Source organism: Sturnus vulgaris, chromosome 10, assembly GCF_052056855.1.
Source record: "Sturnus vulgaris isolate bStuVul1 chromosome 10, bStuVul1.hap1, whole genome shotgun sequence".
NCBI lineage: Eukaryota > Metazoa > Chordata > Aves > Passeriformes > Sturnidae > Sturnus > Sturnus vulgaris.
The window spans coordinates 6,991,998-7,058,677 of record NC_142252.1 but is presented as its reverse complement, the minus strand read 5'-3'; the positions used below and the strand labels follow the sequence as shown (position 1 = coordinate 7,058,677).

Genomic DNA, 66,680 nt, shown 5'->3' with positions numbered 1-66,680 from the left:
TAAAGCGAAATATTTCAGTTCTGAACAAAGGAGGTGGGTAAACAACTGGCTTTGAGGACCAGAGGAAAGCACTGCTATTCTTTGCAATGAATGCCCTAAAGCATGAAAGCAGAACACACTCATTGTATCCATGATACTGCTGTCTCCCTAAGGCACAAAGGGATGGACACAGGGCTCATACAACTTTGACTGCAGCAAAGTAGCAGGGATCCCAGTGGAGTTCCCATGGAGCTTTCATCAGAAATGGAGATTCACAGTGTGTTTAATCTCATCCCCTAAAGACCTCGCTCTGTGTCAGACGGCAGCAGTGCATAAAGATTAGAACTGCAGTCTGGCAAACTGGGTCTAAAGTTGCACAGTTCAGTATAAATCAGCACACACACACATCCTACCCGCCCCCCCCCCCAAAAAAAAAATTTAAAAAACCCAACAGCAACAAGCCTACCCAAACTTAGGAGAAATTGAAGAAAGATCACACTTCAACCCACCAAATAGAGAGTCTGAATTATGATGCCTCTGCCTTTGCCCATCAAAACTTTGTTATTCCAGGACAAACTCCTGTTGGAGATGCAGCCTGTTTGTCACATGTGCAGTTCTTGCCCTCCATGTCAACAGAATGCAGGCACAAAGGCATTCATTAGTGAGCTCCCTGATAAAACACAGATGAAGATTCGCACAGGAGTGGTATATTGAAGAATTTCTTGCCTGGAGAGAAAGAGACATTCATTGTCTGAATGCTCTAAAAATCTGAACATGATCAGGTCAGACAGATCTGCCCACAAGGTTACTGTTTTATCTTATAAGATTCCAGGTAGTACCTCTGAAACAGCTGTTCTACAAATTTTCTCTTTAAAAAGGCAGTATAAAAAAAGACTTCCCTTACTATCTCTCCCTTACTGCCTCTAATGATTTCATTTTCTCTTTGTATATTTCACTCCTCTGATACAGGTTACAGCTGAGACATTGTTATATCTCAGAAATTATGTCCCTAGAATTTCACAGGGTCACCAAACTCCTCCTGTCGATGTCATCTTGCAGAATTTTACCTTCAGGAAATTTGTGAATAGATGCAGAACAGAAATATTACTTACATCAAGTATGGATTAGTTTGACTGCTTCCTGAAGTTGAAGAGTGTTGTAAGAAAAGAGCTTAATTCACCCTTTATTCCTGTACATTTTAAACATCTTTTAACACATTACCCAATCTGGTGTCATACACACTTTTAACTTGAAGTCTTTTCAAGTACAACTGATGGCAAACATGTTTCAGCTCTATCAGCTCTATAATTGCTTTCTTTTCTTTGTCAAAACCAGTGACAGAACACAACTCCCAGAGCCGATAATATTGATATTAAAATGTGCTGTAAAAAATTTTTTTTAGGCTAGTGATTCTTGTTACTCTGGCAAGGGATTATTTCAGTATCAGCCAGTTATTCTGGCTTTGAGAATAAATCTCAAGAGTTACCAAAGTGTCCACAGGGGACACAACATTGTCTGCTTTCAGTTTGCCTCTTATATTTTATCCTTTCATTTTTCTTTACAAGACAATGGTAAAGAGGATCACTTAGTACTGCCAATTACAAAAATATTTTGTTTTCAGCCCACTGGTGTGTTTTATTTTAATGGCCTTTTCAATGATTTCCAGCTGAATTGTGTGGAAATATTTTCAATTCTACATATTTTGCTTGAAAAAACCTCGTGTTAATGCATGGAATATGAGAAACCATTATTGGAAAGCCTTCTTCAGTCTAAAGACTTCAGTTTTAGACAATGTTTTCTATTCACAATATTAATTGCATAACCTAAATGATGTTCCCAGAACTTTGAACTCAAACTAATCTCCACTGAGAAACTGCTAGTAACCAGTACTTTCTGTGGGCTTTCTTTCCCTGGTGCTCTCATTACAAATGTGAATAAGACACACAAATCTCCCTGGATCTGCTGGTTTCTGGCATGTCAAGAGAGAAATCATCAATAGTAACTATTGATGCAAAGTCTGCCCAGCAGTCAGCCTCTACTGGTGTCCCTCAGGGATCAGTGCTGGGATCAGCACTAATGTCTTCATTAATGATTTGGATGATGAGACAGAGTGTGCTCTTGCCAGGTTTGCAGATAACACAGCGTTGGGAGGAGCTGTCAGCATGCTGGATGGCAGGGCAGTCCATCAGAAGGACCTGAACAGCCTGGGGAAATGGGTTAACAGGAACCTGGGGAGCTCAACAACAAAAGCAAATACAGATTCCTGCATCTGGGATGGAATGACCCCTCACAACCCAGACAGGCTGGAGCCAAAGCTCTGGGAAGCAGCTCTGCAGAAAGAAACTGAAGGTCCTGGTGGACAAGTTCACTTCAATCAGCAGCATGTCCTTGGATCACAGGAGCCTAGGAGGCTTTAGCCTGGGCTGTATTCTTGTGACCACCAGTTAAGAGAAGGGATCATTCCCTCTGTTTGGCACTTGTGAGACCTGTCTGGGATATAACATCCGGTATTGGTTTCTTCAGAACAGGACAGATATTCACATTCTGGAATGAGTTCAATGAGTGGCCCTGAACTAAGATGGTTTAGGGGGCTGAAGAACATGATGGAAGAGGAGAGGCAGGGAGAAATGGGCCTGTCAAGCCTGGAAGAGAAAACACTCACAGGATGTTCTTACTACAGTCTATGCCTCCCTGATCAGGGGGAACAGGGCAGATGGAGTCAGATTCTTCTTAGAAGTGCACAGCAGTAGGATAAAGGCAACAGGCACAAGAAGCAACATAGGGAAGCAATTAGACAGAAAGAAAATTTTCTTACCATGAAAGTACTCAAATGCCCAGGCAGCTGTGGAATGTGCCTCCCTCTTTGCAGGCTTAAGTTTAAGACTCACCTGGATACTGCCACCACAATCTGATTTCATTAGGCCTGCTGTTAGCAGGGAGTTGGCCTAGGTGACCTCTGGAGGTCACAATGAAACCCAAATTATTCTAAGACACTGTGATTTCTGGATACAGGAAGAAAACCTATAGGGAGCTGTTGACAGTTAACCTGCAAATGGCTGGTAAACAACAGCAAGATAAACAATCAACTAATCAACTATGAACCTGTTGGCCTATCTTTAAGAGGTTTTAAGATTTTAGGATACATTTTAAGGGTAAGAAATACTGAAGATGAAGTGATGAATGGACAACGAAATAATATCCTGTGTCAGACTACCAGCAGCACACCTTGAGATCATTCTAGTATTTTCTTTGATAAGAAATTCCAGGTAGTTTAGACTGCTGTGATTAAATAGCACTTTAGGTTTTTCAGGCTGAGGAAAGCATTTAGTGCAATAAGTATAAAGCAGCAAGGGATCTGATTAAACCAAGGAACTGATAAATCATACCAAAATGAGAAGGCTGAAAATTGGTTCATAGATGGTCTTTTCAAGGTCTGAAATTGGGAGTACATCTCTTTAATATTTAATTTTGCCATTATCATTAAAAAGATGCAGAAGGTGATATTTGTCAATGTCAAAGGTGAGATGTTATCAGCATCAGAGAAGACTGAAATATCCTACAGACTGAACTGAAAAATCTTTGGGATGACAGCATAGAAATTGGATGAGATGTAATTGCACAGCATGCAAAGCCATGTATTTAAGGAGTTGCAGCCAGCTGGAAATTACTAAGGAAAAGATGTGGATGTGCTGGCAAATCACTCACACCCTATCTGGTATACAACACAACAAAAGACTGCAATTTTTTACTGACTTTTTTGATGCTTCTAGATTTACTACCAGCGAGCAACCCTGAACATTGTACAGTTTTTCACAACCAGCTTTTAGTTTTTAGAAACCTTTGGGTTTTCCATACAAGCAAAAATCAAAAGAAAAGTATATGTGTGTGTGCACAGAGGAAGAGATGGAAAAAGAGGAGACAGGGGAAACACTGAAGGACAAATATAATTTTTAGAGTTGGGATTTTCTGTTTGAATAAACAATCACTAATTCCAGACACACATCCAAATACTGCTTATGAAAGCTTTTGGCAACACTTTGAGTTCCACTAAGGAAGGTACTACTCCAGTTAATGCTTTTGGAGGGACAGCAGGTGATGCCTTGCCAGCTTTTCTTTTGGCAGTGTCATTTCCATGCTAGACCTATCCCAAAGATTTTGCATGCTTGAAGTATTCAGAAAATGTTGTTGTTAAGCTGTGAAAGTCAGAAGTAACAATTTTCTTATATTGAATCATATTAGTAAGTTCTCTTTTTTTGCTCTGATAGTTTCTTATTTTATTATTATATACATTATTAACTATGCTAGCAGCAAGACATAACAAATGCAAAATACTTGTTCAGGAGCACTACTGTTTCCAGCAGGGAATAATTAAGAATGCATGTCAATAACATTTAGGATTCTAATGAATAAAAGATAACTCATGCAGGCAACTCAGAGACCTGAATAATTTTCTCCAAGAAGGTTAAAATGCATGATGAGTGCCTAATTCATAGGGAAGCATTTTGGGTCATATATTTCAATAGCAGACAGGATGAGATCAAGGTTCAGGTAATATACAGGTTTGAAATTTCATCTTTACTGCAGGAAGCCTTCAAAAGGATGTCAGAAATCTTCAGTGCAATTCACCTGAAAAGCAGAAAATACCTTGGAGAGATGGAATTTTAGACCTTCAGCACTTAGCAAAGAGAGTGTATATCAAAATCAGAAACTTTACCTCTCATTCTTGGGAGCAGTGACTGCATTTCCCAGCTGGATCTGAGCTGGTAAACAAGTGCTAAGCACAGCTGTGCTCCAATATCCATAAGAGCAGCAAATGAAAGCAGTAAAGAATGTGACCATCAAACTGGCTTTCTTTCAGACCCTCCACCATTCCTCTAATTCTCCTAATTGCCAGATGCAACTATTTAGTTTTACATCTCAAAACTACCTTGATTTTAATTTTTTTTTAGAAAAATAGCAAAGGACAAAATTTGTTTCTGTGGCTCAGTCCATTTAGACCATCTCGTTTGCTTTGAACTTTGCTGTCTATGGCAAGTGTAGGCTGTAGCTTTATTGGCTGAATCTTCTTGAATTCCACATCATGAAATTATAAGTGTGTTTAGAAGTGGCTCCTACCTCTTTAGTACTCTTAATTTCAACTATGCCTGCATTCTGCAGGCGTTTTGAGGGTAGGGGCAAGGTGGGGACTGTGGGGAGCAAAAGCAACAAAGAAAGCAAGTGCAAGGGCTGTGATTGTACAGAACACAGGCTTCAGACAACCAGGACTCACAAGACAAGCATTAGTACACAGATCCACTTACAGTGCTGCCTTTAAAACAGCAGACCTAAAAATTATCAGAAATTTCTAACACAAAAAGCACAAACAAGACTAGTTTGCTAGTTTGGAATTTTTAGATGCCTGCTTCTCAGTTGCTTTGATAAAATCAGACACTGAAGTGCAGTTGATGTCTTGGCATCACCTCTTTCCTTATGGAACTGAATGGTTTTCCCAAATTTTAAAAAATTTTCTTAAAACTTTAACCAAACCTAGAGAATATAATTGGTTTTGGATAGGTTACAACTTCCCTCCCTACCAAGCAAGCAGATAGCAGCCAGGATTCCAGGTGAGGCACTCTAAGGTTTCCAGACTGGCATCAGGACATGGGAGGACCCCAGGCATAGCCAGGCCTCTGCTGCAGGCTGTGTAAGGCACACAGAGGAAATCAGGGGCTTTGTGTGGCCCACTTTATCACCTGGGAAGAAAAAAAAGAATTTTTCTGCCACTTTTTGTCAATGTTGTTCAAAATGATTTTCATCTCATAAATGATTTTAATTTCACCTAGCAGCTCACTTTGCCTTTATCCATGCAGGGACAGCCACTAACTAGTTCTGCTCCTATTCCAAGCTGGAGTAAACTACAACAGAACAGGATTTTAGGCAGCTTTGCCTCTACCCCTGAGCTGTTGCCTAGACTACAATAGACAGAATGGGTTTGGCCAGGTTGGTTCCTATGATGGATGGGCACAATGAAATCTCTTCTGCCCCTCTGGGTGCTTCTTTCCCCAGCAGCACAGCTCCCTCCCTAAGAACAAGCCCTTTCCCTTAGCCCACTGCCATGTCATGTGTAAAGAGCTTGGCTTTCTTTTTTTCTTGGTTATCATCTCACCATCCCATTTCTTTCTCTTTCAATCCAGTTTCTTCTTCTTGTTATGAGGGAGACTAAATTTCTGTGTCCAATTTTACCATATTTTTCTAAAAGATGATGGAGCACTTCATCCATAGGCAGTGATGTGAATTTAAGTTGGTTCCAGGGTCCTCCAGATTTCTAGAGCTAGCTATGCATTTCTGAACTTTTCAAGCTCTCAAGGATTTAGAACAAAGCTTAGAAACATTATCAGAGCAAACCCTACATTTAAATGCCAGGGAGTGAGCCAAAATAGACCTACAAACATTAGTTCAAAACCCTCAACTGACGTGTTTGTTTAAAGGCAGTATTCAAGGTGCTGCTTGGCCACGGGAGATATAATTAAAATAGCGTTTCTGACAGGGAAAACAAAACCCTTCAAGTTGATCTCTTAGCCACACTCGCTAACTGCAATGATTTAGCCCAGGGAATATATGATGATACTTTTACATTAGAGCTTTTGAGGGTATTTTTTAAAGAGCAAGCATGTGGTGGAGGTATATCAGGCAATTTGACATTGTAATATTGTCTGATCTCCACCAACCAGATTCTGCAACCAACAGCAGGAAGCAGGGCATCAGCTGGCAGCTCTAAATTCATATTCCAAAGGCTGAGGTACATTTTACAAGCCATCTGTGGCCTGCTCTCGAAGGGACAGAAGGCACACAGGAGTGCTTTGAATTCTAATGAGTGTATTGGCTCGTCAGTCCCCTCTGCACTGGCAACCTGCTTCCTTTCACACTCAAAATTATTATACCTTGAAAATACAGCTAAGGATCTGTGCAAAGTCACCACCCTTCAGCCAAGGTGCAGTGCCTTCTGATATCCCAACCATATCCCTGCAACTCTTCTTTTTCCCCTCCTTCTCTGAGAAGACAGTTTCTTGCTTGGAATTAAGAATTTAATGAGGATTAAGAAAGAGCCTCTTTGCTAAATATAGAGTTAGAGGAGTGCCAGATAATATTTCTCTAGTTTCTGAGAAATGCTACACAGCACTTATCAGAGGCCAAGTAATAACTAACTTGATTTCTCCATCTTTTCACTGACCAATCTATGGACTCCTGTAAGATTTGTCAATCTGACCATTTCCTGGACATCTTTCAGAGGAAGTTGTTACTACTCCTCAAAAATATTCTACAAATCCCAAACAGGAAGAGAATGACAAGAAAGGAGCTTCACTACAAGCAAAATAATTACATTAGAATTACTGTGGTGCAACTAAAGACAGTATTTGGCCCTAAGTCTTTGGTTTCAGGCTGTAAGTCCAAATGTCTTTCTGCAAACAGCACTTACACGACTTTCCAGCAAATTAGGCAACATTCCAGGGGAATACTTGGGTTTACTGGAAATGATCTTTTAATTCTTTGTAAATGAAGGACTAAAAATTATAGTCAGGTCAAGAAGGTCTGGGGTGCACTTCAGAATGTAGATCAATAGCCAGAAAAATTCAAAATAGACTCCCAGCTAAGTGTCAGTGCAGATTTTCCTCATGAAATGAGTAAAGTGCTGCTCTATTGGCAACCTCATTATTCACTACTTAGTAGATGCAGTAATGACTTTAGGCAAATGTGAATATTGAACCTGAAAGGTCTCAGCACTATAAGCAGGAAACGAGCAGAAATGACAGTTGTGTTATGTCTTAGTCCTTCAGAGGGCCAACAGAGCAGAAAACAGGAACTCAGAATTTCAGCAAATTGTTCTTCGAGGCAGAACTGTTCTGAGAATAGAGGGGTGGAAAGTGAAGCAGAAAAAACCCTGTGAAGTACTTTCCTTGTTTACTGTGCCTTTCTTTCCTTAAGAGAGCAAGGGCCCTGTGAATGTGACACATTTCTAGTAATGTGCAGGGCTGGATGGGTCACACAGACTCCTACATCCCTGCTGCACCACTGGTGAGGAGAAACATGAACCATGGCTTCCTCCATAGGAATGGCAAGCTGAGCAAGGAAGGTCTGGGGAACACACATGGGAATTCTGTGTGAAACACACAGATCAGCCAGTGGCCTCTTTTGTTTAGCAGTTTGAATAGCTGCCTAGGCAGAGCTGGGTTATTCCAAGACACAGTGGTTCTGACAGGTCAGAGCAGGTTCAAAGCTTCCCTAAAGAACAGAACAGATTCTTTTGCTGGCCCAAAACCCCTCTGAGCAGCAAAGCCTCAGTGCTGTGATAAAGGTGGTTTGGGGTGGCAATGAGACAAGGCCAGTGGAACAGAAATGGTCAGTAGGGTTTAACAGGAAACAGAAAATGAAAAGGATTCATTTGGGACCTTGGGATAAGCTTGAGAACTGTGAACAGCAGAGTCAACTCATAAGTTTTCAGACAAGAGCTGTGTCATCAGCAAACTTTTTGGGGTTTGTAGAGGGCTTTAAATGACTTGAGATAGGTAATTGCTTCTCCTGGAGCTCCATCTCTTTGCTCCTTGACAGTTCTGTGAGGAACAGCTGCTCCTCTACCAGCAATGCCCTAAGAGGAGCTGGGGTTTGATCTATTAAGCTGAGAAAAATGTGGGATTAGGAGGAAAGTGTCTGTCCATTCCCCAAATTACCCTCTCCATCAGCTGGGGCAATGTCTGGATTGTGCTAACTCCAGTCTCCTTCAGCACAGGAGACAGCCTCCCATGACCCTACACTGCCAGCTTCAGTGCCACTGAACTGTTGAAGTGGTGACTCCATCTGACACCCTCTACCCAAAAGTGGAAGCCACTCTGCTGTGTCTCAACCAAGAGAAACATTTCTCTGGAAAATGAGAAAGTAACCATTTTTTAAGATGACATGAAAGAGGGAGCAGGGCTTCTGTGAGGAAATTGGCTCTAAAGGACAAATATAAAAATGTCCTATTGCACTGTGAATATGGATATAAGAGGGAAATGTATGGCCTTCCTTAATGAGACCAATTTGCTTAGATAGTAAGTCAGAAAAATAAGTGAGAACCAGAATTCTATCCATTTTCCTTACTGTTTATCCTCTCTTGAGGAAACACCTTTTCTTTTAGAGGCTGGCAAATCTTTGGACGACTATTGGAATTTGAAGTCATCACACCAGAAAAAGTTAAAAAAGCAATGTTTTTTGTGGCCCTCTTAATATGCTGTCATTTCATTGTAAAATAAATCTTATTCACCTAGCAACTCTGTTTTAACTTCAGTCTGTAAGCAAAGGTAAACATGAAGAAGCCCTTCTAGAACTAAATGATGCATGGAAAGGCTTAAAAAGACTATTATAAGCATATATTGAAAAGTCTACCAGTCAGTGTTTGTAAGAAGTTTTTTCAGCTTCTGACTGGTGAATTTTATTCACAGGAGTAAATATTCATCTTCAAAGACAGTAGGTTTTAAGCAGTATTTTAAATTGTTCTTGGTTATTTTGGTCTGTCTTGTTTGCTGGGTTTGTTTTTTATGTGATCAAGAGGATTCACAGTGCTTCCAAGATAACTAAAGTCTGTGAGTGAAAGTCAATTGCCAGCTTCAGAAAAAGGATGTAGAGGAAGTGAAATTTCTCTGATTTAAAACAAAGACGAATACCTTGGACATTCAACTTAGACCTCTGCCACAAATCTTCTTGCCAGATCAGAAAGACCTGAGGCAGGGAGTCCAAACACTTTAAAGAAATGTACTCTAATTGTCAATATGTTGAGATTTTCCTTACCACTGCAGTTTAACACACCCCCAGACTTGGAGGACAGTGACAATCTATAAGAGCAATCCTCAGGTAACACCTCCCTAGTCCACTGTGCCTGAGACAGGCTAAGATGTTACTGTGCCTATAGAAAAATACTGAATACTAAGGAATACATAAGCAAAACTTAACTGAACAATTCCTTTAATTCTCTGGTAAATCAAAACTGAATTTCTAGTTGTACAACCCAGCCTGCCCTGTTGTCTGAAGTTTCATGGGATTCTTTCATATGAATAGTTTATTTCCCTCCCATCATTCAGTGTGAATAAAATAAAGTTAGACATGTAACATTAACTGACAAGTGAGACAAAAATCTCAATGCCACAACCCCAGGCTTTTGTATTTCAAGCGCAGGGGAAAAAAGTGAATAATTAATTTCCATGGCATTAATATAGGCAGAAGGGCGTGTCACAATCACCAGCATTGGCTCCCAAAAGCAACATCCCTCTGCCAAACACTTACATATTCTCAAGCAAATCACAGGGAAAACTGAAGAAGCTGTAGGCCACTCTGAATTCTATGTGATTCTGCTTTGTTTGCAAGTGAAAACTCTTGTTGCACCATGTCACAGATCTGTCCTTCAAAACGTTAGATGAGGTTGTCATTTCACAACAGACTGAGGGAAGTCACTGTGGAAGAGTCTGTATTTTAATGGCATCTGATTTTCTATCATGAGGGCAATATGCTGCAGATCTTGGCCTTAGTTCAATTTAAAACTGGAAACACCCAAGCTATAGCTAATTTAGCTAAGGGGAAGCTAGAATAAACTGTACTTTTATTCTAAAAGTAGTTATTTGTATGATGTGTGAGGGGGAACCTTGCTGTTTGCTTCAACCATACTGGGCAGAGAGATTAAAAAAGAAAGAAAAACTCTTCCTAGGCCCCAGCTCCTCTGGGATTGCCTCTCCCTGCATGTAAATTTTAAATGCTTGTTGAAGGTCATGGCATGGAAAAACTGAATGGGACTGGTTTTGTGGCGTCCACAAAACCACACTGCACATCACCATTGCTTCATCTGGGTCATTTCCTTTGCACACCAGCTACTGTTCAGGTCTGTTAAAAAAAAAAAAAATCAAGCATCTCACTGCTTCAGTAGACCTCTGATCACTTATTTGCAACCATTTTCTGTGTCTTTCTTAAATACACAAGCGAAATGTGTCATCAGTAGGAACAGGGCAACCTTTTGTGTTTTAGGATAAGTGCAGAAACACTTGGCATTTTGTAGTTGGTGCCTGCTCCCTAAGGCTTGCCTGCCCTGCCTCCCTGTGGTTACTGCACATCACAGCGTGTCCTCACAGCCTAAGGGAATCACCTCCTGCAAGCATGGCCCCAGCAACTCACTCTTTGCACTTGTTCAAGCTGAAAATATTTTGGAATAAGCCAAAGGATGCTGTGGAGGCCAGGAGCGTCATCAGTGGCAAAAAAGCATTTCAGTAATGCTGAAGTTTCTCTAATGCCTCTGTGATTATGAAGAGATATTAAAAAATACCACATAAAGTAAGAAGCATTGTAGTGTAAATTAGCTGAATTCTGAGCTTGACTAACTGAATTAAATTTATTCTAAATTAACATATTAATGTTTCAGAGTGAGGCTTTTCCAAGGAAGCCTTATAAATCTTTTGGCTACAATTTGATTAAACTTCTCTTTTTCCAGCCTAAAGCCTTTTTTAACACTGGTATATTATGCATGTTTTCTTTCTCGGATAGGTTTAAGGGTGATTGTTATTAGCCTTTCCCTTTGATTTACAAAAAAAGAAGAAAAACAGATTACTGTGAATACTGAAGCACTTTGGAACAATTTTCATTATTATATATCAACATTCACAATTGATTGCATTAAAAAAATCAACTGTATTTAGAACATTTTCGAAATTCGTTATTTCTCCTGGCCCTTGAAACATAGCTCACAAATGTTGGTGATCTATGGAGCTGAATTTTCAGTGTTTAAATACCATGGATGGCTTTTAATATTTTTAACAAGTCTTGCAAGGGCTGAGCTCAGACTCACTTCTATGCACCACTAGAGGGCAAAACGTTCTCACAGAAATGTTTAAAAGAGAGGAAAAAAATACATTCAAGATGTTAATTTTGAAGTACACAAAGTGTCCTGAAAACAAGAGGATTACAAAAATACGAAAGAGAGATATTATAGTCCTCAAAACTTAGACAAAATAAATTGTATCTCTGGAAACCATGTGTCTCCTTTAGTCTGAGATCCTCTGTCTGCAAGTCAGTTATTCTAGAGTTATCAAACTAGAATAAAATTCTATAACAGCAAATAAATAAAAGTACCCTGTGGGATGCATGTCTGGCTCAACTACAGGAAAGTAGTTTTAGTACACTGTATTTCGTTTTTTGCTAATGAATTAGTGCTCAAAATATCAATAGGCCATTAATAAACAGAGCTTCAACACACAATTCCTATCTGTTAATGCAGAGTCTAAACCAGATCTGAGCAGATGTAGGGAGATTTTTTCCCCCATTATTAAGTATTTGCATAAGGGCTATGATAAATGAAGGAAGTGTTTTTCCTCCCTCCACATTCACATATGTACAGACCACGAATATTTGGATAACCTGACTTTGTCCTTTCTCTCAGCACCACAGTCTGAGAAGGGCTGTCCTCACTTACAGAGACCAATTGCCTCCACCACTGTTTGTATTAACATGTCACATTTTGGTAGCATCAAAAAGTGAAATGTGAATTCACCTTTATTTTCACCTCAAAGAGTTCTCCCCAGATGAGGATGAGCCAATAAATACTTATGGCTACAACAGAAGTAGTGACAAATCAGTGATAATTGGTAACTCAACACATAGCACCTGAAAATTTTTCCTCCAGTGCCACCTAAAAAAATTATGATGGTTTTAAGGGTTGAGTCCTCCTTGAATAGTTTTTTCATTTATTTTCTGTAACCAACATAAAAACAATACAGAAATTTTAGTCATTAGTCTGAATGTCCTTTCTTACACTTTTACTTTCTCTGTGTCCACACATGAAGTTCTACAGAGACTTTGGACATGCAAAAGCAAATCCAGAGCTGCCCATTAAGGGCAATCTTTCACTTTTCTCCATCCTAAGTACTGGGGGAAAAAAAGACAGAAGGAAAAATTCTAACATAAATAAATGTTTTGCATCTGAAAAAGCCATAGAAGAATCCTTCTCAGAGGAACGTGGCCTGGAACTGATGCAGATTCTCCCTCATGGCTTCACTGGGCAGTCAACTTGTGTAAAAGTGTGAGTTTGAATGATCAGTTGGAATGAAATTCTGGATGTAGCAGTACAGGGAGGAGGACTGGATTGAGATGAAGTCCCGTTTAATCTAACTTAGTAAAGTTTTCTATTTAAATCGGTTTCTGTAGTAATGACAAAGGAAAAATAAACTACATCTGATGTGTTTAAAAACAATATGTACGTATCTGATCATAAGACATATGTTAGTCCCACAAAAGGGTCAAAGACTTTTCAGAAATTGCAAAACAACAGACCCTTCATTGATAAGAAAAAATGGGATTTCCTTCTCTTTATAAAGCAGTGTTGCTAGAATAATTCCCCTACCAGAGCTTTTGTGAGTGGTATTCTGAGAAAACTGGTCTGAACTGGCTCCCAGTCGTTCACATGTCCTACTTTGAGCTTCTCTGGCCATAAGATTGAGTGCATCTTTTAATTAAACACTGGTTTTAATAATTCACTTGCAGATTTCTCAGGAACTGCTGGTACTAAGCTCCTTTCTACTGTATTACTCATACCTAGGTCAGAGAGATAATTGATGCCCAGCTCCATCGAGACAGGCTGTGCAAACAGGGATGACTTGCACTTTTAGTGGTCCAGTTCTTCATACCAGGTGTGCTGGATGCTGCTTCAACACCACACAACAGCCATGAACCTAGGTGTCCTCTTTTTGTGGGACACTTTCACCAAAATAAAAAATATTATCTTCCAGATACTTCATGAGCTGGACTGCCCTCCTGGGAAATAGTGCAATACAGAATGGATCTCACCATTGGCACTCATGAGGAATCAGTCACTCCAAGTACAGCTTCCTATATCTGAATCAGAGGAAATAAAGCTGTGTAAACATATGTTTTTCTAGGACTCTGATATCTGAGTGAATATAAAGAGAAAACATTTTGAAAAATATAACTTTGCTGCTGTAGAAATCCTTGCCTTACCTATATTTTAAGCATAGCATGCAGTTATGGTCTCTGCATCCCAAAGATACAAATTAATTAACAGAAAGTAAATATAAGGGAAACTGAACAGATAAGAAGGATGTGTGTCAATGTTTCCTAGGTGTGCGTAATTCCTAGAGCTACAGTGATCATGTACAGCTTTTACAACCAGTGCCACTGCCCTCTGTTCTTTAACATAGCAGGGAAGGTTGTTGGCTACCTTACTTGATAAAAGGAAAGTATTCCCACAGGCATAAGATTGACCTTAACTTTGCTAATTCCTTCCCTTTCTCTTTCTTATTTATGTAGTTTCCCCAGTATAGTGTATCTTCAAGGATGGTGCCTGACAGTCTGTGATTGGTTCAAACTGATGTGGCTGCTTCATGAAAATTAGATCTTACTAGCTTAAATCAATTTAAAAGAACGAGGGGTTCTAAGGGGGTAATAATATTGGAGTAAAGAGATTTTTTCCCTGAACCAACAATGTCCCTTTTATTTGTTTTCAAATAAATTACACTATTTAATATTAATTACTTTGATAGAGAAAGAACAGAAAAATACAACTGGTTGAGTTGAGAATCCCTCTCATGGAAGCCTTACTGAGTGCCACTGATTTGATTTTGAACAGCTTGCTCTCAATTTCTCTAGAACATGCGTTCTGCATGTTTATTTGAAGAAATCTGACTGCTTTTTAAAGCTGGGTATAGGAAATGATTCTCCCACAGAGAAGTGGATTCTGTGCAGATAAGTGAGATCCAGCTCCGAGGCTTTCTCAATGCCTTGTACCTGCAGCAACACCATTTTCTGTCTCTGTTCCTCACTGCACCCAAGTGTGTGGCTTTGCACAGAGCTGGCATGAACCCTTCCCTGATAAATGTTCTTCACAGAGAGGAATTGTTCTGCAAAATTTATAACCTTTCTTAAAGACACTTCCATTTTACTTTTAGGAAAAAAATTACAGGAAACTCTGAGAAGGTCTGATTACTTCTGAAAGTCACTTAACTGATTTTCTTGATTTAAAGGAGGTGGCTGCAGTAAATTAAAATATCTGTAAAGTTTTAGGGTCTGTATTAAGGAAGCAGGAAAACAAAATACTGGGAGTTGCCAGGTGAATCGTCCAGAGGCTCTGCAGCCAGGACTGAATTTATAAACACTAGAGGAAATTCTGCTGTCCCTTAGGCAACAGCTCAGCTGCAAGAAGTGAAGTATGAAACCTAATTATCCTGAGCTTGCAGGGCCCATGGCGTCAGTCATATATTGCCTTTTAGAACGTCCAACCCCCTAACTGGATTTATTTCCGTGACTCAGTTCTTAAGCCCCCCTTCAACAGTACCCAAATTAATGTGCAGAACTGTGAATTACAGGAATAGGCCAAATTCAGCACTGTGAACTCAGCATAGCTTCCAAAGTTAGTAGAGATGTGCAACAGCTGACAATGTGGCACACTTAGCATTCTCCATTAATTTATGTTATCAAACAGGTAAGACAGCCTCAGCACCTGGGAATGCTGGATACTTGCAATGGAAGTTAAGAAGGATCAGGTTTACACACACAACTTGTTTGCTTCAAAGCCCAAATCTTGGTAGTTATTTTCATTCATACCATTTATGCCACAGTTTTTATTCTGGGAGGAGACCTGCTGATCAGAGCAAGTGAAAAGAGAACATGTCCTCAAATATATTTTCTGATTTCTAGCAGAACAGAGGAGGAACCTAGAGTTTAAAAAAAAATCTCTTAAAAGTGTAACTGAAATAATAACATCTTCCCATACCTACATTCTATAAAGGGTTGCTTTCTTTCCCAATCTGCTGGCCAGGTAATGCCATCACAGCAGCACATTTTTGCATCCAAAGTACCTTTGTGATATAAATAAAGCCAAGTATCATTGAAAATAAATTAGACCAGAAAGCAGAACTGATTTTATCAAAGCAATTTCAGAGTGCCTTGGGGATCAGTGAAGTGTGGGTCTATTTTGGTAACACTGAGAACCAACTACACTATTACATTTCCTTGCTGTTGTGGTCAGCAAACAGCACGAGCAAATACACTGCCTGCACTCATCATCAGCACCAACCTGCTCCTTTCTGCAACTTCCCCACAGGACTGAAGGGGAAAAGCACAAACTGCTCATCTTTGAACAACCAAAATTATTCTCTTTCCTTTGCTCTTAACTCAGGCCAAGAACTGAGCAAGTTGGGCAGATCTCAGGCTAAGCCAAGGAAGTTTTTGAAAAGCAGTTGCATCTGTCTTAGTTCATGTATCTCTGATTAAGTTAAAATCCTGCAGTAATACCATCTTATAAATGCTGGTATTACTCTGATTGAAGGCAAACAAATCATGCAGTATTGCTTTCAGTTTTTAGACATGTGAAAGCTTGTGCTGCAAGGCATGTTTTGAGTCAGAAGTTGATCTCTTTTTTTCTTCCTGAAAGATAAGTTTCTCTCATTCCAGCCACTGCTAAATCTATTTGATATTTGGATTCTATGTGGCATCTGATTATTCTGGTATTAAATTTACATCAAGTCAAAATCTCCAGAAAAAGCATGGATAGCACATGAATGAAAGCTTTCTAAGCAGTCATTGTTTGATAAATGACATCTTTGATCAAGACTTCTTTATAACTCACACAACAGGGTTTATATAATTTGTAACTAATATTAGAAATTAACTGTGTGGTTATTAAAAAAAAAACTGTTTCCACCTTTACATAAAAAAATACTCAGACTAACAGAGGCTGTGTATTTTTTCCAATTTCTTGTAGAAATAGCTCTGTGAGTAATGCTTATGAATATACAAATTCCACTTCATATATGCTCTGCTATCAAAGCCCTGTGAAGTCAGCAGAAGCAAGCCTGTTGACTACAGAGGCTCCAGGTGGACTTCAGAGAGCAGTTTTGCAGCCCTTTCAAAGAGACTTTTTCTGAAGCAAAGATGGCATATAGATGAGACTACTGTTTTTACAGCATCTAAATGTGCATTATATCTCAAATGTCTTAAAATATGCTTTCAAATAACTCCAGCTTGTACACATATTTAGCCATTGGTAGAAACAAGCAACAACTTTGCAAAGGCCACACTTGCTAGACCCCCAAAATCAGATCTTCTTAGTAGTATCAATACTGTAATAGGAGTAATTTGATTTTTTTCTAATGCATGTTTAGTAGCCAGAAGATTCTGTTACAACGCTTTTGTAGCTATCTGTTCAATGTGTGCCTTACACAGCAATCTCAGGGGTCTTGGTGTTTCTGTTGTACTCACCCCAGGGCTGAGGAGCTTTGCCTTATAACATTTTGTGCTTTCACACAGCCTTCCCCAGCATTGCTGATAACAACACAACTGGCTGGTTTCATTAAAGGATTTTTAAAGAATTTATACAACACATAATTGCATTACAGTTTTTAGAAAGGCTGCAGTTTTCAGCTCTGCCCTGCTGGAAGGCACCATGAAACACTAATAAAGCACGTGCTTGTCTGCTTTTGGTCAAATACATCTTTGCTACAACAAATTAGTTTTAGGCCCTTTCTACCACAGGTTGGGCCTGCTTCCAGCTGAAGCAGGTTGATAAACAGCTCAAAGCTTGGCAGAGAGGAACTCAAAAGCAAGATGGAAAGCAAGTTAAACAGGTGAAGGGTGGGGAAAATACATTAGGATTTAATAAAATCAGCAAAAGAGACTATGCAGTATCTTTGTGCTGGTTGGCAGTTAAGAGTTCAGGATCAACTGCCAAATTCAATTCATCCTGCTGTAGATTCATTTGCTTTGATGAAAAGCTACAAGTAATTTGATAACTGCCTGAAAAACACTCTTTCCAGTACAAGTTCTGCTTTGCCTTATCCTGAGTTGTCAACACAACAATTCTCTTCAGAGAATTCAGAGCTAACTGCAGGTCAGACAGGGGCAGAACATAAAGGCCAAATCCAAATCCTTCTATATATAAAAAGGAGGAGAAGACTACGGTATGCTTTTAACATTTTTTCTAGCCTAAACTAGGACTTTTGAATTCCCATTTTGCAATATTTTGAAAAACTGACTTTTTCCCATAATCTCTATGTGTTTTTCCTAGATAAACTCTAAGATGTATCTCCTGTTGAGAAACATTTCCATCTAACTTCAGAGGGAAATACAAGCTTTACACAAACATGCAATCTAACTCCTAAGGGAACTCACCACACCACAGGGCAATCAAATCCAATCAATCTTAATCTTAACTTCATCTATATCAGACTGAGAACACTTTGTCCTTCACCTCTGTGATTTTTCCAGGCAGCCCATACAACCACTGTCTGCTCCTCTACTCACAGCAGTGATATTGTCAGCCAAGCTTTTCCCAGTGCACATGAAAGCAGTGAGCTTGTTTTGCACTGCTACCAAGGATCTTCCTCTCAAGGATATCAGCAGCTTTTAGTGTTAGCAAATCCTAAATTCAAATAACTGTCTCCATAGCATTACCGTTCTCCATAAATCTCTCTTTGATCTTGAAATCAAACAAGTAAACCAAAACACTGCCTCTAGCTACTCTTTGCATTGAAAAGCTCTCCATTGTCTCTGAGTTTTACTTGTTTTCAGGATTTTCAGCTAAAGAAAACACTTTGATATATAATCTCTCATATTAGTCATGGCTCCATAAAACAAGTTCTGTTTGTCTTAAAAGTTGGAAGTCCACTCACTTCTGCCCATGAAAAAATATTTTCTCTCTTAAAAAGCAAACAATGCAAAAGTAATTTACCAACAAGAAATAAAACTTCAATGAACGTGAAAATACTAGTAAAAAAAGCAGCATCTTGGGCTTTAAGCTGATTTCCTGACCATTTACTACTTGACATTTTTTCTCTTCCTATTTGAGTTACAGAGGTTTCAACCAGATCCTACCCAACTTTAGCCAAACTGGCCTCTTCATCGTTGCATGTTCTGGAAATCCTGTCACTTAGAAATTACTACAGTCTATAAAGTTTTGGGTTCTCAGCAGAAGAAGTACTAGTAGGGAAAACTGCCTTTTAGAGAAGTGCTGCAGCACAGATGGTAGTAACAAATGCACTGTGACTCAGGGCAAGGACTGTGTGTGGGTAGGAGAGGGAAAGCAGCAAGGGTAAGGGGGAAATCTGGAACAAATCAATGTTTTATCAATGTCCTGCTGAAAAACCCACCAAGTTTGGTACCTTCTCTCTCTGAATACACGGCTGAACTTTAAGTCCAGCAGAGCAGTGCAGTGACTGTTCTCATGGTGCTATTCACTTCCTGGAGGAAGGAGCTGACTGGTGAGTGTGAGGACAGTGTCCAAGCACTCACTTCCAGCCTAAATGCTCCCCATGCACAACAGCTGGTGAGCCACAGCATGGCCACAGTCAGCAGCCCAGTAGGAGAACAGAAAGATAGGGAGGGAAAAGGTATTAGCTCATCTGTCTTATCTTCTTGGAAGTGCAAGCTGGTTCTCTGTGTTTAATAGGTTTTAAATATTTCTTACGAAAGCAGAAACCTGCCCCTGAACCCAGGCCTTATTTGCTGATAACAAAAAGTTTTTCACGTTCTTCAGAGCACATCTCAACATAACTAATGGTACAGCACTAATTCTCCTCTCCCTTGGCATTCATACCCATCAGAGATCTACTGACAATGTATTTATACTCAGTACTGCGCTACAGCTTAGACAAACTCAGACTTAGCTCTTTAGAACTCCTTACTAACCTGTGAGAATTACAGTAAGAATATTTGCTTTTAAACTTAAATTTCAAAATATCAGACTAGCAGTTTTAATAATACGATTACATATTACTAAGTCTTTGTTCTGGTAGGTTTAATATACCAGAAATTTAGGCATACTGGATGTAAGTGCATGGCTGCAAAATAAAATTTATCATAGCCCAGTTGTAAAGCTAGTCTTGGATGTTTTGATGCAAACTTGGAAACATACCTTTAATGCTGGTCAGTAAATCAATGTGAAGCTCTGACTGTGTAAGTGCCCATAATATGACCCATTCAAAATGCATGTTTTATAAGACTTCATGAAAAAGGCACCAAGCAGTAGAAGGAAGGGTAGAAACAGGCTGCCTTTGCTCTGAACCTTCAGGAATAACTCACCAAAGCATCTGCACAGTTATGACAGGAGTCACCAGATGTGCTTGACCCACTTCCTTAAAGCTTGCTAGTAGGAATGTTTCAAAAAAGGAAAATGTGAAAAATTACTATGCATTGAGCTATTCTCTTCCAGTATAGCCCCACACAGATGATGCTTTTGCAACACACTTCTACTGCAGGCAATAGCTTACATAAGTTAATACTACAATAAAAACATACGTTCAGGCATTTAAGGAACTTCATCATTTTTCTCTGTGGTCTGGATTGTGGCTAGCAAAGAGTTAAAACAAGAAGCATAGACAAAGCTCCAGGCAGTAGAAAGCCAGTTTGCACTGCTAATTCATTTGGGGACTCCAAAGCAACTGTTCCATCTTCTGCTCTAATACGTTAAAAGATGGATGTGTCAGACTTAAACATCATCTGTGCTCCTGCTGTAGGCAGTTCCACTTGCAGGGCTCTTGCAGAAATGTTACAATGGGTCTGCATTTGCTCCAAACCTTGCCTACAACACTGACTAGGCACAGAAAAAATCAGCTTTCTTGCTTTGCATACTTGTCATAAGAATGGAGAAAGGAACAATCAGGGAGAGAAGAAGCATCAGTGCAGAGACAATAAGGCTTTGATTGGCTCAGCACTTACAGAAATGTAGCCTGTCCCTGCTCCTGTCAGGAGGCTGGAACAGGAACTCCTGCCAAACTGTACAATCAGTAAGTTTCCACTCTCTAGCTGCATGAGCACACATTTTTGTCTCCAGGAGGAATGTGAGATCATCATGTGAATAGGAGTGGTGCAGAGTCCAAAGGGCTCCAAGCAGGACAGCCACAGGTACTGATGAAAACAGTGCATCTAGAGAAGTTGAAAACATCTCTGATAGGAAAAGGACTTTGTTTATTAAGATAAATACATAAGAGAGAACTGCTTTCACTTTCAACAGCTCCAGTTCCAGGTCATGGAAGTACTTAGCACTGAACCACTTTTCTGAATCCAGCTCGTCTTATCTGAAAGTAAATGCCAAAAAAAAAGAGGATAAAAAATATGTCAGGTCTGATCTTAGTTGTCCCACTTCACCCTGAATTCTCTGTAAATTTAGGGCCTCCTAAATGCTGTCCTCCTCTTTTCCTCGCTTATAACATTTATTAACTTTGCCCTTCTCTATGGAAACTGGAAGTTCACTGGTTAGACTTCCTGCACCTAAACCTCATTGTCACGTTCTCTCTCTCTCTCTCCCTTTTTATGTTTTGTTTTGTTTTGTTTTGTTTTGGGGAGTTTTTTTTGGGGGGGGGTTGGTTTGATTTGGTTTGATTTTAGTTGAAGTAATGCTAAAATAACTGAAAAAAACCCACTGGAAAATAAATGAGGCTGAAAAAAACCAAACCACTGTTTTCTGTAAAGAAGGTTTGGACATTGATATATTCACTCAAAATCTACACTCTGTGTTCTATGAAAGAAGTTTGAGCACTGAAGTTTTCACCAGCTATGTCTGAATTATATTGCTTATAACACAACCAATGATTTGGCTGCTTAGGGAAACACTATTGCAGTGGAAGAACCCTGCTGTTTATCCTGCTTTTAATTGATGTCTCCATTATCTGGCCTCTCAAAAAGGCTACAAAAGCAAACACCACAGTGCATGTTTGACTCACCTACTCTCTCTCCCTGCAGGCTGATTTATTGATTGCAGTAAGATTAGCCAACACTGAAGTGTAAGTGATCACATTCTCTGTGAATTCGGTTCCACGCAGAGTCTGAGGAGCTGGAAATGTCACATGGTTTGAGGATGGCTCAGTTTTATTCCAACTGAAGTATTTTCTTCAAACACACACACACACACACACACACCAATGCATCACCTCCAATACACTTGGCCCAAGATCATTAAAGCCAATTAAATTGAGCCTCTATAGAGACTACAATCCCAAATTCCAGCTCCTGAAATTCTTGGAAACTGTAGTCAAAACAGGGGATATGCTTATCTGACCTGGTGGAACACAAGCCTTTCGATCACCAAATAGTTTTGGTTTGGGGGGGTTTACAGACTGCTACCTAATTGCATTTCACTAACATCATGGTATATGCTCCTTTCCAGCATTACACACCAGTATTTAAAAATATATGAGCAACATCCAACTCCAGCTGTAATATTTTTTCTTCTAAAACACGGACAAAAATGAGGGAAATGCTGAAGCCATATTTCTAAGTATTCTATCTATTTCTTTCCAGAACTAGGCTGAGATTGAAAATAAACTTCCAAAACAACCCATTTAGATATAACAAGCAAAAAAAAGCTATGTTTCTGAAATGGCATCAGCAGCTGGCAGTGCAAGTTTTTCATGCACAAAAATTTCAGGATATATTTGCCATCTGATTTTAATTACAGTTTCTCCAGTTAGAAAATATCAGTAATAACTACAAGCAAGAAGTGCAGAACAGAACAATTTTCAATATATCCTTACACCTCAAGTCTTTTCTGTGACTAAGTGACTGGGAAAACAAAATATATCTTGGACTTGTTCTAGGATGGAATTCCTAAAGGCAACTCAGAGAATTAGAAAACAAAAATCCCATTTGTTCACAGTAAATATAAGTTAAGTGACATTGAAAGTCTCATTTCTATCACTTAACATATGTTCAGATCTCAGGATTCCCACCTCACCCCCCCAATAATTTAAATGTATCACTACAATTGGTTTCAGAAACTCTCTTGCATAATATGGAATGAGGGATCCCTGTAAATACCATGGACCCTTTTTCTTGTAATGCTCACCAGTGTATTTTGAACCACTTTTCACACCTATATTTTAAAGGTGGTTTAAACACACTCTTAATGAGGGCTCCTTCAATAGCTTTTTATGTAAAATGTCAGCCTGATAATTGTAGGGAAGTAGAATTATAACCTAGAGGCCTTTTTTCAGTGTTTTTTATAAACAATAGGAAGGCAATGTTCTTATTGTGATAAATCCTTAGTACTTGTCAAGCTCTGAGAATAATACATTCCTAATTTAAGTTTATGTTTATCAGAAGGAAGCAGCAGACCTAATAACCTTAGATCCAACTCACCACTAGCTAACTTTTCTGGAATGAATTGTTGCAGAATGGAAAGTAACTTTTCCTCCAAATGCTAGAAATTAAGATTTCTAAGAAGAAAGCCAACTACCCGAGTACTGTCATTCAGTGCTTGTGCCTTAAAAAAACATAAAATAATAATAAAAAAGACCAGAGGTTAAAGTCATTCAAAGAGATTTTTACATCTTGTTAATAAAAACCTATCATTTTGTTACCAACATTTATCTCAGAAGCCCTCTATCAGTATCTCTACCACCATTCCAGAGGTGCAGGTTCTTCATATAAAGTTGACAATTCCTTGAATGAAGCTGTAATGCTTCCCTCTTCCATCCTTCCTTAGACATTAGAATTGTCCACATCCCTTTCTGAGGATTATTTCAACATCCAGAATGATGATTTTCATTATTTGAGTATTCTTATTCTTAACACCATAAAAATCAATACAAGACTGTGAAGGACAGTGGGAATGAGCAGTAAGAGCTGGGCTCCTACTCCACCTTTATTCCAGTGGGGTTATCCTTTCCTTTGTAGTAACAGATGGTGGTTAGGAAAGATAGCTTGGTTTATAGGAACTGGTAGAATCTTTTAAAAAAATAATTCAAAACATCTGCTCTAACAGAAGACAGACATAAGCCTCAAGTTACACAGCAAAACTCCTCTCAGACTCCACTTCATGGAAAAATATGGTCAAATAGCTCAGAATTTCAACACTGTGCTCCATTCTGCATAAAACACAGTGACAGGCAAGCAATCAAACTTCCACTAATCTGAACTCAGGACTTGTAGAACACAGAAAACAAAGTTAGCACTGTACTACACAGCTGGATTTAGGAACACTGAATTCTGTTTGGAGACACATGAAGCACATGTGTATTGCATAATCTCACACAGACTTGCCTTTGTGAACACAGACTTCTGCTTGGCCCACATGGCAAACTAAAATCAAGATAAGATTCAAATAAAACTGGAAGAAAGAATAAAGAGTATGTTCTTAGGCAGAAATTCTTGTATTTTGAGAGAAGAAATTGAAAAGATCCTTTTTAAAAAGAGAGAAAATTTCATAGTATAATTAAAAATAGAGGGCTTGAAATCTAGGTTACCATTGACAATGGGTTACGCAGAACTTCTGTTTCATTTATGGGGATAAATACACTATGTTTTATCATGAAAAGATAATAAATTCAATTTCCTCATCACTTCACGTCATAGGAAAAAATTAAATACAGTTCCTCCCACCACAGTGACTAACAACCTAACTCCAAATCCAGTCAAAATTTCAAACATAAGTTTGTCAAAGCCATCACCATCAAATGTCACTCATTTCAAATAAAAAAACCTACTGCTCTTCCCACAAGGCTGATAAGATCAAAGTCATCCAAGCTGCAATTTCATCAAGGCTAAGGCACATACAGCATGTGATGAATGAAACTACTTGAGGTTCATTGTGTCTAAACTTATAAAAATTGCACAGAAAATTTTGTTAATTATTTTCAAAGAACTAGGGAAAGATAACTCACTGTATCTGATTAGAGAACAGGTTAAAAAATAAGTGAGCTTGTGCTTCACAGGAGAGGAAATAAGAGCACTGAGAAATAAAGAGTTACCAGGGCTTTATATCTGAGTGTGATGTATCCCCAGAACTTACATGAGCCTACTTGTACTAAATAAATTCCAGAACAAATGGGGATTTCACCTGGTTGACTTGATGCTCTGTCCCATTACTTGCTCATCATAATCTTGTAAATTTGTTTTAAAGGTCAAGTAAATCCTTGTAAGGATCCTTGAAAGTAAAGTGTTCCACAAAGTCTTGAATACAATAGAGCAATTTGTAGGTGTTCCTTTTTGTTTTGTTAAACACCTTTTAAACTGGCATTCCTGACACTGTAAGTAGGTTCTTTTCCTTTCTTCAAGTGCCTTTTCTAGGCAAAGGAATCACTTCCACAGGCTGTTCAGGGGCAGAAAATCAACTATAATCTGACCCTTTTAAAAAAACAAATCCAAATAAACGAGACAGTCAGAAGAATATGGAACATGATAAGACATTGCCATAGCCTACAGGAAACACTGAAACTTCAAGCAATGAAAATAAAATTTGAAATAATATTTGCCCCATTAGGATAAACAATCTGTTGATAACACTCAACATTCTCCCTTTGTAGCAGCAGCTGATGCAACAGTTTTCCTTCTGGTTATGGTTTCTGCACTTCAAAATTGAGGCACTGAGCTTTATGTCATATTCATAATATCCAGGAAACAAACTGTACTGCACAGCTACACACCAAAACTTCCAATGAATTATCTCTTGCAAAAAAACAAAGTCTGGCAATATTTCTTTAACTGGTTCATTAGCAATAATGAAGCTTATGTCTCTAATGTACACCTGGGTCAGCAAATTCCTTGTCCAAGCTTAGACAAGCTAGAGAAGTAACATCTCCTCCAGATGGACATTAATTATTAAACCACATTTATCAAGAGAGAGCAGCAAGGTAACTGACTCCCTAGGCAACTGCCAGTGGCCTGAAAACAATTCCATAGCCTCCATGCACATCTAGGATAGCTGGGTTTGCTCAGTTGTCCAAAGCAGGCTGCTCACATAAAACACCCAAGGCCAACACAGCCAAGAGAGCCACGTGTGCTGCTGTGACCCCTCCTCTGCCTGAGACCCAGCCTCTCCCAAGAAACACAACACTGAGGTGCAGGCAGTGAGCACACAACTGCTAAGCTCCCTGGATTTGCTTACTTCGTATTTGCAGCACCTATGTAGTCGCACATTCACCTTTTCTAAATGAGTCACACTTCCTTCTGCCTTTTGAGTTAAAAAAAAATGTAGTTGTTCTCTTTCATTTAGAAGTGAGTAAATTTCTCAAATATTTGAAGTTTTTCACATCAGGAAGTTTATCTCTGAGCCATGGAACATTGTTTACACAGCTCTCTCAAAGTAAGCTAAGGACAGAAGCCCTTGCTATGGTGATGGGCTAAAACAGAACTGCATCTTGGATTCACACCTTTCAAAAGAGGAATGCCTTGACAAGGTAACCCACTCATTTGTCACAATTTGACACTCAACTGGGCATAGGGTGCATGCAACACTTGAAATCTTTCATTCTACACTCCAGATGCTGTAGGAAACCACACACATCACAGACTCTCACTTTTTCTTCTCTACCTGAATTTATTCATGACCCCTGGTGACTCTGCTAATATTGACCTTCAGCTTATGTAGTACTTTACTGCTCTGGTCTCCATAGTTTATTGCTCCGATATATTTTTTTAGCAGAAATCATATCTTTTCTTGGCCTTTATTTACCCAGTCTAAACAAAACAAATCTTTTAAGGTTTCTTGGCTATGATAAGGCATCCATTTTGCAGATAACCACTCTTCTGTACACCTGATTCTCTGAATAAACCAGTTGTAAAAACTGACAACCTGTCATGCAAAGTGCTGACCATGGCTGTCACAAGAGCCAAGTATGAGGAATTAACTATTTCCTTTACTCTGTAGTAAGTACCTGCATGTTCCTGATTGTAAAACTCATATACTACTCTCCCAGTCCTCATTTACATGGTACTGATATCCTCATATCTTTTTGAAAGATGTCTGCTTTTCTTCTTTTCCTACTTATTATCCTTTTTTTCCTGTCCTCTTCTCCTTTATAATGTAAGCTACAGACTTCAGATAAACAAGCAACTGAGCAATAGACTTACAAATATATGTTTACATATGTGTATTACAAAGGTTTTTATGTCCCCAAGGAACAGAGGTTGTTTCATTCTCAAGCAAAAGAAGGCCTATGCAAAGTATAAAGACAGTTGTTTATCACACTGTCCCTGCTGGCTTTCTTGGTCAAGATTATTTCTAAATCTGTCACTGATCCATCCAATGGTTTTGTTGTTTTAAACATCTGTCTTATCTCATTCTGCTTCCTTATTTGTGAAAATGAGTTAAAATATATTAATAAACAGATTTATAGAAGTGTATTAATAAAATCAAGGCACTTTGTATATCTCTCAAAGTGGTCAGCTTTTGCTAGGATAGAGTAGATGTTCTGTACTTTACACCATTGCACAAATTCACTTCTACCTTTCCAAAGGAGCAGTACAAACATACTCATTTTGTTCACTTTCAGAATCAGTACACTTTATGAGCTAAAATATTCCTTGTAATATCTTGATTTCAGAATCGCAACTTAAAATATGCCCAACTCCTGGAAACAAAAATCTCAAATTCACCATTCATGCTGGTGGTATTTATCACTAGAGGCTGAGTTGCACAAGTCAGAAGGCAAGTTATTTATAGGACAGTCTTAAGATTTTGGGATTTATATGTCTAAAATTATTTTCCCTTCATTGAAAAGCTCTGTGAACATAATAGCAGAGAGAAAAAGAATACTATGTGAGAACATAACCACCATCTTCCCTGTTTTGAACAGTTTATGGAAACAAACTAGGTAAAATATCAGGAAAATTGTATTTAAAAGGGGGCAAAAACCCCCAAATCCACTTCCTCCCTGCAAAAAAACGTTTCATATAGATCTTATATAACATGTACTAAAGAAACCCATCCAGTTTCTTCCCAGAGGCTTACTCTGGATCTAAATTTAACCTTTCCACCTTCATTAGCAATAATGAAGCTGCTCGATTTCTCAGTGTCATCAATAAGCACAATCTCAAGTCTCATTTCTAAGCCAGACATATCAGGAGATTAAATGTTAGCTGTTTAACAAGCTGTACTTCATCCACTTACAAATGCTGAATCAATTGCTTTTAAAAATGCCTTCCATGGAACACAGAAAATAATATGAAAGAAAAGGAAGCCCTAATCACCCACTACTCCTTTTCCAAAGCCCAAAAATTGTAATTTCAAGTCTAATGTTAGCCTGACTTCCTTGTGAGAGCAGCTCACTGTTTTCCCTCTTGGAGTAACAGCCCACTCACATTTTGCTGCTGCCAAGTCCTGGCTTTGTGTACTTGTAACAAGGTCTCATCTGAGCTGCCCCTGCAGTACCACCTACCTTTAACCATTCCACTTTGGGATGATTCCCAGCACTTAATCCCCTGGAATTTACAGCCTATGATAATTCTTCAGGCACAGACAATTTGTACCTGTACTAATTTTGGCCCTGAGACAGAATAGATGTTAAGCCCTGGAAAACTGTGACTTCCAGTGGGAATATTCCTTCTCCACTCTCACCCTACTCTCTGTGCAGTGCATGGTTACTCAATCTTATTCCATCTTAAAGAAATACAGCAGAAAGTCACACATCCTCAGGATAACCCACACCAAGTGCAATTACACAAAACATTACCTTGTGAAATTTAAAGAAAATATGGCATAGTCTCTGACAATTTCTCAGACTATAAGTGTTGAGTTCCTAGAGATAAAAAATATGCAAAGAGAACATGAAATTAGTGGTCACCGTTTTGTGTACAGTTTACATCCACTCACTCTTGTAGAAGCTCTTGAAGTATTAGAAAGACTAAAGAAAATGAATAAAAATTTTATTTCATAGGCTTGAACTCTGGGTATTCATAATTTTTTATTTTCCATATCTTGTCATTTCTGAATACATGTGTTTAAAGGGAGTACTTTAAGACATCTCTGCTTGCTTTTCATGATCTTTGGAAACAAACAGAGCATGGTGAATGGGATGATCATTTAAAGAAGGCATAAAGGAGATCAGGAAAAGGTAGTTCCTAGGAGGAAGACCATGCAGCACACCTCAGCAGTGCCTCTTCCTGTGTTCTCAGCAACTTACATCATTTGCTTACTCGAGGGAGACTGATTTTTTGCATCTCACTACTCAGCAGCTCAGAGCCAGCAAGCTCATAGGAATTGTTGTGATTCCTGAGGCCTTAAAAGAGAGGCTGGACTCTGCCTCCACTCTCAGGAGCACCACAGGCCACAGCCAGCCTGCTTTAACCACATGGTATTCCCTGAGCCAGGGAATGTCCTTGGGTGAACTCTGTGCCACTGTCTGCTGCTCCTCAGCCTCAGTGCTCCATTAACAGGAAAGGGGAGGTTGGATTTTGTTTGGGGTTTGTATTTGGTTTTGTTTGGGTTTTTTTCATTCACACAAACTTGAAAAGTTTATTGGACTGAAGAATCCAACCTACCTTTCAAGTCCCCTGGGGATAAAAATTTCCCTCTGTCTGTGTGAGCACGTAATACACGCATCCATTACTGCATTATATCAATAAATAACTTTATCCCAAGGCAGAAAATTTTCATAGAAGGATAAAGAAGTGGATTAAAATTGTTCAGAACAAAAATCTCTTAACAAAAACCTTGTTTTCTCATATCCTGAAGGAAGAAAATATATTTCTATATATTTCTATGAGCTTGGTCAGGAAAAGGAATAATGGATGTATCACTTGGATAAACAGAGCATCTAAGAATTATAAATATTTTAAATAGATTGCTTAGTACAAATACTGTTGTTTTATGAGGGTTAACCTTAGCACTTGGCAAAGATAGCAAGTGCTTGTTTAAAGAACACTATAGGGTAAACAAAGCCATGATTACACAAAATCCATGTTTCAGATGGGGAGCTATGGTCCCATTTCCTGTATATTTTAAACTTGTGTAATGTGATCATATAAATATTAGAAAAATAAAGGGTAATCATAACCATATTAAGGAGGATGTGAATCCAACACTGTAATTCTGAAGAGAAAGACAAATGCAATTTTTGGCAACCTAGTTGAAAAAAGGCAGCAGAGATTCTGCTACATGGGAAGAATTGATTCTTCCACCTATAGGTTGCTGTAAAGGAGAAGAAAAAAACCAGCTGTATTAGGTATTCTAATGTATTCTGTTACTCTTTTTTACACAGAAAGCCAGTGATGAAATCTAAGAAAGAGTGTGTTCTGTTCAAAGACTACATGAGGAAAAGTGCTGCATGTGCTATGTGTATCTCGAGGAAAGCTTAGAAAAAAACTGAAACAAAGTCTTCAATTTTTTTGTTACATTTTCTCCTTATGACATCTTTGTTGAGTTCTATTACACCTTTAGTTATACCAAGCAGGATACAAAAACTAAGCCCAAATCCCATCCAAATAAATTCTGTTTTAAATTATTATTTCTAAGGAATCAATAGGTAAAAAAGACAGAATATTAAGTGGAACAGTTACTCAGGTTTTTGCAATAGAAATATGGAAAAAAATACAACGTTAGAAAGACTTGTGTAAGAACTTTTGAAAATGGGACTTTTTGAATCAAAGTGCTTCAGACTCCTAATAAAAACTGAAAATATTTCAGTTTAGGCCCTTTAAACATTTCAATGGAATATCTAAATTTTCTATTCAAAGATACAATTTTTAAAAGTACAAAGCATCTATTATGTAAATAATGTTTCAATGGCTCTACTTATTCTAGTTATTCAATAACTAGTCATGAAAATAATCACATTACATTTTTTCATTTGTCACAGTGGAAGCCATGCATGCCAGATGAAGTCAAAAACTCCCAGATTAGGAGCTCACCTATATCGAGGCAGAATAAAGCAGAGCTTGTGTCTGGTATTGACTCTTCTTTTGAGTTTACTGGGACATGTGCTTGCTGGGTGGAATCACATGGCCTGCAGAAAACCCATCTTCTGTTCTTTCATAAGCTCCTGAAGGAATTTGAAAAAAATTGGGCCCACGACCTCAAACAAAGTATTTGGCATGTGAGCATCTTTCATGTAGCACTTAATAAAATCACTACTGGAGCTTTCCAATACTTTCAAAATAATATCTGTTTTAATTAACCTGAATATTTACTCTTTTCCATATGAAATCTTATGCAAAGCAGCAGCACATGATCCTTTCTCACTTTTAAATATTGAATTTAACATGTCTCATGCACATATACTACAGGCTTGTGAAAGTCTTGCATGTCTTTATTTTGGAACAATGATTCCTCATCCATTCACTAGTTTCAACTGCTGTGTTGAAATGCTGTGTTGAGTGGCAATGCAAATCCCAGCTGTAAAATCATTGTCCTACTTTTACTTGTCTCAGTTCAAGGTAACAACCTTCTCTCCCATCATGCCCACATCTCACACTTGTCCAAGCCTTCTCACACCCAACCTCCTCAACTCCCACCACACTTTCAAAATCTCACACTGCATTTCCAGCTTGTCTTCCACATGAGCTCACTTGGTCAGAGGAGCGTTTCTTGTTTAAGAAATAACTTTGAAAATGCAGTCCTGTTTTACTAAAAATTGTTCTGCTATTATGAAATATCTGCTTATATTTTTGTGGGGGTGTTTTCTCCTGGATATTCATGAAGATTTTAGCAAGTCATGTATTTGCCTCTAGGTACTTGGATTTTCAAAACACTAACTTGGATGACAATTTTACACGATGTTAAGTGTTCTCCTGTTTAGCCTTATTTATTTTCCCTTATGATGCCTTAAAGATAGGCTGGAAATAAATCCCCATAGACTGATGTCTACAGAGCAGGTATTTGTTTATTGCAGCACTGGTGGTGAGGGGGATTTCTCCACCTAACTCCCACCTTGGCCAAGTGCTGTGGTATATTTATACAGTAAGTACTGCCTAGTATCACTGTGTCACTATAACATCATCAAATACACACTGGAACTAGTTTAGGTAGTATGAGCATGGTTATTAGATAGTTCTTTGGCACTGTGCTTGCACCTCCCCATTTCAGGAGTCGTCAGGGGTTTTGATGAAGGCTTCCAGGGTCTTCTTTGCATCTGAACTTTTCAACTTTGTCTTCAGAGTATGTGCAGCTAAGGTGTTCCTTGGTCTGTCTGGTCTTAACTAGCCTAAATTATTTGTTTTGTGGCTAATTGGCCAATTTTGGCTACTTGCCAATTTTTCATTAGTACTACACTTATCTATCTCTAAAGATAACTACCTGGCAAGTTTTTTCTTCTTCGTCTGCTTGGCATTAAGCAACTCATTAAGCATATATTTAGCCATTACATAGTATAAAAAGTTATGATTCAGGTTATAGGGTCATGATACCAGGTTATATAGATACAGCAGGTTATACTGATACATAAAACCCTATGGTTTATGTTATATTGATAAAACTCAAGAAATATAAGCACCTGATAACATTGATCTAAGTTGTGAAGGTATCACTTATCCATAAGCTTTTGAGGAAAATCAATATGAAACCGGCTCAGTGACCCAGGATACCCTTCAGAAACACAAGGAGCAGTGTTTGGGCTCCTCTTTGGGGAGATGGATTGCTTCAGTAGCTGAGGGGATGACCTAGAATTCAAGAATAAGAGGAAACAAAAACTAAGGCCACCACACTCCTTACTAATGCTGCTGTTTGGGGGTGCTGAGGGCACTGGGGCTGTTTTTCGTACCCTTTTCCCCACATTTTCTGCACTTGCTGGTTGTGACCTTCCCAGCCCCAGCGGCAGCGGGCCTAGCAAAAGGGGTCAGGTCGAAGGGACCACAGCGGGGCATCTGGTGCCAGCTGCCCGCTCAGGCAGGTTCATCCCAGAGCAAAAGAGACAGCACAGGGCACAGCAGTGCGTGCAGACGGTTCTGGAAGGCCGGGGGCAGGCCCCTCCACAGCCGCGCCCCACAGGCGGGGCCGCCGCCTCACGCAGGCCGCGGCCAGCCCGGGCTCGGGACGGCGCGAGGCACGCCGCGTGACGTCACACGGCGCAGCCAACGGCCGCCTCTGTTGAACCGGGGGCGAGGGGCTCGTTGCATATTCACGAGGAGGGCCCGGTGCCTGCGCTGACGTCACGCCGCCGCAGCCAATAGCAGCCTCTGTTTGCGGGGCCGTGCATATTCATTTATGCATATTCATAGCCACGCACTTTCGGGGCGGCGGCGGCCGCGGCGAGGGGCGGGCCCGGCCCGGCCCGGCCCCCTTCCCTCGCGGGAAGCCAGGGCCCGTGTGCCTGCGGAGCCCCGCCGGCCGCGGGAGGCGGAGCCGGCCCGCCTCTATTTATGCTGAGCTCTGCCAGGAACGTTGCCGTGAGTGTAGGGCGGAAGCGCCCGGCACCTCCTTCCTCCTGCCCGGGTGCAGGCGACGAGGATGAGCCAAAGAGACACCCTGGTGCATCTCTTTGCTGGCGGGTAGGTGAAGCCCCAGGAGCTGCTCTTGCATTTTCCCGTTCTCCTCCCTGGGCTACGGGTCTGGCCCCGTGCCCGCTGCTGGCTGGCCTGGGGGCGCCGGCGGCCTGGAGCGGCAGCGTGGGGACATGTCGGTAGGGCTGTGGGGACTGCCCCGCTCCTCCGTGCCCGGGGGACCGCGGGGAGGAGGGAGGGGGCCGCGCTCTGCCTCCCGCCCCGGGCCCTGGGGCCCTTCCGGGCCCGCTGCGCGCGGTCGGGCCCGGCCCCGGGTGTTGCGTTGTGTCACGGGTGGAACGCGGGCCCTTGGGGAGGTGGGGGTGGAGGCTTCCCATAAAAGCAGCCCTTCTCTCCCATCGCCGTGCCCGCGTTTGCCCCTTATCTGGTGTTTCCATGGGCTCCCCGCTCTCCAGAGAGGCTGCCGGAACTCGCCTGTCGGCCTCGTGGGCTGGGAATGCCCTGCTCGTGTCCAAGAGCCGCTGTAGCTATGCAGTGCATTTTAAGCGCGTTAACTGCGTGCTGTGCTTCCCTGTGGGGCTTTGGCACGGTCATGCAGCTCTCCAGCCACACAGGCAGAAGAAATGCGACGGAAGAATGTATCCAGAAGTAAAGACGTAGCCTTAATTAGATTTGAGGTAACTTTTGTACCTTTACAGCTATTAATGAAGTTACGAAAATGTGTGAAAAAAAGGTTTCAAAATGTATGGGCTGTATTTCTGGAGCCTGTGGTTCTTCCACGGGCAGGGTGGGAAGGACACACAGCCTAAAAGGGAAAGTTGAGGGTCCTGATGGCCTGATTGTGATAGTGTATTTGGATAGTGAGCATGACTGTACAGAAGTGATAGAGGACACATCTTGCATCCCAGGTGAGAGCTTGAAGCTGCGATTTCCCTTTGTGCTCTTCACCGAAAAAAATGAGCATGCTGCTGCTGGACTGAGGTGTTTGAGTTGTACTGATTCTGAGCAAGTCTGAGTTATTGGCTACATGTCCGTACTTTCTCTGCTTTTGCTTTTTTGTATTGTACACCTGATCTAGTGCCTCTGTGGGGGCTTTTTCATCCCTTGATTTCTTGCCCCCATTTTGAGAGTAGTTATGTAGCTGGAGGCCCAAGAAGTAGTAGTATGTAGTTTTCTTCAGACTTTGCATCCTTGTAAGTGTTCAGAAAAGCAATAGCAGCAGCTTAAGAAAGATCAGGAGCTGCTGGAGAGGGTCCAGTAGAGAGCTACAGATTTGATGAAGGGTTTGGAGCATCTGTGTTATTAGAACAAACTGGGGGAGCTGGACCTGTTTTCTGGTCCAGTCTGGAGAAAAGACTGAGAAGGGATCTCTTTAATGCGTATGGATATCTCAAAGAGGTTCCAAGAGGATGGTGCCAAGACTTTTTTCAGTGACAATAAGCAGAGGCCATAAACTAAAACATAAGAAGTTTCACTTCAACATGAGGAAGAACTTCTTTATATTGAGGGTGGCAGAGCACTGGAACAGTTGCCCAGGGAGGTTGTGGGGTTTCCCTTTCTGGAGACATTCCAAATCCACCTGGACCTGTGTTCCCTGCTCCAGATGACCCTGCCTTGGCAGGGACACGAGACAATATGATCTCCAGAGGTCCATTGCAGCCCTAAGGAATCTGTGAGTGGTGCCTGATTGTAGCCCTTCAGCTTGACAGGTGTGCACAGGGGAAATTACTGAGCAGAATTGTGCGTTATGTGAGAAACATGTTTGTAAACTGAAACTTGAGACCACATGAAGATTGCTCAGCTCAGTTTGCTCATTCCTATTTATTGCAGAGCAGTCTGGTCGATGGGTGGGTGCTGGCCAGCTGGGTCCCGGGTTATGCTGAGAGGAAAAGGCTGCGTGTGACCCACATGTTTCCTGTAACCTTAGTTCAGCCAAGCTAACACTGTGTTTGGTTACGTTTTGCAGTAGAAGAGTTTTTTGGGGTCATCTCATGACTGTGCAAGCACGGTGCACTACAGATCACCTGAGTGATCTTTTGGCGCTTTTTTTTTTTTCTTAAGTGTTCAAGGTCATTCTTTAGTTCCTGCTTTCTGTAATGAAACTTGGACAGATGACATTACTGGTTTAGTAACATTAAGTGGGACTATCCTGGGATTTCTCTGTAGCTGCCTAGGCTGTAGGAGTTTTTGTCTATCTTCTCTTTTTCCCCTCGCTTAGTCCAATAGCAACTGTTGTCACTGTAGACATTTTGTTGCTACTATAAACTCAGGTGCTTTTATTCTAAACCAAGGTTGCAGTTGAACATTCTTCATTCTTAAATTAAAAAGTCATGTGATTGAAATATAGGATGTAGATTAACATGTTTAGTTCAAGTAGTAAGTTATGGTTGCTTTTTTAGTTGTTAGACTCATTTTAAAAAGTAGTATAAAACCTTAATGTTTTGCTTTATAGGAAATATTAATATGTTTTGGATGTACTGGCTTGCAGCCATATAGTGAAAATTCAGGTGTTAGCTACAGAAATAGTGTCCAGGTTTTCAAGACTGAGTTTTCATTTCCAGAAAGCTTATCATAGCAATTGTGTATCATACACACTTCCATCAGAGCAGTGAAATTGCCTGAGTCTTGTTTCTTCAGCAAAAGGAGAGGTTTGGGTTAGGAGGTGGATAGCTGCTTTTCTGAGTTCACAGCTGGATAGTCTCAGGTTTGCTTCTTCACTCTTGGTGTTTCTTGCAGAAATTTGGCTGTTTTCTAATTTAATATGTGAGGAAGTATAGGGAGGAGCTTCTTAACTTGATTATTAGAACTGTCTCAAATTGGTCTGTAATTGTAATCATTCTGTCTGACAGGTTTTTAGCAAATCCCTACAGTGGCTAAAACAGTTAAGGTACAGAAAATGTATTGAACATAAGTGTTTGAATTCTCAGCAAGATCAGACACTGTCAAAATGTAGGAAATAAAGGTGAGAGACTTCTGGGCTTTTCTGATTTCAGAAGATGGTTAATAATGTGTAGCAGGTATTGTGATGATGGGGGCTTTTTTATGCCCTTTTAGGAAACAGCAACTTGAGCCATAACTGAGTTGCCAACACTAAGCCCCTCTCTGCCCTAAAATACATTCGTGGCATAACCCTGGATGTATTTCAGAACAAATGAGAAGGACGTTAGTGCCTTTCTGTCCAAACTTGAGATTGTTATTATATTCACATACACTTCTGTGTGAAATATGACAGTGTTTGTTTAAAGCTTGGAGTTTGCTCCATGGGGTTACTACATTGCATGAAAATTGCTGTCAGTACCTGAGAAATGTTTCTTTCTAGATGCTTTGTGCTGTTCTTACTTAATGCAAATGTTATTGTAAATACTGTTTTACTCTGGCTGTACAGTATAGAAGCTATACTGTTAATGTTGATGTTTGTTTTAGATGATGGAACCCAGTGATGCTTGATCCCCTGGTGGTGTTTGTCCTGTTTTCACTTGTAAGTTTTTCTATTGCAGCACACAGGGGATTTTATTTTTACACTGTTCGTTAGACATCGCACGTTTGATTAGTATTTGTATTTATGGATGTGAGCTTAACTCACACTTTCTAGGTTTCAGAAAAGAAACATAATTGGTGAGTAAAGTGATTAAGGATTTGTAGCTGCTGGTACTCAAGTTCAGCAGTATTATACTATGAAAACCCTGAAAATTCAGGATTAATGAATGCTGTTTCTGAAAGCTGTACTTGCTAAAGCCCTTCCATACTCTGACGACTGATACTATACAGGTAATGGCCAAAGCTGCCACTCTGATGTGAAAGTTAGTCGGGTTGGAAGACATCTCCATGAAACTGCTGATAGATTTGGGACCTGAATTTACAGTAACTGATGAAAAGATAAAAAGGTGTTCTGTTTGCAAGTGGCTTGGTTACTTTTTTTTTACAGAATTTTGAGTTCAGTTTATTTGCTGTTTCTTTTGACAGCCAGTGTTTGCATGGAGCTTTCATTTTCACACAGGAAAGATAAGTAGCTGGTAAAATACATGAATTAATGTAGATCCAAGATAACAGGGTCAAGGTTTATCTTTAAGTCTTTGAGGCTGTGGTTATAAATACTGTGAAAGGTGAATCTGAAACTAGGTCTAGGCAGCCATGGCTTTTGTTTTCATAAAATACATCATCTCAAGGAATTAAAAAAATGTATACTGACAGTTTTAGTTTGGAGTCAGCCTGCAGTGGTCCTTGGAGTATCAGTCTGCTTTAGAGCATTTCCAGACAGTCCAGCAGCTGAATTTGAGACCCTCATCCGTGCTGGAGGGGTCTCTCTTGGTACTTGCAGGGCTGAAAGGTACCCGTAGAAGATACTTAGCTGTTCTGGACTAGGGCAGTGATTCCTTAGCAGATATCTTGCAATAATAAGAGAAAAAATTCTTGTGTAGCCGTGTCTGGAAGGAGAACCTGGGCCAAAAAAGTTTAGGTTTTTGAAGCATGTGTGTATTTTTTTCCTTGGAATGTCACACAAATAATGCAGGTATGTCTGAGGAAAATGGTTGTCAGAGCTGTACCTGTTGAACAGTTAGCAGAATTTAAAGACCAGTAGTTCAGGATTTGTTTCTATTAAACCAGTGAGATATAATGGTCTTCTAAATCACCAATTGGGATCAAATTAAGTGTGTTGTGGGTGCTTGAGGTTCCCTTTGTGGTTTTAGGTTTGTTTTTTTTTTTCCTCAATGGATGCTTTCTGGAGGATAAATGATCTCCTTAATTTAGGAGAACATTGTCATCTTTCTAGATTCTTCAGTCCAAGAGATGTCAAGTAGACAACTGTTCTTAGTTGTATTGTTTTTCTTTTAGGTTTATTGTGATCCTGCAGATAGTAACTACATCTTGTGATGTCCCTGTATCTTGCTTCATTGAATGTGGCATCTCTTAAATTGTACAGGAGGCTCAAGTTGAAATGTTAATTCCCTAGCTTGACTGTATTAATAGTAGAGGGATTTTAGTCCTTTTTTTACTGATGTGTTTATTTTTGTGGATTTACCTACTGATCTCTGCTTTTCTGCATTTCAAATTGCTTGGGGCCTACAGGTGGATTCTCATACCCTTTAATGATCAAGGTGTTTCTGCTGAAAGTCAGCTTTGCAAGCTTTTTTATACTCATGTGGTAAAGCTGAAGAAGGCTTGTAGTAAACATTGATCAAAGGCAAAAATACCACATTTAGGATAGATAAGATGAGCAAATGGCCTTCTGAATAGGATTCACTGGAAACTGCAGTAAGCATTCAGACATGAGTGTCTCAGGTCTTGCCATTCTTCACTTCCCATTTATACTGTGTCAGCAGGAGTGTGTTTATTCACCTACTTACTCTAGCAGGTGAAATTCATCTAATCCTGGAGAAAAAGTTACACATTAGTAAATGTTCCTACAAGTCACACTTGTGGTCTGGTGCATGCATGACTGGAGAAACTCAAGCCCAGAGTGGTTTTAGGTAGTAGAAATTTGACGTAGTTTACAAAATCCCACCTGCATTATTGAGAAGAGATGTCATATTTTTCAAACTGTTAAAAGTTTCTCTGAACTGTTCTAGTTCCTAATTTGTGTTAAACCTCAAACTAAAAGTATTCCCCTTAATTTGAAGCAGTGAGGAGGGGAGCAGGAAAGGCTGGCAATTTATAGAGCACTTGTTGTAGGCTGAAGCTGGTGGCTGGCTGTTAATGACCTGCCAGGAGCACAAAAATGTGGCTGTCTCTGATGGTATTCCCAGTAGTGTGTTAAATAAGCAAGGCTGGAAATACATTTCTAAGTAGAATACACTGTCATTGATGCTGTAACAGAACAGCTGTTATGCTTCTTACAAGTTGCTTATTTGTACAGAGTGCATATTTTTGAATTGTTTCTCTTCTGTGTTTACCCACAAGCTCTGTTTATTGACAGTTTTTCATAAACAATTTTTTGTCAAGCCATGAGGTGTTTATCTGAAAAGTCAAGTGAAGTAGACAAGTCAGGGCAGTTACTGGATTATGCCTTTGTTTAGTAGCTTATTTCAAACTCAGTAGATCTTGTGACCATTAAGAAAGTTCTGGTTCCTAAGCATATCAAGCCATTTCTTTCACTCCTTCAGTTTCAGATGTTGTCTCTATTATATAGGGCTTTTTGAGGGCTGGGAAGGTGATGTGTTACTTTGACAGAAGTAGCAATTGGGGATTTTGCCCAGACTCACGTTATACAACCACACAGCACTGTAAAACTTCTCAGCTTTCTTCAGCTATAAGAAGAAATTTGCGATCTTGAAGATTGTTTGAATTAGACTTCTTCTCTGTCCCCAATAGTTAGTGGAAAACATGGAAAATATTCTTGGGTTCAGTGGAGACATCCTAAATTTTTTAAGAAAAGCCTAACCAAAGAAACACAACAGCAAGAAACTGCCAAGGGTGCTGATTATTTGAAATTACTTAATTGGCAGAATGTGGTGTAGGTAGAGGATCTTAAAGGGAGGCAGGTGAATCTGCTGCTTCTCTAGGCTGCATGTGAACGTGGTGCTGCCTGCTCTTACATCTGCTGGCTGTCACTGACCAGTGCCTGCTGCAGACAAAACCAGCGAGCACAGAGTAGCTGTGGATCAGCCCTCGTCCCCAGTAATCCACAGCTGAGTGAAGGGTGTCTGGCCCATCCACCCTGAATGTCTGGTGGAGCTGCTGCAGTCAGGCATTCCTTGTGATTTGGGTGTGGTGCAGGGGAGCATGCAGGGCATGAGCTCCAGGTCAGTGTTAATCTTCAACTTTAGAAAATTTTTCTGCTCTGATGTAGTGGCGGGGGGTGGGGGGGTTGAGGGCAATTAAGGGATCTAAGCCCTGTTCAAGAATGCAGGTCAAGTTTTTTTTGTCCTCATTTCTTCCCTAGTTCCATAGCTCATTAATATAAATCATACCTCGTTCTTTATCTTGTGATTACAGTTGCTTGAAAACAAGTTCTTGTGTAAACTGTCCAAAATCAAAAGCGGGAAATTTTTCAAGAGAGTAAGCACAAGAAGAACAGAAATGGAGGGGATGCAGGAAAGGAAGTAAACTCTGAAGCCAGCTTCCTTCATTGCCTGCACAGGCATGTTACCATGGAGTGGGGTCTGTTTTGAACTGCAGGAAACACAGACAACTTTGTGTCTCACATCTTAAGAGCTTCAGTAGCTTCATGTCAAGTTCTTTTGGGAGGTGACCTGCCTGTGCCTCTTGCATGCTGTTCATGTCTTGAACTTGTATATTACAGACTCTTACTGTTTTCAACCCTGGCTAAAATCAATATTAGCACATCTACTCTTTCTGGAACTCTTAATTTTAAAATAAGTCTATTTATAGCTTACTGTTAGAAGCAAGTGAATTGCTCATTCAGAGCAGGCTGCTCTAATGTCTGTGTCAGGCTGTAAATGCATATGTGCAGCACACACTGAAAGACTTTCATCTTCCTGTGATAACACTTTCTTCCAGACTGGCCAAGAAACACGCTATCTTTCCTCAGTTAAACCTTGAAAGAGAATAGACTTCAGTCTAATGTTGGAACTAGGGACAGGCAGGATGCCTTTAGGCTTAGTAATGGGATATGTCTAGGTCACTGGGTTTAAGTGGAGTGTTAAGTGAGCATCAGACTTCTACTTGGCAGCTCTACTCCTCTCAGTTCACTTGATACAAACAGATCAAGTTTGTAGGATACAGTGCTGTATTTTTGGTATTCTCTGTGAGAGAAGAGTCAACAGACTACCCTCCTATGAAATTTTATAGCATATCTTGAGTCTTAGCTATTACTCCTAATTTGGACTGAACTCTCCTTTTCACTTTGGAAAACATTTTAAGACTCAAACAGGCTTACAGCTTATTAAAGGTTTGGGATTGTTTGAGCTTCTTGTGTTAGAAGAAAAATAGCTGATAACTACCTCGTCAGAATCAAGCACTTGTTCATGTTATATATGCGTTATTCTATATATTAGGGGAAGCCAATACAAGCCCTTTGACTTGAATACAAATTGTATTTATGTGTTAGTGGATTTCAAACTGACCTGTAGTTAGCGTTAATAACAGAACTGAAATCTAGGTTTGCTTCTTTGGGTTGAATTTCTTGTTTGTTTGTTTTTTAAAAGAGATAGTGTCCTGGCCATAGTTTTAAGAAGGGTGTTTAGCAATGTTAAGAATACTGCTTTCTGAAAAGGTTCAAGACACTGTCTTGGAACTCAGGATTTGTGGATTTGCTATTTTTTCCCTCCAAGGCTGCAGTTGCACAGCTAGGAAGGTAGATATTAATAACTGCATTCTGAAGAAGCCCAAGAAGGCTCTGGGCAGAGCTGTGCTGGACACTGTATTCCTGGCTGCACTGTGGTTGAGCAGAACAGCAGGAGCTGCTCTCAGCACAAGCTGTGCATGGCTTGCCCTGCTTTGCTCTCAGGAATGAGAGACAGACTAAAGCAAACCCAGCAATCTTCACCTGGTCAGCCACGGGAGCTCTTCTGCCTTTGCAGTTTCTACTCCACAGTACCTGGTCTGCCTTGCTGAAGTGAGCAGAGCTTGGACAATCACTGCTTTTATGGTACAATGACCAATTTGCAGTCGGGCTTTGGAAGCTGTTATTAAATTGTGACACTACAGATTTTACCAGATTTTACGCGTACTCCCATGTGCATAGCGCATAAATCTTTTCTGCCCTTAAGGATTTTTGGCACCTTTTTTGTGGTCAGGAGTGCAGTAAACATTAAAAAAAAAAGATAAAATTTACCGTAACAAGTTAAACATTTAAGCTACTGAGCTACTTTCCAGAACTGATTTGCATGTACTATGCACCTTCACTATGTTTTGTCTGTTTAAATTTTCACTTCAAATTGTGGAGCTTGCAAACTGCCTTAACAGCTGGCTTTCCTTCAAGGGCAAATAACTGTCATTGTTGCACATGTTCCCATTGGCTCTTCACTTTTTGCAGTGGGACTGTGTTGACTATAATGTCAATTCTATGTCAATGTATTTTCATGTAGTTCATTTCAATTTCTTTGCAGTTAAAAACATAATGATCCTGTTTATCTTTGCAGATGTGGAGGTACTGTTGGTGCAATTCTGACATGTCCACTGGAAGTTGTAAAAACACGACTGCAGTCCTCCTCTGTGACTCTTTACATCTCTGAAGTTCATCTCAACACTGTGAATGGTGCTACGGTCAACCGAGTAACCAGAGTTTCTCCTGGACCTCTCCACTGTCTGAAGTGAGTGCACCTGCACAAGGGTTTGGGTTCATTTTGGGCAGGCAGGAGATCAAAATCTGTTTAAAAGATTCTGACTCTTATGTCTGTCATGCTACCAGGACATGCCTTTCTGCATTTTGCCTTTGAACTGTTTCCAATTTTTCGGATGTCCTTCATGCTTGTATGAAGCTTGTATGTTGAAGTAGCCAGAGCATGCATGCCTTATACAACTCACAGCTCCAAACTGCATCACCAAGATTCACTAACATTTAAGTGCCAGACTCCCACTTTCATGACTTTTTTTAAACTGTTTTGTGTCTAAATCATAGAAGTTACTGAATATGTAGGCAATTAAAATTAACTCAGTTTCTTAGTCTCTTTCAACTTTCACTACCCACACAGTTTTTGCCTTTGAGTATCTTCTGGTGGATGTGTGACTAGTAATTCTCTTTTAGAGCTAGTAAGAAATAGCTAAGCCCAGCTTTTGCAGTGAACTGAGATGTGTTACTTGTCTAGTGCCTCCCTGCATGGGGGCTGCCTTTCCTCTTGTTTGCAGTGCTTGTGTAGTTCAGGAGCCAGCAGGGAAGTTGTAAGGCTACAGTTAAACTGCGTGTATGGGCCACGGGAAGGGTGCACTTCTCCCTGAGGGACTCAAGCTAGCCAGTTAAGGGCAGGGGAAGTACCTTCAGTATTTGGTGATGAGGGGAGATTTCCTACAGGAAGGACCTGCTGCTGCTTCTGGCATTAGAGAGTTGGTTGAGTCTTGACAACTTCTGTTCTCAGTTAATTAGTAAGAAGTAGTTTGTAGACAGCCCCTTCTGGCAGTTGAAGTGTAGGGTTTAACCCTAATCTAGTTAGAGCATAGGATTTTCTTAAATGGAGGTTGTACCCAAATAGTTCTTTGAATGGAAGATGATTTTTACAAAAGTTTGGGTTCAGAGCCTTGTCACAAGGGTCTGATGAGTGAATATGTTGGGAGCAGGTATGTGGGAAGGAAAGGCTTGGATTGTGGCCAACAAGGAAATCTGCCTGACTTCTCTTGATGGAAGTAGCTTCAGCTTCTTTCTCAATGTTTGGTTATGAATTTATTTTCCATTTAGAAATGTATATCAATGAATAACAGGTTGAATAGATTTATTTTTGTTATGCTTCTCTGCTAGAAGCCTGCTATGCTTTTAATGCATCCCTAAGACTGAAAATAATTTGATATTCCCAGGAAGCAAATTCAGACTGAGGTAGAGGGGGCCCATGATGAATTTTATTGGTAGGGCTTGTTTGTTTTGTTGGTTTGTCTTTAACAATTGCCCTCTTACACATGCTATTTATCTGTAATACAGAAATGTCTCTTCTGCTGCTTTTGTTCTTTGCTTAGATGTGTTTTCTTTTAGGCCATTATCAAAGGGCTGAGATGGAAAGCCTGGGTTTCAAGTTCTTTAAATATAGTAAATACGAAAAAAATCCCAAATGACATGGCAATGGACTGTGATAATGAAAACACATAGGTGCAGGACATAATTACTCTTGGTTAAGGTACTAGGGCTGTTTAGTGGGGAAATAAAACTGGATTCCTTTGTCACTGTCAGGCCCTTACTGTCATTAGATATTTTTTGACTCATAGTTGTCAGACTTCAGTTGTGTCATAGCAAATTCGGTGCAGTGCTCAAGGCTCACATTACTCCATCTAAAAGCAGAGTGATTCAGGCAAATTATGTCAGAATTTCAGTGAACTGACTGCTGTAGAATCACTTCTGCATCTTGAGCATCAGTGGAGGTGACTTGAAAGGCATCTCTGTCAGGAAACAAACTGAGAAAAAACAGTTGACTCTCTTTTCTGGCAACAAAAGCAAATTATTTTTTTCTTAAATATCTGTGTCGTGTTATTACGTTTTCTCATCATTTATGTTGCACAATTTAAACCTGAGGTCTTGCTAGTGAAAATCTTACCAGCCTCCCAGTGCAGGCTCTCCATGTGACATAATTTCAGTTGAGGCTGTATGGAGCACTTGTCCTGGTTGGAAGACCAGGACATGGATTTGCCCTTAACTGCTTTCAATAAACAAGTGTAGACCCTGGGATCTACTCTTTAATGCAAAAAGTTTGTCTTATTTTCAGTGCAGCCTCTGGCACTTTTCCAGCTGGTGTCTGTGAATGCAAAAGAGCATCAGTAACTATGTCCATTGTAATCCTCTCCTCAGCTCTTTGCTGCTCTGTCAAATTCTGGGACTGGAGATCCAAAAGAAGCAAATAGACCTGGTACACTTGGTTCCTAAGTTTCCAAGACACTGAGATTCCTGCTGCTTTGAATATATGTGTAGCTGTAGCTATATGTGCATATATACATGTGTGACACATGATGTGGTAGTAGTGGTTTAAGTGGATACAGATCATGTTAATTGGGTTCAGCATTGCAAGACATAAAAATGCTTTCAGGATGACAGACAGGTGCAAAAACTTGTATTTCGAAGGTGTCTTTGAGTGTGTTCAGTATTCCAATTAGTGCTGTGGAGTGATGCTGCCCACATAGTGAAACGATAGCTGATTGTTATGGACAAAAAGCTGCAGTGTTACTGGACACATTATATGTCAGTAGCTCTAAATACTGAGAGTGGAGTGGTAGCTACAGAACTACTGATTTATTTTTGTTTAGTGAAAGCCAAGATCAACTTTCAGTTTGATTTAGCAGCAGAGCAATGGTGAATTGCTTTCACTTGTTTGTTCTGATAGTAAATTCCAAACAAAATGGCCATTTATACTATAAAGGTAGTTTGCTTTATTGAGTAATTGACTTGTCATTAACCTGCATGGCTCTTTGGAGAAGAAATATACAGAACTACTTGTGTGCATTGGCCAGTATTTCTAAATCAGTAGGTGCAGGGTTCTGTTTCATAGCATCTGGGAATGTAGTTAATTCTTAACTTTAAATCTGGTTCTAAAATATTTGCTAGAGCAATTTGCAGTAATGGGATGCAGGTAGTCCTTGTTTCTCCTCCCATGTCCTACCATACTTTTTAAAATACCAATGTGATTAGCATCTAGATTGTGGGGCAGGCTGATTTCACTAGAACTGAGTATTTGTCTCTTACTGTGCCAAGGTACCTTGCTGCATAAGCATCTTCAGCTCTTCCTAAAATCCACAACTATATGGGATCCATGTGCAAAACTAAAGGACTAGTAATGCCCTATGTGAAGTCTCAACTCGCTGCTTGTACCATGCTTTCCTGTAAATTCCAAATATGTGGAAGGTTACACCCTGCTGCCACCCAAGCCATCTTTCCGGAGCTGTATTTACAATAGACATGGTACAGGACATGTGAGGACTCTGCTGTGGCTGTGAATCTGCACACGTTACACTTTTGTCTCAGTTACTATCAGTGAATTACCGTGCATGGGTAGGTAAGGATTGTCTTCCCTGGAATGAGTCAAAAGCCCAAAAACTGCTGGCTCCACAGCCCAGCAGCAGTGCTCAGTTAGGAGCACACAGGCAGCAGCAGCTCAGAACTGACAGGAGGGAGTCCCTGCCAGCCTCTAGGAGGGGTCACTTCTCACACTGAAGTTTTCAGCTTTCTTTTGCTGTAGTCAAAATAATCACCATGTCTTAAAGAACAAAGCTAAGAATGGGTTTCTAGTTGAATACTTAGTGGATTTCAGCATTTTATGGGTATATGGAAGACAGGACAAATAGGAAAGCAGCTTTAGAGATACAAACTTCTGCCATGAAATTTAGTGTCCTCTTAGGAATATTGTGGAATCATACGGGGGTAGACATACAATGCCATGTTGAGGTCTCTTTTTGAAGGGAGGCGTTAACAATAAATTGCCCAAGGTGTCCCTGTCTGGGTGTCATAGGCAGTAGAGCAGCATCTTCCAGAGTGGCTCTCGGACAGCAATGGCTGAGTGAAACTGGGCTGCTGAAGTCTCTCTCCTCTCTTGCCCTTTGCTCCCTGGCCCTCCCACACAAAAAGTTCACAAACATTGGGAGCTGGATGGTGGTGAAAGGAATGTAGCCTAGAATTCAGTATTTTTGCCTCCTGAACAATCTACAGCCTACATGAATGGGAACATTTCCATGCTTAGTATTTTCTCCCTGATTCAAGGACACTCTCTTAGCTTTTAACAGACAACTCTCTACATGTAGAGTTCCTGAGATTAAAAAGAAAAGATAAATCTATATTGAGATCTCAAGTCTTACTTCTGCATTTAGTTATGGTTTTAATGGTATGTTGAGCAATAATGTAATTTTTTTATGCTGATTCTAGGAAATGACTTTTTTTATGGTCAGCACTGTGTTATTGTCAGTTACTATGAAAGTTTTTCACATGATGTTGTTTTCATGGTTAATGCATTCCTTAATTTTGCTCTGAGTGTTACAGTATTGTCTTCTTGTTTTCTAGGATGATCTTGCAAAATGAAGGCCCTCGTTCTCTGTTCAGAGGGCTGGGTCCTAATTTAGTTGGTGTTGCTCCTTCCAGGTAAATACAAACATGCACGAGAAATGAAATCCATTAAGGGCTTTCATGTGTGTTTGAAACAGGTCTTGCATCTACAGTTGTAAGTACTTAATTAGCAGCAAGTAATCTTTGGTTCCTGGGGTAATTTTTTGACTGAGGAATTGAGCCATTTATGTACTCCAGAGCTCCAGCTGTCTCAGCACTTCCTATCCTGTGTGCTATTGTAGTAGTATGTACTGTTGGGTACTACCCCTTGTGCAAAGTTTTGTCTAGTTAAAAAGAAAAATTCTTAAGGAATTGGACATGTAAACTGCAAGTTTGGATCTTGGAAAATACTAAGGTAGACTTAGCTTTCAGTTCATCCATCATCTTCAGGAAGCAATTATGTGATCGTAGCCTCAAAACACTTGGGTCTTCCTGAGTTCTGGTGAAGCACAGCCTGGTGCTCCCTTGCAGGAGGAAGCCTGTTCTGAAGTTTTCAAAAGGGTGAGACACTGGGTAGGATGAGAGACGTAGCAGCTGTCCCAGGGAAAGCAGATCCAGCAGTGGACTGGGCTCCAAAGGGTACTGGGGCAGTGCAGGCTGAGGATGTAAATCTGATCTAGTTGGCAGCGAGATCTGTTGCTCTGCATCACACCAATACTCCAGCTCCTCAGCTGGTGCTGGCAGACAGAGGAGCATATTATGCCAGAGTTGGAATTTATCCTTACGTAGAGCTGTTAGCTGAAGTTCAGTCCAAAAATAGGAGAATACATGGGAAGAGTATAGAAACAAAGCTGTGTAAAAGCAATATGTTCCTTAGGCCTGGATGAGGAATACTTGAAGTTGTTGTTTCCTGGCTCTTTTTCTTCTTCTCTGGTTAAGAGAAGACCTGTTATGCAGAGGGCATATATTCCACAAAGGTTTTAATTTTTCCTTGACTTAGTGCCCTGCTCTTATTTGTTTTGTTTGAAAACATTTCTATCTCCTGCACACTCAGTTGGAGAGTATCTTAACTTTTCTGGTTTGAGGTATTTGGATGTTTCTGAGAAATATTACTAAACTGAGCTTTAGATCTGTTGAGGTAATGTTCTTTAGATCCTCTGCATAAATAAGAAAAAAACTTAATGAAGGAATTAGATTATCTTTATTTTAGCAGATGATTTTAAGGATTTAGGACTATCAGTTTTTTTTCTGATCACTTAGCTTAGCGCTGCTCTTTGGAAAAGCTGAAGTAAACCCAGTAGCATTTTTGTCCTTGACACCTATGGGATATCAGCACTTCCTAGTCTAGAGAGCCTGTACTTTTGTACAATAGACCAGTCTGTTCTATCAAATCTTCAATATTGATATTACTTCAATAGCAGTTTTTACCCAGGAATGGGATCTATTGCATAAGTGACTATTCTCCATGAAGAATATCCTCAGTTGAAAACAAAAAATCTATTTCTTTTTAGTTAATTATATGTTAGATCTTCTGTTTCCCTTTGGTTCTTCCTCTAGGTGAAATACTTACCTTGCTAAAATGTCTGCTTGATGTAGTGTGTAAACCTTATTTATAAGCATGTCTTCATTTCCCTCTGGCTGATTCTGTTTTCAACCAGTACTTCATTTCAATTAAGCATTAGCTAAGTGGATTTAACATCAGCTCTTTGTTTAAATAAGCTGTAGAGAAGCATATTTCATAACACACCCAGTGTACTTAACTGAGTTCAGGTTCCATTTTAGAAATTACACCCATAAAGCAAGCACTTTATCTTTTTTCTAATAAAGAAAAACAAGTTCACACAGCTAATGAGGTTAATGTTCTACTTGGGAAAAGTGGCACATTTCATTTTTTCATCTCTTGTAGAGGGGTGTCTGTAGATTTAAAGAAACCTGAAATGTGATGTTTATACGTGCTTAAAATAAGGTTTATAGCTTTAACAACCATTTTTTATAATATATTGAATTGGGATGCTGACCTTGTCTAGCTTTGTTTGGTTACCAATTGGCAGACTTGTATAGCACAAGTTTACAACATTTTTGTTGGTGTCTTCAGAGATAAAAATCAGTGTCTAGTATAAATACAGAACTCTGGAAACAAAATGTGAATCACAGCTGTTCTAGCATTTAAAGTATAAATATAAGGTCAAGTTGTCAACATTTACATCTTAAATGCTATAGTAATAAGTATGCTGGGGGGTTTTTCTAAGAAGCTAGATACATGGTAGTTCTCTTCAAGTTGTTCTGCTATTGAAATGAGTTAGGTCCATTAGAAGAAGTTTGTTCTGTTATTAATGTTGAAGAATATGAAACGTTGTCAGTGTTTTTCTTCCCTGGCTGAACTTGTTAAGTGTCACAGAAATAACTGCCGTATTTCAAACTATCTGTCCTTCCCCTCACTAATTGGTAATTGGAGCTGTTGGGTGGAAAAAAGTTCAAGTATCATGTTTAGATTTTTCATTTCCATCCCTGGAATAGTCCCACTACTTTGCAGGAGTTAATCCTTGAGTAGGTCTTTACTGAGGAAGGAAGTTTTAGCCCAAGATAATCTTCAGTCAGTCAAGTTAATGGTGCTGCTTGTTGAGGATTTTGAAATGTAAAACATAACATAACTTGGGTTTTGTTCTAATTTTAGGGCAATATATTTTGCTGCTTACTCAAATTGCAAGGAAAAGTTGAACAATATTTTCAATCCAGATTCCACCCAGGTACACATGATTTCAGCTGGTGTGGCAGGTAAGGATCTGTAACTTTTTAGCTTCATCCTACAGTCATATCTGCAAATGAGAAGTGACAATAAATATGGGAAAAAAACCCCGACAAAACAGAACATGCTCAGTAATTGAATGATGTCTTTTTAGTGGTTTTCCATCTTGGCCTCTCGTTAAACAGGCTCTCTGGAGAATATATGCACGAAATGCACTAAGTGACAAATAACTGTGTGTGAACAGTCTTCTCTAGAAAACTTGCATGCCTGCTTTTTTCAGTTGTAAATTTGTGAAATGAAAAATGTAACCTTTCAAAACAGTAGCTTGTTGCTCTGTAAGCTATAAGCAGTGTTTGCACTGACTTCTGGTTTAATTCTTCTTAATCGGTTTTTTTACCACGACTTTGTGCTACAGCTTTGTATATTTTGACTTATTTTTGTCTTTCAGAAATGTGCCTGCAGTTATTTGTGTAAATTATATGTAACACTCCCTCTTCTTTTGTTCATATACCAGTCTATGAGAAGTTTGCTCTACCACTGAAGACTTAGAGCAGTTTTTCATAGTTCTCATGTATTTTCATCTCTGTAGAAATAATTCCTATTTTATATCTGCAGTGTAACTTTGGTGTATTTTAGCAGCTACAAATATTTGTTGCTTGATTTGTATATTCTAAGCTTTGGGATCATTCACAAGGGGGAGTTAAAGGCAACTGAGCTGAGTTATGGTCATGGACTTGTGCTGGGAAAATCAAAAGTGGGTTGGCAACACTTCATCTATCGTTGCCTGTGCCTTTCCTGCACAAAAACAAATGTTCATGTGTTTTTTATAGGTCACAGTGCAGATGAATTCTGACAATTTAATTGTTCAAGTTCTAAGTCCTGTCAAATTTTATAGCCAGTGTGTAGAATGTGAATACCAACAATCTGGAATGAACTGATAAAGGTGTGATGTCAGAATAAGGAATAGGATTTGTTTTCTATTTAATGCTTGCTAATAATCTGATATATAGAGATTTTATATAGTGTATAAAATATAAGTGACATTTGCTTTATACCTAAATGACACTAATGTTCATCTCTGGCACATGAAATGTTGTGACAGTTTTTAATCTTTAAGGTGTAAGAAGAGGTCTTTTATTTTGCCCAAATCAGACAAGGACGAGGCAGTGCTTGGTTTTTTTCCTCATCTAGAAGTGAGTGTTTTTGTAGGTGAACAGCATGGGGAATGGGATGGAAGGGGATTTAATCAAGAGTTCATCCTAAACAGTTAATTGCATCAAGAAAGATGAAGAGTCTTCAGGTCCTTGTCAAGGGAATAAAACGTGTCCTTAATTTGGGGGCAGGGGGAAGTGTGGGCAATATAAACAAGTCTGCCCTCAATTGAAGACAACTTGTGCATCTCGTGCAGTGCTGCAGACAAGTGAAGGTTCTGAGTGTTCCTTGTCTTTGGAAGTTCCTGCCCTCATTCTGTAAAGCACATTGATGGGGATGTGCTGTAGTGCCTTTTCCTGAGTGTTTGCAGCTTCAGGCTGTAGTTTGTCATGGAGCACTGTAGCTGCTTCCCTTCCAGAAGGTTGGTGTTGTGCATTTGTACATACAGCTGCAGTACACTGAGGAAATGGATTTGAACCTTAATTGCTGTTTGCCTTTTTTTACTTTTGTATTTTAACACTCAACAGGCCTTGGGGCTGTTAACTTTCTCATACTTCCTGGGTTCTGCAGTATTTCAAAGCCACAGTCAGTGAAACAGAATGCTCAGTGCAGACTCACACCATAGGTCTTGGCACTGTACAGTACAGAAATTCTCAGGTTCTTTGACAAACAACATTTCAATTCTTTCTTCTGGTGTTATTCTGATATATGAAAAGGACTCTTCACTTAATTAACAGTGCTTTCTTGGGAATGTGCTAACCTTGTTTTTGTAATTCTAATATATTTCAGAAAATGCACTTAAACCAGCTAGTAACAGTTTTACCTGCAAGGTTTGTATTGCTATATGATGCAAATCACCTTAAAGAAATGGCAAAATAACAGGGACAAGATGAAATGTGAGCTCTTATTTGGTTGACAGGTTAATACAGAAGACACTGCAATATTTGCTTTGGAACCTAAGATTTCAAAATCGGCAAGGTGGATAAATACTTCAGAATTGGCAAAAAAATAATCAGTATTGGTGTTTTTCTTTTTCAGCTGCCATTGGTTTCAGTAAGGAATCAAGTAATTCAGTCTTAAATGAGGGTTGTTGATTTGTTGGTGGTTTTTTGGTGGGTTGGTGGGGTTTTTTTGGATATGACCTTTCTGTTTTATAAAGTCTAATACCTAATTAGCATGAAGTGGGATTTGCACTTACAGAGCTTTTCCTGTAGGTTGCAAAGTACAGTAATGATGCAAAAATACTTTTTAAAAAAAAATAATTGTAACATTGTTTTATGAAAGTACTGCAAATAGTGAACTTCAGTCAACTTTTAATTTTGTTTATTTGTGTCGTGCTAATACATGTCTCAGGCTAGACTTGATGTCATCGTTAAATAAGGATTGTTTTATGCACGTGGTGTTTTGGGAGTGAAAAGCTGAGGTATAGTATTTTAAGCACTTTTTATTTTTGATTGGTTTTAGGCCTGATTCTTCATTCTCAAAATACCTAATTATGGTTTTAAGGATCTTCTGCTAAGTTTATTTTATCCCAAGGAGAGTGAAGTATCTGTATATTAGTAACTGATGCCTTATGCAAACAGAAATGAATGCTGTCTTCTGCTATGCTAGTTTCCAGTATATAGAGCATATCCCCCTCATACCTAAAATATCTGTGTTGACATGAAGAAATACTCAGCAATCCTTTTTGCTTACTCCTCAGGATATTGTGGTTCTATTTTTGCAAACTAGGGCAGGGAATATATCCGAGCTTGCTTATAAGACTGCTTGTGTGAGGAGAGTTGATTTCTGGGCATTTCCAAGTTAGGCTAAATTCTCATATTCACTGTAAACTCTGCCTTCTCATTGCACTCAGCCTCTCTCACCACAGAGAAGAAAAGCTGTAGAGAACTGAATGAGATACTTGATTCCTGTATGGCTTTCTTGTTTGCTTTTTTAATGATTCACAGCCTCAATCGGACAACATGGTTGCAAATCTGCTGCAAAACTACTTTGCCTTGTATGCTGTTGCTGTTTTTTCTGTAACTTAACTGGCAAACCAACCCAAATGCAGATTTTTTTAATTACTACTTATTTTAAAATAATGGGGACCACTTTATTACTTAGAGATACATTACTTAGAAAGTTTAGTGCTATGTACACAGTTAATTCATACCAAATAAAATACATATTTAGTTCACTGATCTTACCTGAATTTCAGAAGGCATCTTTTCATCCCAAGACTAGGTTAGCTTTACTGAATATTTTTTTCAAGGGAGTAGGGAAGGAGGAGGGTTCACTTACAAGTTTGCTATATAGGTAAGTATTTGGAGGTGTAAAATTAAACTGCTGCAAATGAGCAGAAATTTCAGTACTCAGTGCATTTTACACATCTATTTTAATATCTGTGGCCTGTTTTGATTATTTTTCTTTCTTTTTTTCCTAAACTTTTACCTTCAAACAGTTAGATTTCCCAATAACTAATTGACAAATCCTTCCTCTGGGATTCAATTTGTACACTTGTGTCTGATGAGGTCACTGCTTGTTGTTATGATACAGAAAAGCCTGTGTCTATTTTAGGCATTTACTGTACATTTCTCCCGTGAAAAGAGTGAGATCGTGTCATCTCATGCTCCCCCTCCGCAGGTCACTTCCTGCAGCAATATGGACTAACTTAAACCTCGTGAGTACTGAACTGAGCATCTCTTGCAGCCTCTAGTGTAAGAACCACACATTGGGTTTGTCATATCTATTGAATAAGCAACGTAAGGGGAAGCCACTTCTAGCTTGAACTCAGATGATGTGCATTGTGCAAAGACATCACTTTTCCTTAACTCTGTTTAGAGTGATTTTTTTTTTTTTTTGGGTTTTTTTTCCTGTGCCATTCAGGGAAAGGTAGGAAATACCTTTCACTGAGAGCTGCTACTGTACTTGGCTCTGGTCAGCTGAAAGCCCCTACTGGGTTAAACAAGGCATTTTGGGTTGTTTTTTTGTTTTTTTTTTTCCCAGTGTTCCAGAGCTGCCTTTAAAATGCTGCAGCTGATAGTGTGTTGTCACATTTATTTCAAATACCTCTTTTCTTTTTCTCTTTTAATATATGTATATAACCCTTTCTGTCTCTTTCTGTTTACTCTTTTGGTTTGTTTTTATTTTACTACTTTAAAATTTTAATTCATCATTCCATGTTCACATGCGTCTTTATCAATTACATTGGCTTGTAGATTAAAAAGCACCAACCCTATCCTTTGAAATATGATGCTTAATAGGAATACCTGGGATCTTACCTGTCAGTAGCTGGGATAGCTGAAAATGTAAATTCAGATGATTCTGTCTGAAACTGGGATACAATAAAATAAAATTACAGGAATCTGTAATATTTATTGCCAAATTTATCTGTATTTGTCATGAACCTGTGATCTTTGAGGGTGCAACACATTGATAGGCATTGCAAAGTATTATAAAGATCGTTGAGGCTTTTAAAAAGAAAAAAGGAAATAATTGATGGGGCTTCATGGCAGTTGTTGAAAGCTTCCAAAATTTGTTTTAACAAATATTTTTGCTACAGATTTTCTGTATTTAAAAACCAAAGTTTATCTCCTCAAGGATCTCAAATAGTACGTTTCATGGTTTGGAGGGCTTTCCTTGGTGTCAGCACCGCTCAATTAATTTTTCTTCTTCACTAACTGCATTTGCTACATTAGCTGGAAGAATTGACCTGTAGTCATCTTGAAACCTGAATTATTGAAGGCCCTTTGATTTGAAAACTTTGGTTTCAACTGTCAACTTAGGCCTGTGACAGGCATGGGGAAAAATATTGGCCATGTTGCTGAGTGTCTGATCCTACTGTTGGAGGTGCTGAATTTAAATAATGCTTAAGAGTGACCCCAGGGGTGCAGTTTTGAGTAGGGTAGGGGCTGCATCCTGTGCCAACCACTTTTCAGTGGAAATTTCCAGTACACTCTTCCCAGCCAACCTAGAAGTATCAGGCTGCTGCTATGGGTGAATGCCACTGATGGTGCCTAGCCATTGCCTGTTGCACATTCAGGATTTGCAGACACCCTGATTTTGAGCTGAATATGAAGGAGAAAGTCTATATGTTACAGTCAAAGAGTCACAAAACTTCAAAACGTGCAACTTAAATAGGGATGCAAAAAGCTTCTTGGCTTTGTTTGTACTTAAGAACTAGGAGAGACTTAAGAACTAATTTTGGTTTTTAGAGAAGTCTTTCCTGGAGGATGTGTTGGTAGAGAAAGTGATCTTCCCCCACTGTATTTCAAAGCCTTTGTTGCAGTTCTGTGCATTTCCTAGTGCACTTCATGCCACAAAGATTCTGATTGGAAGTCAAACAAAATTAAAACTTAATTAGTGCTAGTGTAAAGAAATAAAAACATGCAAGAATGAAGTTTCCTTTCAGTGTAGTTGAACTCGGGCTCAAGCACTTTTGGAATCAGTGGAGGTTCTGTGACAGTAAGTGAGAAGTCAGACAGGCTATGGCTACCTGAGCTACAGAGTCTGTTTTGCACATGTGGTGTTTTAGAAGCATCCCATGCCTTGTTATGGCAGAGTAATTCCTCAGTGCTTTGAGTTTTTACATCATTATTTACCTCCACGAATTAGAGATATAAAACGCTTGACTTGTTGGATTTCACTCCATCATATGAAGGTTAAATAAGTACTGAGATGTAGGAAGAATGAGTAGTGAATCAGAAAAAAAGAAAGCCAATTCCAAACCTTTATCTACCACAGAAGTTGCTTAGTGAAGAAGTTTGAAGTCAGTTTAAAAATCTGTTTAATCAGAAAATTGACCAGAAGCCTCCAATCTGTTTTTATTCTTCTGGTGTAGAAAACCAACTCAGTCTTACTAACTGCCAAATCTGCTAAGTTGTTTTTAGAACTTGAACTGAAAACCATAATGACCTGTTTAAGCTTTTGGGGGTGGGCACAGATCAAACCTTGGAACAGTTAAGATCCCCTGGCATTTCTGAGTATTGCAGACATTTGTGTGCAATGCAAACCTAGATTGTGATTGAACAGGAGTAACATGTATGCAACCAGTTCTGCTAAATTTATTCCTGTGAGCTGTTAGTGATCTGATAAATGAGCTTACCAGTAGCCTGTTGCTGGATAAGTACTGTGCCCCAGCCATGCACTGAACAAGGGAACTGTCCTTCCCCACACCCCCAGTCCGTCCCCTTGCAGGAGGGCAGTATGTCGTTGTAGTTATATACCAGCCATGTGTGTCACTTAGAGACAAAGTGTCTAAATTTATCATCTCTTGCCTGGCCATGTTCCAGCTTTTCCCTTTTCCTGTTCTCTCCTGCAGACATGACACCTCATTGATGGTGCATGTGTGGTATTACAGCTTGAGATGATTTTTTTAATTTTACTTTTTTTCAGAGCTGCCTTTCACTCTGCTTTCTCTCTCTCTCCACGGTTGTGCAGAAGTAAGAGTGATTCTTACTTCTGTTTTCTTTTTTCTTGTTTCCTTTTTTCTTTTTTTGTTTCCTTTTTTCTTTTTCTTCTGTTTTCTTTAGTGGACTGAAAATCAAAGCTTTAACCCTTGGCCCTTATGCAAGCCTGAGTAGTTGCTGTCTCTCTGAGTAGTTAGAAGTCATAGTATTTACTTTAACAATTTAAACACTCATATGCTTGTAAAAGTATTCCAAGGCCAACCAACAATCTCTGCTTTGAATACTAAATAAAAGATTTGCACTCAAATATAACTGCTCTTTATAGTTCAGTATTAAAAGGTCTCTTAGTTTACAGTAACAAATGCCTTTTAACTGCACCAAAAGTAGTATTTATTCAGTTTGCATGCTCTTAAACTCGGATTGTATTTCAGGTAACAAAGTAAATTGAGGCCATGTTTTATAGCATCTCAAATTGCTATTGCTGTCTCTGCAATGCATTCTTACTGACTTTTTTACCCAATTGGCTGATATTTGTCTAGTTGGCATTGCTGTTCTGTGGTGTCCAAACAGGGTTGATATTAGATAGGCAGAGAACTGTACTTAATTTGGCTTGTTTTATATGGGGCATCTCTTGCTAAGAATCGAACTTACTCAATATTAATATAAAATTTTAAAACAATCTAAGTGTTTATTGGCTGTATGGATTCACAAAATGTCAGTAAAATGGGGACATCAGAACAATCAGTATAGTCCGAGTTTTTGCATCCACTGTACCTTAACTGTGTGCGTTTGGAACTTAGATGCAGACATTCTTGTGATATTATCACATTAATTTTGTTATTTTTGCATTTTTTAGGCTTTACTGCGATCACAACAACTAATCCCATTTGGTTGGTAAAGACACGATTGCAGCTTGATGCAAGGTAAAGTGACAATAGGAAATATCACTACTGTGATAAGATTGTACTTAAGTCTTGTGAATCTGTTCTGCACTCCAATATAGAATGAATTCTTAATTGTTCAACATTTCAGATTTGGCAAGTTGATGCTGGTCTCTCTACAAGTTAGACTATCACTTCTCTCTTAATTTGTTCTGAGACATGCTTGAGGCACTGTAGTAGACTTACCAGCAAATTTGGAATGAATGACAAGATTAACAGTTTCATTAAAATCATGTTCTACAAACCATATGCTTACATATGCTTTAACTCTTGAGCTGAATATTCCTGAAATACGGATTCACTATTATAACAAATGTTTAGAAAAAGGCTTTAAGCATCCTCAGGGTTTTTTTTGTTGTTGTTGTGGCTTTTTTTTTTTTAACCTACAATGAGTTCTAGGCTATAAAAAGGCAAAGACTTCTTTCATGGATAGAAACAGGAACTGTCCTAATATGGGATAGTCAATAAATTGTTTGGACTTACCATAAAATTGATTGCAGAAATGGTTTATTGTGAAATTTGCAATGAAAGTAGAATTTTATGGAGATGGGAAGGAAGACAGACATCTGTGTTCCCATGTATTTAAACCTATAGGGAGAGACAGGTATGATGCCATATGGTCATATGTGTCCATATGAGTTACCACAGCTCCTTAGAAGGTTATCTGCAGTTTCATTCTGTGACTTGCTCAGACCTCTGCTGCCACAATCCATGTGCCTGCACTTGCAGCTATAGTGAAGCACATTTCATGCAGTGTTGTCGTGGGTTTGAATAGCTGTGTACAGTATTGTAACTACTTCAGGATACACAAATCAATTCAGTGAGCAAGCTCAAAATGGGAATAAAACTTCATTTGCCAAATACTGCTTGGAACACCAATGTGTAATGAGCATTTTCCTTGACATGAGCAGTGGCTTTGTTCAATCAAATAACAGCTCCCAGTGTTGCACTGGTTGCTGTTCAGTTGTTGCTGAGAGCTGTAATGCTGAGGGCTGCTGTTTCAACTCAGCCACCGAATGCTGTGGACCTCTTTCATTGAGGCAACAATCTATTAGGCATATCTATTATGCAAAAGGAAATGGTCATTTTTCTCATGAGTTAGACATTGATGGCCCATTTGGCAGTCTGTTTCCAAGCAGCCTAGTCCTCTATTGCATGAGAGTTGGGGAGGCCTAAAGCTGCTCCACGTTTCTGTGATAGTTTGTCTTTAGTCACTGTCAAGTTAGGCTTGGGTTCCATGTAATGCTTTATCTGTGTTTAGTGCTGAATGCCTTTGAGGCTGTCAAGTGACTTGGAGCCCCTCAGCCTCAGTGTTGGGTATCTCCCAAGTCTTCTCATCACTGCAAACCAGTTTGATAACTTCCCAGTCTCGCTGGTTGCACCAGCTGATATTCAGACTTGTTTTCTCTTTCTTAGGAATCGAGGAGAAAAGCGAATGAGCGCTTTTGAGTGTGTCCGCAAGGTTTATCGCCTGGATGGTCTGAAAGGCTTTTACCGGGGAATGTCGGCATCCTACGCAGGCATATCTGAGACTGTCATTCACTTTGTCATTTATGAGAGTATTAAGAAAAAATTACTGGAGTATAAGACTGCTTCTGCCATGGACAATGAGGATGAATCAGCTAAAGAAGCATCAGACTTTGTTCGGATGATGATGGCTGCTGCCACTTCCAAAACATGTGCAACATCAATAGCATATCCCCATGGTAAGTGGGACATGTGCAGCTGAGACCTGGAGTCACATCCATCAAAGGGAGTCTTCTCAATGAGATTTGTAGCCAACTTTGATTTATTTGCTCAAGAAATATTTCCATGTCTAGATCAGATTTAGCAGGTCAATGTGAGTATACAGAAATGGAAGTGCTTTACAGTGGATATCCAGCATGACCTTTTCTTAGGCAATGTTTATTTTGCCAAGGGATTTGCCAGGGTATGGCCCAAGGTACTCAAAGAGATACTTTTTCAGTTGGAATCATTCCCTGTACACTGCCATTTTCCATAATGTGCCAGCAAGTTCTTGTCTCCCTTCTAGGAAAACAGGCTGTTTAGTTTGTGTGTCAATTGCACTTGATCCTCCTGCAAAGTAGGTGTATGTACATTGTAAATGAACTGAGTACTAAACTAATTGCAACTTCTGAGCTAAAATGTAAGCCCAAGCAACAGTCCTCTTCTGGATTGTAGCTAAGCAAATCAACTTGCCATGTTTAGTCAAATACCTAATACTTGCTCTCTTGTTATACATACTTGGTTTGCTACTCTGTTCGTCTTCCTCCTCATATTTTTAAAGAGGCATTGTGAGATTGAGAACTTGGGGAGGGGTATTTTTGTGTAAAAATCCCTGATCAGTTGCTGGGAAAAATAATGAAAAGTGGTGAATGTAACCACTCAATTTTTCTTTTTTTTTCTACTGGTTTTCTTTGTACAGAGGTTGTACGAACAAGACTAAGAGAAGAGGGAACAAAATACAGATCTTTCTTCCAGACACTGTCTTTGCTTGTGCGAGAGGAAGGGTATGGCTCCCTTTACCGAGGTTTAACTACACACCTGATCAGACAGATTCCAAACACGGCTATCATGATGTCCACCTATGAAGTTGTAGTCTACTTACTTGATGGATAGCAGTGTGACAAGGTGGAAGACTGAAAGACTGGAGTGGACCACTGAATGTCAATTCCCATGTGATGGGCAAAAGGAACGTTGTATCAGGAACAAGCAGCTGTGGACAAAACAGAAGGTTGATTGTGGGCAACTGAATAATTTTGCTGCCTTTGTGTGGTCTCATGTCAGTGTGACAAACAGGAACTGCCCCTTAGGGAATACCTTCATACATCTCTTAATTCAGATTTATTCTTTTCTTTTCGTCTGTTAATCTAGACAAAGCCATTGAGTCATCTTCAGAGACCCCATGGGTGAGGGAGGGGATGTGAAATATGTTCCTGGGCAGTCCTATTACCTTCTCTTAGTGATTGCTCTCAACTACATCACTCTTGTTCTGTTTTACTGCACAGTAACCTGTTGGAGGAATGGGCAAGACAGTACTTTTATAGCTTTCTATACCTGAAACTTCAATTTAGTTGCTTTGAAGATTCATAAAGAGACTGAGGTAGTGGTAAGTGTGTAAAGTTTTCCATGTTGCTACCTCAAGACAAAATATGGTGCAGGGACTCAGAACAGTTATTTCTTCACTTCAAAAGGTGATACCTATTGTAGCCTTTTGGTTTTGATTGTTTTTTGTTTTGTTTTGGTTTTTTTTCTCCTTGACATTTGAGCTGTGTTGTAGGTTAGTGAGAGAGGATGTGATTCTTCAAATCTTCAGGTTATCAGTCTATTAATATTGGTTCATGTGGACGTCTGGTCTTGCTGCATCCTCCTTTTTCTTTTCTGGAACTTTAAGTAAGAGAGGCCTATGAAACATTGTCCTGTATCATCAATTTTCCTTGCCAACCTGCTCAGGTCACTCACACAGCTAAGGAAGAAATTGCTGAATGCTACTTTATAGCCTTTTTAAGGATTTGTAATGTGATGAGAAACCTCTACTAGTCTAGCCTCCCTTTTGTGAAGACAGGATTCACTCAGTTTCCTGCTGCCTAAGCACAAGCTGTATTACTCTTAAATATCTGGCAAATCCTGCCTTGCATTACCAGTATTTATATGAGAGTACTGGGGGAGAACACAACGTGACCATGGCTGGGATGACCAGAAAGCAGAAACCAGTTGAAGTTGTGATAGATCTTGTCAGTGCAGACAGGCTTTGTGCAGAAGGATGGAGAAATTGTAAATGATATTTTCTTGAAAGTATTCCCCCTGATAATTGGTGTATCACTTCTGTCAGCTTGAGCCTGTGTACTGAGCTATAATCTTGTCCTCCACATTGTCTGATAATTCAGGCATTGGTTTTGTTCTGTAAGCCAATTGCAAAATAATGCCTTGCATTCAGCAGTGAGGCTTGGCTGGTTTCTTCTGTCATAATTTACAGAATTTTCAAAGATCATACAACTGGAGTGTCAAGCAGTTAAATGTTACAGGAAATTTTTCAGCTTTCCAGACAGGTATCGTCTCAGTCTGCATCCATTATCCTTATGAGGAAGATGATCACTTATAAATTGGGGTCAATAGCTTTCTCCATATATAAATGCTGCTACACTGGCATGGACAGAACTGTGCTCTTGGCTCTTCCAGTGTGGTACTTCAGTACAGTTGAACTGTGCATCATGTGCAATGGCTTTATTTTATGAATGACTTCTTATGCACTTTGTGGCCTTCTTAGGGCTTATGACTTTTCTTCCTCTTACTGATTATCTGGAATCGAACCATGTTTGAAATCTGCAGTTTGGTTTTAAACAAAGCATGTGGTTTGATTTCTGTGTAAGCTGTGCAGAAGTTTATGCTGTAAATCCATAGCATCTCTGTGGCAGTGCTTCTGTAGGCTCTATGTAAGACCTCAAAGCTTGCAGAACAATCAATCTCGGTTTTTCTCATTTGCTTTCCTTTATTTTGACCCTTGTCATGTTCTCAACACAGTGTCAAAGTATTTGAGTGTTTCATGTAATTCTCTGTATTAATTGCTCATCCTCTTAAAGCGACCTGTACTAAGTACATCGACCTTGCAGTGCTGTATTGACTTCTCTGCTTGGAAAACGTTCCCTTTAAGACCTAGTATGGTCTGAGGAGTGGCCGTGGTGAACTTGATTGTCTCAAAGAAGTGAAAGGAGTGCTTAAATGTGTTTTAAAGTGGGCTTTTTCTAGTGGTCTCTCTAGGAAAAGACTGGAGTATATATATGACTGACCTAAACCTTGATGTGATGCTTTTGTTCAGATAAATAAATGCAGGAATAGTGACTCCCTGTAATTTTTGTGATGTAGAAAGTGGGTCACTCTTCAGGTTATCTAGATTTAGTCATAGCCAAAACTTAAATTGGCAAAGACCGTTCTCAGCTTTGGAGTTGATGAATACAGTGAACACTTGGAGTAGCCTAGGCTACTTCTCTCTGTTTGGATATGTTGTCCCTTGGTTCTGTGTTTGTCTCCCATTCCTGGGTATTCCCTGGGTACTGCATGTGTGCCTTCTCTGGGTAAGAGCAGAGCCCCTGGAGTTGATAAGTCGGACATGATAACATGGACAGTTGAATATGGGAGATAACTGCTAAAAGCAGACAATCAGCTTATTACTCCACCTCTTTAAAGGGTGTTCCAGCGTTGTTTTAAACTTCAGGGGTGATCGTTTTGGCTTCCTTTGCATAACCAAACATAACCCCAAAAGTTCTTGGGATTTCTCATTATTTTTAAACTACGAGTACCTGCAAAATTACCTCTGATATATTTCCCAAAGATGTTTAAATTATTTATCTAGTTTCCTGTTATTTATTTTAAAGACTCCAGGAGAGTAACAAGATGCTTCATTCAATGATATCTTAAACTACAGAGCTGAAAGCAGTGCATTTAAACGTGGTCACCTTGGTTTGCAGTTGGGTGTCATGTCCGTGTGTCCCGCTGGTGTGTGCTAGAGGACAGGCTGTGTGCTGGGCTCTGGCGGGATGAGTTCGTTCCTCTTTCGGCGGCCGTGCCGTGCTGGGGCAGTCGCGGGGGAGGAGCCGTGGGACGCGTGCCGGGAATGGCGGCCCCGAGCCGAGCCCGTCCCGCTGCGTGCGGCCCGGACATCGGCCGTGCCTGGGCCATCTTCTGCTTGTTGTCCTTGTAACTGAGACATCGCCTGTCCCCTTAGCCATTAACTCTGCCCCATCTCTGTTTACATAACGCACTCCGCATCTTCCCTGGCTGACTGAGGTGTTAATGACAGCGGATTGTTTGTTTGTTAATGACAGTTTCTGCGACATTCCTCAGAATGCAGCATTGTAAAAGAATGCTTCCAGAGATAAGAGTGGAGAGCCTTTATAATTGTTGCTTCCTGTTTAAACTGTTCAGATTTGGAAAACAAGCTGAATGCTGAAGTGTGCCTAGGTAAATGTACTACTTTTTTCAACTTTGTCTGTTAAGACTGAGTTATGTACGTTTTTTCAGTTCTTCTATTTAAAAGTCTGCCTACCCTGCATATGTGAACATAACTATGCCCTCAGAGTCATAGCTAAACACTCACAGATGACAGATGGAGAATACTTCAGTACTCATGTGAGGTTTGCTATTATTCTTGCATACATGTAGTTGGCTGTAAACTATGTGCATTTTTTCTGTATTTATATAGTTAACTTTTTGTTTGCATTGCTTTAAACTTCAAAGCAAATTAAAATTATGTGCTTCTATTCAAATGTTGCCTGCTGTGCTAAACTGTACACTGTTTTTAACCTTTTAATCTTTCTATTATTCATACATACCAGTGCCTGCACAGTTGTGATTAAAAACGAAAAATTCATTAACCCAGTGAATCATTTTATCTTGTGCCATTTTACAATAGCTGAAAATAAGGTGTGTGTGTTGTACCTTTAGTATAGCCTTTTTGTAGGGATTCATGGATGACTTAAAACTAGCAATACATGTTGGTGCAGTTGGGTTTGACCACAGGTACCTCTACAGAACCAAGTGATCCTGTATGTCAACTGAGATTCAGGAGCTGGTGACCACAAAACTTGTGTCCATTTGAAGTGCCAGCTAGCACAAGCCACTGCTGACAAAACTGAAGGGCAGTAATTCCTTAAAATGCTCAGAGTTAATTGCATGTGAGGTTATAACCAAGTCCTTGAACCTGACACATTGTTGCATAGTGGTATCGGTTTTTTTACAATAGCTGATGTTTGATCTGAAGTCTGTCCTGAGCTTCCTCACAAATCATTCTGTGAATGCATACACGGGGGTTGTTTGGTGACTGCTGTTTTTCCCCCTCAGTGATGAGGTTGTGTGAAGTTGACTTTGCAAGACAAGCTCAAGATGGTGAAATGCTGCTAACTCCAGTTAAACCTGGAATGCTCAGGGTCTTTGATTTGATTCTTTCAGCTATTCAAAACTGCTTCAAAACTTGCATTGAATCAGCACATCTGTGAATTGCTTTTTTCTTTCAGTAGGTGTTACTGTGAATTCCTTTACCTTGCCACATTTCCTAACTCCCAACCAGTGTGCTTATCCCTGACACATCTGAAACTATGCCTCTAACTGACATAGATGTGATTGATCTTTCACTTTTGCCCTGCAAAGGAGGCACCTTGGCAGGGCAGAGCTTAGGATAAGTCTGTGGGAATGTTTTGAAGTTTATGCTGCTTTACAACCCCTTCTGCTAGAAGGGTTATGTTGAGCTTGCCATGGTCAAAAAGGTTGTGTGTAAAATGAAGGTGTATTTCAAGTGCTTTTGGTTATGACTTGGCATTAATGCAGCAGTACAGTCTGACAGAGACTGACAAGCATGTGAGGTTTGACAATGATGTCTTTCACAAAGGAAAGCCCTCAAATTTGATAATGCACTTACACTACAATAAAATGTACTTCCAAAGACAAACACTCCCCTCATCTTGTACGTGCTGCTGCCAGCCACTGTGCTCTGTGTTGACTCAGAACATCCTTATCTTCTTGCACAGCTTCTCTAAAAGGCAGGAAATGCCAGGACTGGAATCCATTTTTTGTGAGCAAATTGATGCAAATAAAATGGTGTCTTGAACTGTGAAAGGCAGATTGGAGCACAGGATCTTCTGTTTGTGTAGATGGAATATTTCAAGGGATGCTCCTAAGACTGGGCTCACTTCTGCAGACACCTCAGTGATGACGTTGTGTCAAGTTGAATAGAAGTTTTCCAAGACAGGCTCAAGATGGTGAAATGCTGGTAATTCCAGGTAAACCAGGTAAACAAAGGCAGTGTTTCCTTCATTATCTGTGGCTGTTTGAAGGTTGGTATCTTTTCTTAATCCTGCTCTGTAGCAGACATTGGGAATGTGCATGTTGGAATTGTCTGGAGTGTAACCAAAATGCAAAGCAGTCTGTTTTGAGACCTGGTCTTTTCCCCAAATTTCCAAAATACAGTGTACAAGTGAGACAGCAAATACTTGGAGTGTCACCTTGTAGTTAGAGACTAGATAACATAGAACCAGTATTTGAAAGAGAAAACAACTAATTAGGAAAGCTACAGACTGATGCCTGTAGCAGAGTTCTAGAGCACATCCCTCTTTTGCAAAGTATGTTATTGACATAAAGGTAACTGGCCAGTAAACAAGAATTGCTGGTGTTAAAATAAGCTGATGATAATTTGTGATCATCTGTGTTTCACATGAAGTAAATGCAGGAGAGCCAATCTGTTTGGGGGTTTGTGGAACTATGGGATGTGGAGCCACAAAACAAGTCTCTTATTTATTCCTACATGGGTAAGATCTTGGCTAAAAGAGCCAGTGTTTTGTAAGGGACACTGTTGGATTGCTGGTGAATACTGCAAGTTCTGATACAAACTGGTCTTAGTATTGTCAAAATCATTTGGTGTGGTCAAATTTATTTTTTTCTCTCTATATACAGATATCTTTAAGCAGTTCATCACTGTAACTGAACAATATAAATTATTACCCTGCTGATAAATCTGTCCTGGTCCACTGCTACATGATGCTTTTCTGGCAGCATTAGTTTTCTGTCAGGGTCTGAGGACTGACAGAATGGCCTTGTCATACACTGGGATGTTAGCAGAGAATATATGGCTTTCATAGGGAATGTTCTGGGCTGGTTCATCCTGCTGCATTCCTGTTTGCATGTAGTGATGGTGAGTTTCTGCATTAAGCAAAGATTTGGGGTACTGACTGGGGGAAGTGTGTAGCCATTGTCAAGTTTTCAAGGGAACTTGGTGAGTAGCTGTCCTTGCCAAGTTACAGGCTGAGAATTTTGCTGGAAAGCATAAAAATATCAAAGTTGGACACATCTGAGTTAGAGCAATAAAATGCAATATCCTTGCCATAACAAGAAACAGGCAAAAATAGAGTGGAAGAAGTAAGTGATTTGGTTTGGGTTTATTAATATTTTTGTGATTTTGGTTTAGATATGTAAGAGTATTTTTAAACGGGAAAGGGGTCTCCTTTGTCAGCAGTCCTCACCCAAGGGGAAAGAAGCTCTCCAAGTACAATTTTGCTGAATTTTTATCCCGGTTTAGCTGTGCTAGATTCTTCCATTGAGAAGGTAATATTATGGATACTTTTCAGGGTCACATCAGACTTTGTGCTGTTTCTAGCTTCTCAAGACCTCCACAAGAATGCAGCAGAAATGTTTGTGAACTCAGGTCACTTCCCTCTAAAGAGAGAGAGTTCTGCTAAGACTGTTCAATATTCTCTCAGGACAGACTTCAGCTAAAATGAGCACCAGCAAGAGCCTCTTGGATGTGAATGCTCAAGGGAGAGCACACCTGAGAGAAGGTGCTCCCCAGTTTCTGTATTTATCCTTTGGATAGGAAAAGGAAGTGAATGCTGAAGAAATATTTCTGTTCTTGCTAAGAAAGCCCAGTAATTGTGAATCTGTTCCCAGAAGTGGGTGATTCTTCAAAGAATTCTGTGAGAAGTCTCAATGGATTTCCCAAGGTACTCTCTTTCAGTCTATCCAGGAGCAAGTTCTGCTTGGGGAACAGCTTCCTTCCAGATTTCCTGCAAATTGTTGGAGACAGATCCTGCTGTTAAAATTTTCACTGCCCACAAATGCTACTTCCTGCAGAAAATTCTTAATGTTTGGCAAATAACTTTTTTCCTCTGGCTGTTACAGGCAGGCAAACACAATTTGTCTCTAAGCTGCTAAGTTTTCATTATAGTTCTCAGATGCTTCTATTGTCATTTCTGGAGGTATTTGTTGCCATTCTGTCT

General features: G+C 39.7%; 1 protein-coding gene across 1 annotated transcript; it reads left to right on the top strand.

The window, feature by feature from the left end:
* Positions 1-32,959: 32,959 nt before the first annotated feature.
* On the top strand, positions 32,960-63,299 carry SLC25A36 (solute carrier family 25 member 36). The gene is made up of 7 exons (XM_014879559.2): positions 32,960-33,174; positions 42,168-42,338; positions 46,709-46,786; positions 49,365-49,465; positions 56,835-56,901; positions 58,336-58,625; positions 59,345-63,299. The coding sequence occupies exons 1-7, from the start codon at positions 33,134-33,136 to the stop codon at positions 59,536-59,538; spliced, it is 942 nt and encodes a 313-aa protein (XP_014735045.1). The 5' UTR covers positions 32,960-33,133; the 3' UTR covers positions 59,539-63,299.
* The last annotated feature ends 3,381 nt before the right edge of the window (positions 63,300-66,680 follow it).

Bases quoted from the DNA above. Each gene is read 5' to 3' on its own strand.
- SLC25A36 (XM_014879559.2), top strand. From the start codon at position 33,134: ATGAGCCAAAGAGACACCCTGGTGCATCTCTTTGCTGGCGG. The intron at 56,902-58,335 runs GTAAAGTGACAA...TCTCTTTCTTAG, and splicing joins CGATTGCAGCTTGATGCAAG to GAATCGAGGAGAAAAGCGAA. The intron at 58,626-59,344 runs GTAAGTGGGACA...TTCTTTGTACAG, and splicing joins ATCAATAGCATATCCCCATG to AGGTTGTACGAACAAGACTA.